Raw genomic sequence first — 64198 nt, forward strand, 5'->3', positions numbered from 1 at the left:
TTAATTGTTTGGAAAACCATTATTGATCACCCCTATACCAGCAGGATACAAAGGATTTGTAGCAGAGCAACAACAACAGCTAAAGCAGTTATCTTGAAAGAATGGATCTCTCCAAAAGTCCTACAATCCAACAATGGCGCAGCAAAATGATTGACTATATGAAGTTTGAGTGGAGAGTGGCTAGGTCTGATTTGAGGTTTTCAGAATCTGCCTTCTTTTGTGTTTGGACACCTTTTTGGCAAACGCTCACTCCAGCCGGAAAAGGACACCTTATGAACATGTGAACCCCTGTGAGAGACTTAGTGTATAAGTTTGCTACCATCTTACCATTAAGGGAGGGAGGGAGGGAGGGAGGGGGGAGTTAGGGAGGGAGAAAAGTGTGAGCATAATTTCTTTACATTTGGTAGAGTTGGTAGACATGTGAGAGTTTAAAGTATTCCCAGTGTAAGTTGCACTAGTTGTTGAAGTAAGTTCAAATTTTGTATATTATTTTGTTTCTATCTTATGTTTACTATGCTGTGATTGACTACATGACTCACAATATACATGACTCACAATAAACAGAAATTGAAATAGAAAAGGTTTAATAAAGGGTGATTTAAGGGAATGGAACTCCAGTCATAGGAGGAAAGGCTTAAGAGGTTAGGGTTCTTCACTTGGAAAAGAGGTGGCTGAGGGGAGGATATAATAGAGGTGTACAAAATCCTAAGTAGTGTAGAATGGGTAAACGTGAACCAATTGTTTATTCTTTCAAAAAGTACAAAGACTAGGGGGCACTCAATGAAGTTACATGGTAACACTTTTAAAATGAAAAGGAAGAAATATTTTGTCATTTAACTAATAGTTAAGCTGAGGACCTATGATCAGATTTGATCTCTAGATTAAATACACACAGGAAATCCAATATATTAGCATTTACCTTTCAAAAAAGAGACTCTGATAAAATGGAAACAAAAAAAAATTGAGGAGCAGCTGCAAAGGTCAAAAGTTAACATTGGGCATGGATGCTATTCAAAAATCCAATCAAATTCTACTATTAAAGGATTCTTTTGATGAAAGAACTGTGTTCCCTTTGTTTTTAAAGGCCCTTTGTGCTGTTTTTCTGCTTGGACCTTTTTTGTACTTAGTTCCCTCTCTCTGTTACATGGTATTCAAAAATACCATACTGGAAGCCCAGACTAGATATAGGAAGAAGGCAGGAAGGCCAAACGACAGCTGGCATGATTAAAAAGCGAGGTGAAGAAAGCTATTAGAGCCAAAAGAAAATCCTTCAGAAAATGGAAGAAGGATCCGACTGAAAATAATAGGAAATGGCATGAGGGATGGCAAGTCAAATGCAAAGCGCTGATAAGGAAGGCAAAGAGACTTTGAAAAAAAGATTGCGTTGGAGGCAAAAACACATAGTAAAAACTTTTTTAGGTATATAAGAAGCAAGAAGCCAGTAAAATAATCAGTTGGACCACTAGATGAAAGAGGGATCACTGCCTACACTGACTCTTCATTCTAGAGCTGTGTTTCCCAAATCTAGTCCTGGAATACTCCTTGCCAGTCAGGTTTTCAGGATTTCCACAATGAATATGCATGAAAGATTTGTATATAATGAAGGCAGTGTATGCAAATCAAGTTCATTCATATTCATTGTGGATATCCTGAAAACCTGACTGGCAGTGGGTACTCAAGGACTGGACTTGAGAAACACTATTGTAGAGGATGCAAGGTCCTACAGAACAAAGGAATAAGACACTCAATACTTGTAACCATGTTAATGACTTAGGAAGGAATATAAGGTCAAAACCAAGATAAGAATATTTTTTTTGAATGGTGCAGTGACAGTATACATCTACTGTACCTAAAAGTAACTCGCCTTGAGCTACAACTGGAAGACATGCACCAAATACAACTCAAGAAAGAAAAAACGTCTTGATACGCCATTTGTAAAAAAAAATTTGGTGGACCTAGTTTTCTGTCTTTGAGAATGTAATACTTGCTCTAGAGACAGCATCACACTTTATTTTCTCTTCTTTGTAGAAAGGTATCTGATTCTGCTTGCATTTATTTTATGGAAATATGCTGCTAGAATTACTATCTTGTATTTTTAATCCGTCATAAATGGAGACTTGGTTTGTTTTCCATTTTTACTCAGTTGGTCTGGACTGAAATTGTGTTTATACTTCAGTTTTGGAACTTTTTTTCTTGATTTGTGGTTTTGTAATTATGTAGACTTGTACATGGAAAAAATTGATAAAAATAATGGTACAAAATCCATTCTTCTCTAAAACTAACCTTAGTTATTACAGTAGAGACTGGTTGAAGATCTTATTCAGTGCTTTTTTGTGCCAGTACGCGCCGGTACGGCGTACCGGCACCTTTTTTCCCTAGGGTTCCTGACTTGCGTTCCTGCCGCCCGTCGAGATCCAGCGCCCCTGCCCCAGCTGCCCGCCCTCTTTGCTTCCCGACAGCCCCGCTTTCCGGTCCAAACCTCCCCCCCCCCCCCCCCCGCGACGCGTTTCAATCTTGTATTTATTTATTTTTTTTACTTGCAGTCACAGCGCCGGCGTTGTTGAGAGGACCAGGCTCGCCTCCTCATGCTTTCCTTCCCTTCGATGTTCCGATTCGCTGCCTCTCAGTGTCCCGCCTTCGCGGAAACAGGAAACACGTCACAGGAAGGCGGGACACTGAGGCAGCGAATCGGAACACCGAAGGGAAGGAAAGCATGAGGAGGCGAGCCTGGTCCTCTCAACAACGCCGGCGCTGTGACTGCAAGTAAAAAAATAAATAAATAAAAGATTGAAACGCGTCGTGGGGGGGGAGGTTTGGACCGGAAAGCAGGGCTGTCGGGAAGCAAAGAGGGCGGGCAGCTGGGGCAGGGCGCTGGATCTCGACGTCGGGTGGGGAGAAGGTCTGATTTGGGGGTTGGATGAATGGCAGAGCCTGGGGATGGGAGAACAGGGCACATGCTGGGCGCTAGGGGTTGAGGAGAGAGAAGGGTATTTTGCTGGGGCTGGGAGAAGGGAGCTGATTTAGGGAGAAGAGTCTGACTCTGTGCTGGGAGAAAAAGGGACCAAGGACAGACGCTGAGGTTTGGGGCTGAGGGTCTAATGCGGGCTGGAGAAGAAGGGGAGGGCAGGGAAGAGAAAATTGCTGGAGAGGGGAGAGAGGATAATCAGTGGACATGGATGGCAGGGGAGGACAGGGGGCAGAGATGAATGGGTCACGGATGGCAGGGAGGATGGAGCAGAGAAGAATGGCTGGTCACAGATGGCAGGGGAGGACAGGGGGCAGAGAAGAATGGGTCGTGGATGGCAGGGGAGGACGGAGCAGAGAAGAATGGCTGGTCACAGATGGCAGGGGAGGACAGGGGGCAGAGAAGAATGGCTGGTCACGGATGGCAGGGGAGGACGGAGCACAGAAGAATGGCTGGTCATGGATGGCAGGGGAGGACAGGGGGCAGAGAAGAATGGCTGGTCACGGATGGCAGGGGAGGACGGAGCACAGAAGAATGGCTGGTCACGGATGGCAGGGGAGGATGGAGCACAGAAGAATGGCTGGTCACGGATGGCAGGGGAGGACAGGGGGCAGAGAAGAATAGCTGGTCACGGATGGCAGGGGAGGACGGAGCACAGAAGAATGGCTGGTCACGGATGGCAGGGGAGGACAGGGGGCAGAGAAGAATGGCTGGTCATGGATGGCAGGGGAGGACAGGGGACGGAGGAGAATGGCTGGTCATGGATGGCAGGGGAGGACAGGGGACAGAGGAGAATCGCTGGACATGGGAGGGGAGAGCAGGGGAGAGAGGAGACATGCTGGACATGGATGGATGGAGGGGTTGGCGGGGAGAGAGGAGAAATGCACTTGGATGGAGGAGAGGGGAGAGAGAATTATTTCTTTATATGGATACAGGGGAGGGAAGAGAGAGGAGAAATGCTGGACATGGATGGAGCGGAGGAAAGAAAAAAGAAGATGCACATGGATGGAGATGAGGGAAAGGAAAGAGAGGAGAAAAACTGCACTTGGATGGAAAATAGGCAAAAGCTGGATCCATGTTGTACCTCCTCCAGTCAATTCCGCAGAGGAGGATCCAGCTTTTACTTATGGATGTAGGGCAAGAAATGAAGAAGAGGAAAGGAAAGAAATAAATGGAGTTAAGAGAACAGATAGAGAGCAGCAGAATCAGAGGCTGGGACCAATATGGATAGAAAAACAAAGTCACCAGACAACAAAGGTAAAAAATCATTTTATTTTCATTTTAGTGTTTACATCTGTTGTCTTATTTTGCACTGGGTATACTGGAGCTGTAGCAGCTTACAGAAATTATTTATAATGAAAAAAATCATGATATTTTTTTCTCCTATACTAGTATATTTTCAATGATGTCTGTTTATATGCACCATGGCTGCTATAAGGGGTGTGGCCAATGTGGGTGTGGCTATCATAAGGGGTGGAGCCATATGTGGTGACTCCGCCCACAATGAGTACTGGCACCTTTTTTTCTACAAAAAAAGCACTGATCTTATTTAAATTTACATGGAATATTAATGCTTTTTCCCCCTCAGGTGCCAAGCGAGTGCTGGAGCTTGACAAGTACAAAGGGAAGAAGGGGAGAGCTTATTTTAATGAGAACATTGGCCACAGCAAGGACTTCTCTCTGGGTCATGCTCTCTGGATCTGTGCCAATCTGTTCAGTGATGTCAAGCTGAGAATGAGCCACAAACGCATCATGCTGTTCACCAATGATGATCATCCTCATGTGGGCGACAGCACCAAAATCAATCTGGCATTCACTAAAGCCAGTGACCTTAGGGAGACAGGTCAGTAGCATAATAGCTAGTAGCATAATACCTTCAGCTGAAAGGTTGCTTAGCAGGCTGCCTCCCTTATTCCATGATGTTATTGAGATACAGTATTGCTTCAGCCTCTACTAGTGTAAGATAGAAATGAGAGTAAAAATGGATAATTACTTCTTAGCTCGTTCAGATAAGAGATTGCCCAGTAAGGCTGGAACAAGGCAGCTGTGCAAGTATATGGACCAGGTGGGCCTGATTTTTAATGTCTGGCACTGTCTACATCCAAGGAAACCAGGCTTTACCTGCTATTTGGCTGCCCATAAAACCTATGCTAAAATTGTTTGTTGGCTTGTTTTGTACACTCTGACTTGGTATGATGTTGAAGGAGTGGAACGCCGGATACTATTCGAATACTATGATACTACTGACCACCAGAACAACCTCATGTTTTGTGCCTACTGATGGACTTTATTATGGACTCTAACTCTGCTTTTGGCCTCTTAGCCATACTTTATTAATGCACTGGACCTTTTGTGCCTTACATATAATGAGCCTAGACTAAGACCAAAACCTGTGCAGTTTAGACTTTTACTAGTAGTATGTATTTGTTAACCAGCAGCTAGATAACAAATTGTAGTAGTCAGCAATTTAGGGCAGCTGGCTCTGCCAGCCCAGTCTCGTGATCCCTGCATAGAGGCTGTATTGTGTAAATGTGCTGGAACACTGAAATGTAAGGCTTGCAAGCTGACAGTTAGCTCAGAGGAAGCAGCCGTAACCAGATAGCAGAAACCAGCTGGAACTTGTGCTGCTTATCAGTATATTGCCTTATATGGTATATGCAATGCCAAATAACTGTGAATAGACTAGAGACCAGTGTTGGAAATAGAGGGTTGTGTGCAAAGCCAAAGATAAGTTTCGTTTCCTGGGTTCTGTGTAAGATCCTCTGTCTGTAACTGCGCATGACTACTGATAAGAGTGTATAAGAACGAGTGTCAGGTGACGCTCAGGGGGCAGTATTCTGAGATTGTACTCGGGGCTGTCTGAATTGCTAGCAATAAAAAGCTGTTTTGTTTTGGAACCAATTTGCCTTTCGTCTCCTGATTTCCCACCTGTTTTTCATTGGCGACCCAGATGGGACAGAAGTAGAAAGGGGAATCGGATTATATTCTTTCCCCTCCCCACTGCAGCCGGGTCGGCTCATCGACCCCCTCCCGAGAAGGTGATAAGTGGCCACCGCTGATTTCAGCGTTCACCTCCGGCGGAGGGCCGATTGATTCCGGCTGACTGGAAGTGGGCTGTGTGGTTCCGGCAAAGCACCTTTCCTTTTTCTTTTTTTCCTCTCTGAGAGGCGCGTACGACGCGGCCTGCAACGACGACGACAGACAGGCGAGTATACTCACGTAGTGACCGGCCCAGTAAGGACCGAAGAAGCGTGATCACCCTCTTTTAGCCAGTGACTAATACGGACTATTGGTATAACTAGGTCCCGAAACTCACTAGGCTCACGACGAAACCGAGCGGCGAACGGGAAGGTTTCTTGTGGCGTATGAAAATGTAGACTCTCAGGCTTCTCTGACTGCAGATTCCATGACCTTGTGTACACGAGCTGCATGAGCTGTAGAATGGAATGTGTTTAGATAACGTGCTTGAGAACCAGATAAAACTGTTCAGCAGCTGAGGAGTGCAGGGGTTTTTTTTTTTGTCTCAGGCTGCTATAGCGTAAAAGCAGTCCAGGGTTTGGGACCCACTCAAAGACCACAGCCGTGGTGGGGTGGGCTCGAGGAAATAATTACTCCGGGTGCATGTTAACAGAGTGATATGACCCTTTGAACTTAACTGTTGCATCATGTTAGAAGTTACTATAAGATACTAGGAAAAATGCCCGTTTTCTGAGTGCAATGAAACGGACGCTAGCAAGGGCCCCCTCCCTCCGTCCCTCGGAGCTACTTGCGTTACTTGTTCGGGGTTCGCGTTTGCCTCGCATTTCGGCCCTCGAGTGTTATAGCTCCGCCCTCGACGTCATGACGTTTTGACGTGTTGCCTTTTACATAGAGAGATAAGATTTTGTTTCTCTGAAACAGAGAACTATGTATTCTACAGCAGACGGTGCAAGCTTTGTATATGCAGCACCAGGATTCGTTGCTGGGGATAATGTTGTTTTCTCTTCTTGAATCTGGTTGTTAAAAAGGGTATGACAATCATGCTTTTCTTTAAGTCTTATGGGTATAGTATTACGGAGGTTAAATATAAAGCCTCCCTTCAGGAATGCAGCCTTGATGTTCCTCCAGCGGTTTTGTGTCACGCTATGTTAACTTTCAGCTTTGTGATTTACTGAAAGGTGCTGACGGCATTTTCTGAGGTTTAAAATAAATAAATAGGAATTATTTAGTGAGTTTTGGATTGTGTAGTTATTACAAATTTTATACCTTGTATACCAGGATTTTGTGCTATCCCAGTGCCCTTCTAGGCAACTGCCTGGTTGCCTCACTTTGTTTCTCTTTTATTACATTAGATTTAATATTTGTATTCTTATAGCTCCATGCTGCACTTGGGTTCAAAGCACGGTGCATCTGTTGTAATTTACTGTGAGATTTATGGTATCGTGTTCATTTACTGACCATAGTCCCTAAAGAATGTAAAGAAAACTACAGAAGGTATCCCACACCCCAAAAGCTAAAACATTGGATTTTAAAACTCAGATTTGTAGCTTATGTCAAAGTTACCGAGAGAGCTTGTGGCAGCTTGTTTACATTCAGTTTAAACAAACCCACGATACAGGGCCTCTATGTAGGCCTCAGGGCATAAATGATAATAATTCACTCAATATCTGGTCAAACCCTTAACAAAATGCCATTAGCTTACTTCTATACTCAAATTTCATGCTTCTTTTGATAGGTAATACAGAATAAAGAATTGCTATTCTGTGGCCTATCCCCAAACAGTATAGTCCTGTTGAAACACTCCACATATCTCCACTTCCACAACCCTTCTATCTGACTTACAAGTGTACCTTCATAGCACATAATCATGTACTCCTGCCATGTGGTTATTCACACTATTCACACAACTTGCACATTGGCAGTATATCTTTTACAAGCTTCAAACATCTCAGTAACCTTTCAATGACTGGGAACTTGCTTCCATCTTCTTCACAATGTGATTCCCTATGATTTAAAACTTACATTTAGATCTTTATCATGGTACACATCACCTCTCTGGACAACCTGGTTTAAGCGTCCAGCTAAAATCATGAGACATATGATTTATGGAGAAAAGTTAGAACAAGGATGATGTCAGCACGTAGGCAGGTTCCTAGAAATGTTCTATAGCAGCACAAAGCATTCTAATTCAAGGTACATTAACAACATAAAAGAAAGAAGAGTGACATCATAAGCAAACAACTGAACACTGAAATCCACATGAAACCTAAAACTTATCTCTCTGAAATCTCAATTACCTGGGTACAGAACATACACGTGGGATATTTCACTAGACAAACATTTATTGTACAAATCCTACTGAGGTAGATACAGAGAGTAGGCAAGAAATAGTCTGCAAGTCTCATGAATAACTTAGGAATTTGCATCCCTCCTCTGCAGTGGAGGAACAAACTTAGTGCAATACAATTAAGCAGCTGTGATTTGCACTGCCTACGAGACTCATAAGGTTTGCATAAAAGGCAACTGCTCATGGCTACAGGCAGCTGATATGTCCCTGAAGAAAAGCACAAACTGTCCTTTCTTTCTTTTTTTTAGGGTTCATGGAGGTGATACTCTCCACCAGATGGATGTTCAAGTATCAAAAGGGGGGAATGAAGGAGTGGAACGCCGGATACTATTCGAATACTATGAACTACTGACCACCAGAACAACCTCATGTTTTGTGCCTACTGATGGACTTATACTTATGGACTCTAACTCTGCTTTTGGCCTCTTAGCCATACTTTATTAATGCACTGGACCTTTTGTGCCTTACATACAGTATAATGAGCCTAGACTAAGACCAAAACCTGTGCAGTTTAGACTTTTACTAGTAGTATGTATTTGTTAACCAGCAGCTAGATAACAAATTGTAGTAGTCAGCAATTTAGGGCAGCTGGCTCTGCCAGCCCAGTCTCGTGATCCCTGCATAGAGGCTGTATTGTGTAAATGTGCTGGAACACTGAAATGTAAGGCTTGCAAGCTGACAGTTAGCTCAGAGGAAGCAGCCGTAACCAGATAGCAGAAACCAGCTGGAACTTGTGCTGCTTATCAGTATATTGCCTTATATGGTATATGCAATGCCAAATAACTGTGAATAGACTAGAGACCAGTGTTGGAAATAGAGGGTTGTGTGCAAAGCCAAAGATAAGTTTCGTTTCCTGGGTTCTGTGTAAGATCCTCTGTCTGTAACTGCGCATGACTACTGATAAGAGTGTATAAGAACGAGTGTCAGGTGACGCTCAGGGGGCAGTATTCTGAGATTGTACTCGGGGCTGTCTGAATTGCTAGCAATAAAAAGCTGTTTTGTTTTGGAACCAATTTGCCTTTCGTCTCCTGATTTCCCACCTGTTTCAATGTGAGCACCATTTTACTTTAAGATCAATGTCTTAGTAACTCTGACATTTTCAGATGGTGATCCAGACAGAAGTCTGCCTACCTGGTCCATAAGTAGATCTTTGCTTAAGATTTCTAAGGAGTCAATGCTGGAAGTTTCATATTAGAGCTATGAGCTGATGACTGAGCACATGGCTACTAATGTGAATGTAACATGAAAGCTTTGCTTGCCAATGCAGTAAGCTAGTCATATGCAAACTTGGAGTGGAGGAATAGCCTAATGGTTATTGCAGCAGGCTTTGATCCTGGCAACCTGGGTTCAATTCCCACTGCAGCTCCTTGTGACCTTGGGCAAGTCACTTAACCCTCCATTGCCCCAGGTACAAAAACTTAGATTGTGAGCCCTCTAGGGACAGAAAAAGTACCTGCATATATTGTGTACAGTGCTGCATACGTCTAGTAGCGCTATAGAAATGATTAGTACTAATAGTAACATGCAGATCTTGTGCACTAATCAGGATCAGCACACCAGATGCATGGACACAGTGTTCTGTGCTGAAGGCAGCTAGTACTAGTTCTGCCTTCTCCAGCTTTTGCAAGATTTGAGACCACTCGTCAGGCTGCATTTTATTGCTTGGGCCCATGCCCTCTGAAATTCCTTTCCCTGTTCCCTAAGGCAGCTAGTACTAGTTCTCCTTTCTCCTGCTTTTGCAAGATTTCAGACCACTCGTCAGGCTGCATTTTGTTTCTTGGCCCATGCCCTCTGAAATTCCCTTCCCTGTTCCTTAAGGCTGGAGGATAATCTCGAGAAGTTTAAAAGGTACCTTGAAGCCTACTTCCTTGAGCTGGCTTTTGATGAACAGCTGTGAGATGCCAGTGGTCTTTTTATACTCTTTGTTCTATATTTTTACCTTCTCTCTTTTTAATTCTCCTTCCTTTGCATGTTCTAGTTATTGTTATGTGAACTGCTTTGGTTGTAACCCAGAAAGGCAGTATATTAAGGACCAAATAAACATAAAACATTTCTGAGCAAAATGAAAGTGTTGGTGCACATCTGCGTATGTGCTGGAATGTTGTTCTTTGCGTAAATGGCGTCATCACAAAAAAATTTGAGTGCATTAAATTTTTAAGATGGCAGTATTTATACACAGAGCAAAGTTCTAGTATACGCACAGATAAAACTTCTTATGCTTAGTAATGTGCATAGAACAGTTACTCCCCTGTTGTGTCTTAAAAAATAGTGGATGAAATGGGCCTTAAAGAAAGAAGTAAAAAGACGGCTACCACTGCTAGAAAGATATGCAACAAATAAACTAGCTAAAAAGAAATGCCCCTTCTTCCATTGGTGAACTCCATGCTACACCAATAGTTCACTGACCGAAGGAGGGGCATTCGTTTTTAACTAATTTATTTGTTAATAAAGTCTCCTGTTTTCTAACAATCATGTCTGCTCCTAAGCCTTTATTCCGTTTGGAAATTGAAGACTTTGCCAGTCTGGTTCTTGAAATTTGTACCTAAAATTGAAAGAGCATTTCTCCGAGGACAAGCAGGCTGCTTGTTCTCACGACTGGGTGATGTCCATGGCAGCCCCTACGAACGGAAATCTTCCTAGCAACAAAGATTGCTAGAGCCTTCGAGTGCGCGCAACGCACATGCGCGGCCATCTTCCCGCCCATCGCGCGAGAGTCCCGACAGTTCTTTTCTTTCCACGGTAAGGGAGTGACTGCCTATGGTCTCTCTCTGTGCCCTTGAAAAGAGCCTTCGGTTTCACTGTCTTTTTCCGCTTTTTTCTTTAGTTTTCGCTCTGTGGAGCTGTTTCTTTTAAAACAAACAAAAAAAATCCTTTATTTCTTAGGTTTTTCCCTCTTAAGTTTCCTTTCGTTTCCGTCGCAACCTCTTAGGCCATACGTACGCGTTTCTCCATTTTGTGCCCTTCTTTTTGGCACCATCGAGAATTTTGACTTCGCCGCCGCTATTTTTCCGTCCATGACATCCAGGATTCCCAGCGGCTTCAAGAAGTGTGGTCGATGCAACTGGGCAATCTCAGGTACCGATCCCCACTCGTGGTGTATCCAGTGCCTTGGGCCCGACCATCGCCCAGACGTGTGTAAGTTGTGTCTTAGCCTTAAAAGGCGGGCACAGGCGTTGAGACTAGCTCAGCGGGACCGTCTGTTTGGAGCTTTGCCCGGGACTTCAGCGTCGACATCGGTACCGTGGTCGGCGGCATTGATGTCGGCACCGGAGATGGCATCGACATCGGGAGCACAGGTAATGGCTGTTTGGAGACCACCACACATTGGGAGCAGTGAGCCATCAAGTGGGTGTCCTGCTGTGCAGGCCCAATGGGACCGACCTCTTTCGGACCCGACCCCGAGGAGGCATTTGGATTCCACGTCCTCCTCTTCGGTACCGAGGACTACCGATGACGTGCATCGAGCGAATGCTAAGAAGCATCGCCATCAGTCTCCTTCTAGACACGGTACCAGGAGCTCCAGGCCGTCGAAGGATTCGGCACCCGTGAAGCGTCGACGCCGGGAGGACCGCTCACCCTCCATATAAGAGGTGTCGGTGCATCGGTCTTCGGACAGCCCGGTACCGCCTCTTCGCCCTTTGCAGATTCTGCCTCCGACTCCTGCACCGGGCCCACAGCCTTTCCTGGCAGAGGCTCTGGACGAGCGCATCCGAGCCATTCTCCCAGGTCTTCTGGAAGGGCTGCTGCATCAGTCTGTTCCGGTACCGGAGGTGCTTGCGCCCTCGGTACCGGTGATGGAAGCAGCGGCTGGCTCTATGCCTGTGGTGTGGTCTCCGACACCAGTACCGCTTGCGGTATCGGCGTCGGCTGCCACCCAGGTTGACTCCCCGTCGACATCACTGGAGGGAGCTTCATCGCCGCCGGCACGGGAGTTGACTTCTCAGCATAGCCATCGAGGATGGGGTTCCTTGGCGTCGAGACAGGCACAGTTTCGGACTGCAGTCAGAGAACCCTTGTCCGATACCGAGGAGGATGCCTCGTGGGTGGGAGGAAGAGGAGGATCCCAGATATTTCTCTTCTGAGGAGTCTTGTGGTGTTCCCTCTGATCCTACTCCTTCACCAGAAGGAAAGCTTTCTCCCCTGGAGAGTCTTTCTTTTTTTTCCTTTTTTTTGAAAGTATGTTTATTAGCATTTTCATATCAAACAAACATCATAAACATCACATCCTAAACAGCATATCCTTACATCCCCATCAGAACTATACAATATCCCTTTGCCCTCCCCCCCTCCCTCCAGGGTATTCAGAAGGAGAAATCTTATCCCAGAACAAAGAGACAACCGCCTCCACTAGAGATCACACTGATAAACCCCTCCACCCCATGTATGCAGTCCATGTTTTTAGAAACCGAATCATACCACCTCTCCATAAAGCAGTAAGTTTATCCATTAGACAGCAGTAGTCCACCTTAGTCAAAACCTGATCCACCGTCGGGACCGCAGTTTGTTTCCACATTCTTGCAATTAAAGTCCTGGCTGCTGTAACAATATGAGCCATCAGAGAGTGTTGCGAGCCACGGCTCATCTGTGGTGGGATATTCAGCAAACATAAGCCTGGACTAAGGATGACCGCAACTCCCAGGCCTCCCTGCAATCGGGCTTGTAGGTTTCTCCAAAACTGTTGCTCGTGTCCAAAATTCAGTCTTACCAGCTCTACACGAGCATCCACATGCGGAACAATGTGAAGCAACTGGCAGACTTGGTGGACAAGCTCCCTGTGGAGCACGCCAGGCCTTTTCAGGAGGTGATCAGGCAGCTGAAGGCGTGTCGCAAATTCCTCTCCAGGGGTGTTTACGATACTTTTGATGTTGCGTCCAGATCCGCTGCTCAAGGTATAGTGATGCGCAGACTCTCATGGCTGCGTGCCTCTGACCTGGACAATCGTACCCAGCAATGGCTTGCAGATGTTCCTTGCCGGGGGGATAATATTTTTGGCGAGAAAGTTGAGCAGGTGGGTGAGCAGCTCCACAAGCGGGAAACCGCCCTCGACAAGCTCTCCCACCTGGCGCCTTCTGCATCTACCTCAACAGGTAGATGGTTTTTCCGGGGAAGGAGGACTGCTCCCTATGCTTACAATAAGCGTAGGTACAATCCACCTTCCCGACAGCCTTCTCAGGCTCGGCACCAGCGCGCTCGTTCGCGTCAACAGGGTGCGCCCAGACAGGCCCCTGCAGCTCCCCAGCAAAAGCAAGGGATGGGCTTTTGACTGGCTCAGGCTGAGCATAGCCTCTCTAAAGGTGCCTGTGCCGGACGATCTACTGGTCGGGGGGAGGCTAAAATTTTTTTTACCAAAGGTGGCCTCTCATATCCTCCGATTGGTGGGTTCTTTAAATAGTCCGGTTCAGGTATTCCCTCAGTTTGATTTCCAGACCTCCAAATTGCCCACTGGGAGCTCAATCCTTCAGCTTCCAGCACAGGCAGGTATTTGCAGAGGAACTCTCCGCCCTTCTCAGCGCCAGTGCGATCGAGCCCGTTCCACCAGGGGAAGAAGGGCTGGGATTCTATTCCAGGTACTTCCTTGTGCAAAAGCAAACGGGGGATGCGTCCCATCCTAGACCTAAGGGCCCTGAACAAATTTCTGGTCCGAGAAAAGTTCAGGATGCTTTCCCTGGGCACCCTTCTTCCCATGATTCATGAAAACGATTGGCTATGCTCTCTGGACTTAAAACCCTAGAACGCATATTGGGGGCCTTTTAGGCCCCCATGCTTACATTTTTGCTATTATCTGCAAAATTACTTTAGTTAGAATTTTGAAACTCAAGGTATTACTCAAGTATGTCATTGTTGATAATATCCAGTTGTTCATATAATTTTTTTTCATAGGCATTATGGTGTAACAATGCTTGTTTGGTGAAAACTACATCTGTACGAATTGGGGGCCTTTTAGGCCCCCGCTGTTTTTATCATGTTCTCAGAAGTGTTTGTGTCTCAAGTTACTTTATTTGTACTCAGTAATGCTGGTGGAGGGGCCAGGGTGTGGATAATAACATGTGAGGATGTCATGTGATTTTTGGAGGGAGTGATAAGGCCATGACATCACCTCAGGTCCTCTGAACACTGAGGACAGTATACACTGTGAGCTAATTGCTGAAGGACCTGTGATAAGATAAGCTGTTGAGAGGAAATCTGTTTCATTTTCTAACATCTAGTCAGCAATGGCACAGTCTTCCTCCAAGTGTCTGACTGACCAAGAGATTGAAGCGATTATGTTTCAAAGCGATGATGAAAGTGAACTATCTTTGTCTGATGAAGAATATCTGCCACCAGCTAATCAAACATCCTCATCCAGTGATTCTTCTGATGATGAAGAAGTGAATCTAGTGGATCCTCAAGAAGTGATAAGTAGAACATCCAAAACGAATGTTTTTTGGGACAGTAATCCTACATTAGTCGGACGTACTCCAATACACAATATTGTGAGGCAGGCTCAAGGAGCTGTGGGAAGTCCCAGTTACTTTACCCCTAAAGATGTATTCTGTACTTATTTTTCTGACAATATTGCAGAAGAGGTCCTATTATGTTCAAACCTAGAAGGAAGACGTATCGCTTCAGCAAAAAATAAGTCCTGGAAAAATATCTCAAAAGAGGAACTTTATGCATATATTGGACTTTTCCTGCTGGCAGGGAGTCAAAAATCGTATGATGTCCCAATACGAGAATTATTTCTGGACCCACTTTCTGATCCACACTATAAGGCGACAATGTCAGTGGGCAGATATGAGGAAATTAGAAGGATCATTCGCTTTGATGATAAGCGAACTCGTGCAGCGAGGTTTGAAACAGACAAATTAGCCCCTATCAGTTATATCTGGAACATATTTATCAAAAATTGCACAAAACTTTACAATCCTAGTACTAATGTTACTGTAGATGAGCAACTTGTACCGTTCAGAGGACGCTGCAAATTCATACAATACATGCCCAGCAAGCCAGCCAAGTACGGTATAAAAATCTTCTGGATGTGTGATTCTGCAAATTATTATGGCATAAATGGCGTAATCTACTGTGGCAAAGAGGTTGGTGCACCAGTACAGAAGGATCTGGGGTCTGAAATAGTCAAAACTCTTGCTGTTCCAATATTCAATTCAGGTAGAAACATCACCATGGACAATTATTTCACCAATGTTGAACTAGGCAATTTTCTGCTTGCAAAAGCTATTACACTTGTTGGTACTATAAAGCAAAACAGACGAGAAATTCCAGCAGCACTCAAACACAATCGTCAGCGAGCACTTTATGAGAGTGTCTTTGGATTCAATAACAAAGCGACTTTGGTATCTTACAAGGCAAAGAAGGAGAAATCTGTAATTTTACTCAGTACCATGCATCACGATTGCAGTGTTGACAGCAATAACCAAAAATTGAAACCAGAAATCATCCTGCATTACAATGCAACAAAAGGAGGTGTAGATAAAATGGATGAGATGGTGGGAGAATATTCGTGTAAGAGGCAAACAAAACGATGGCCTGTAGTACTATTTTCAAATATGCTTGATGTAGCAGCCCTAAATTCATTCATTATTTATACAGAAACTCATCCTGAATTTCATGCACAGAGGAAGGACAGGAGACGCTTATTCTTGAAGGACCTTTGTCATGAACTTGTAATACCTCACATGATAGAGCGAAGCGACTTGAAATGCTTGCCAAAGAAAACTAAAGAAGCAATGAAACGGTGTGGCGTACAGTTTCAGATTACTCCAGAGCCAGGAGAAAGAAAACAAAAGCGTTGTTTCATGTGTCCAAGAAACATAGAGAGGAAAACTGAGCGATATTGTTCCACTTGTAAGGAAACTGTTTGCAAAGAACACTCTTCTGAAAAAATAACATGTCAGAATTGTTTGGAAGACTAATATAATAGAAAAGAAAGTTAGAATAAAAATGTAGCTGCAGCTAGTTTGCTATAGATTTCTATGCATTTTTGTGTGTTTTCATGTCTTTGCGTGAAATTTGGGAAAAAAAAGATTTTTTGGTGTTTTCTGTGAAAAATTATAATTAAAATGTTGTCCACTATTCATATTTTATTGAGCAATTTTGAAATAAACTTGTGAAAGTTATTTAAGTGTGTTTTTCTACATTATGTGCATGGGGGCCTAAAAGGCCCCCATGACGTTAATATGTATATTTTTAACGTCATGCGTTCTAGGGTTAAGAAGAAAAAAAGTTACGTGCTGTTAACTGCAGAAAGGAGAAATATAACTTTCAAAACTAAGAGGCCATATTCAACATGGTTTAGGAGGACAGGAGACTCCTGCTAGCTTAAACCACACATTACAGGCTGTTCATCAATATTCAGTGGTACTTAACAGGGTTGTGCTGCTGAATATCTGTTCCGACTGCTCTGGCCTGAATCCGGATAGTGCCACTACAGTCTGGGGGCAGAATTGGGGCAGAGCTAGAAGATTAGGTGGGCACCAGTGATATCCAGTGCCCCTGCCTTCATACCTAACTGGGCCGACAGACCACTTTTAAACGCAGGCCTATCTTTGCCCAGTTAGGTATGTGGGGTATTGACACACAATACTGGCTGGCACCAGGTACTGAGTACAGATATTCAATGCCAATGCCAGGCCACGGCCCAGCACTGAATATCCAGATCCAATTTAGTCAGCAGAGGACAGCATTTAAAGAGCCATTGACCACTGCTAGCTGAATATTGACCTTCTAATGTTCAGTAATGACACAGATACTTGATGTTACGTTTGAGTTATTCTGGCATGTCAATAAAATTTAAAGAAAAAAAAATTATTTCTGGAAACAAGTAGCCCCTGTTCTTATGCAGAATGCCATAGGCTTTCATGAAATCACTTTTCACACAGCCTTCAGAAGATATGAACTTTGAAATACTGTTAATCTGCAGAACTTGGGGCAATGAGACCAAAGCTTGGCCATCTCCGTAGCAAAGAGTGTAGAGAAATCAGGACACTCTTGAGGACTGACAGGCAAACTACGGTAAAAGCAGTCATACAAAGCTTTTCCAGGCCATGCATATTGTACGATTTAAATAATTCAGCCCAGGTGGAAAGTTAACAGCAGAATGGAGCTGGTCAGTGCAGCTTTTTGAGATGGTAAAGTGTATAGATGGTGGGACTTACAGTATTCTATACTAAACAAATCAACAAAATTCTTAGATTAAAAAAAAAAAGGTAAAAAGTGATATGTAAACTTTTACTCCATTTAATTCAACTAAAAAAGAAACTAGACTCAAGAATTTACTTTTCTGGAAATACAAGTGATGATGCTTTTAATAAATGATGTGTTTTGTTTCCTGGGCTCTAAGCACCCCTGTGATGTGGCTGCATTATACCCCTTTTCTCTGCTGTTCATTAACCCCTTGTGCTGCTGTGTGCTCCATCTGTTGGAAGTTTTGCACAGTTAACAGGCCCAGAATTGTAAATGTCATTTGAGGGAAAGGGTGTCTCAAAAATATCGGACCAAAAATTGGACCATAGCACAATGTGTCCCGGCCTTTCTGTTCCCCTCCTGTCCCTCCACCTGCAGGTCTAGGACTCACGTGGATAGGATCTCAGAGGGCAGGTCAGTGATGTAGGAAGGGATCTTCTTCCCAGTCAGGAACTGGGCCACTTCATTGCTAAAAGTGTTACAGTTGTGATCAAATAGGTTGTAGCTCTCCCCTCTATAGAAAAACAGCAAGAAAAAAGAAAAGCAAAGTTAGCATCTAATGTATTTTTGGGTATTCGAGTGACATGATAGAAACTAAAGGCTCCCATTTGTCCACAGAATAGGGATATTAGGGTTGGCACAAGTGCCATCAGTGCCCAGCTCTGCTGTGGAGAGGGCAACGCAGTGACCAGGTCTGTGTAGACGCTGACCTTGTTGCTCAGACTGCCAACAAAGTCATAATTGGACATCACTAAATGAAAAGACCTTAATCCAGTTTCAATTCACATTCAAGCCTTTGTATCATATACGTCTACATGTATTTTAAATGATCATATACAAAATTATGGAGTCAATTCACATTTTCGTAAGTCCAACCATTTTAATCAGCATATTTTTACATTTATTTAATTTGGATATAACTTTTTTGCTGCTCTTAGAAAAGTGTTAACACAAAAATAACTTGTCTTTTAAGTATATTTTTCTGCAGCAAAGAGGTCAAAGGATGATCATGTTCATGTGTGTCCTGCATTCTGCAGCTCTATGTGAATGGGTCAAGAGTGCAGGAAAACTTTATAGGTTTTTAAATCTGAGTTGTTCCATTTTTCCAATCTCCGCTCTGCCACGGATTCCGTCTGTGACTTTGAGCAGGTAATTTATCAGTCTGTTTCACTTTGCCACACCAGTCACTAAGGATTTTTATGTTATTCCTTCTCCCCTCTGAAAGTTGGCTTGTTGTGTTTAAGTTGGTGTGCACAGGTAGCCACCAGGATGTGGTTGCCTACCTATTTTTAAGGGGCTGAATTGTGCGCCATGCTGGAATTCTGTTTGGATGAAAAGCGGTATACAACCCCTTTCTCCTTCCCCGCACATCTGCTTGATGTGCTCTTTCCACCTCCCGTTTCTCTTCCAGGAGCCGGGATTTGCACCCTGCTATGCGTTCTCCCATTGGAGTCAGGAATGATCTGCAAAGCACAGAAAACAGGGCCTCCCCCAGTACTACAGTTTACTGCTTAAAAAGTAACTGCAGCTGTGCTAAGAGAAGTGCTGTTCTCAAAATGTTTGATCATTCCTGGCTCCTATGGCATAACACAACAACCAGAGGGTGCAAATCCCAGCTCCTGAAAGAGAAAACATTACAAATAAAAGCCTTAAAAGTTCTCTGGCACTTTTGTCCCACTCACACAAACAAGACATGAAGAGGAAAAGAATAAGACACAGACACATGCAAGTGCAGAGATGCAGGGAAGGAGAATGAACCTCTTGAATACAGAAGACAGGCCATGAATTATAACTAGAGATATGCAGGTAAAAAAAGAACTGAATATCCCAAGAAGCCATACTTTGAATGCAGTGCAATAGTAGAGAAATAGAAAACAGAAATGTATTTCCTCCTGTACTGTGCTTAGAAATATAAAATTTTTTGTGGCGCTCAATACACCGTTGAGGACCCGTAAATCAAAAAGCAGGTCACACAACAAATCTTCAGAACACTTTATGAAAAGACAATTTTTTACAAGAAGAATTCTTTTGGGAGGAAAAAAGCCTCAGAAGTCAAGGACTATCAGCTGTGAAATTCAAACATTGTCGAATGCACTCCAACTGGAGGACCACAGCAGCTTACTGACTCAGACCAATCACTGGCAAAAACTTCCCAAAAATGTTTAAATTATTTTTACTAGTGAATGTCTTTAAACAATGTATGTAATATCTTCAAACTCTTCCTTCTGGCAACTAACAATTTTTCCTCCCAAAAGAATTCTTCTTGTAAAAAATTGTCTTTTCATAAAGTGTTCTGAAGATTTGTTGTGTGACCTGCTTTTTGATTTACGGGTCCTCAACGGTGTATTGAGCTCCACAAAATGTTTTATGGTTCAACATTTTTAGTGATGACAATTGAAAAGAAATATACTCCACATTTTAATCATACAAATGTCCAAAACTAGAAGCACGCTCAGTAAAATCAAATTACTACTGTCTGTCATCAAACTTTTAACATTTTATCCCACTCCCTCCCACTACGTCATGTTTTTACTTCTTAATGAATAGCAACGTCTAAACTACTTATACATATATGGTTGCAATAACAGTCATAGAGATCAAACTCTTCGTTTGGTCATTTACATGACGAAAACTCATTGGTTTATCTTGAATATCCCCCTTCCCCCCCAATGACGTACAAATAACAATGTACCACCTTCCTCCTGTCCTTTAGTATGAGATCCCCCCTCCCCTCCTTTCGATCCCCTATCCTCTCTTCCCCTCCTCCCATGTAATCCTACTTCCTCCCTGCCTCCCTGGACTTGGTCTCTGATAGTCCAGGCAGGCCTTCCCCCCTCCCTGAGTACCAACCTTTGCCGGTGAGAAAAACATTATAGATCTTGAAGCCTCCCACTCAAGTCTATAGCAAGTTAAGAAGCAAGCTTCGCCCTCACGGGCTTAACCCCTGTATGTATTGGTTCCATACCGAAAGGAAATACTTTTTCCGTTTCAGGTTCTCTTTCGCCTCCTTAGCTTCCCATGTAGCCAGTTCATGTACCTGGTTTCTCCACTGCCAGTATGTCGGTGGTTCTGGGGATATCCACCGTTGTAAAATACTTTTGCGCGCCACTAGACACACCTTGCGGCACCATGTTCGAGTTCCTTCAGCCTGCGTCCTAAATGCTGATTGCGTATCTAACACAGTGATCCCAGGTCCCACCCACTGGTGCCTGTGTTGTTTTGGACATAAACCTCTGGATGTGGCCCCAAAAGGCCCGCACACCTGGGCATCCCCAGAAGGTGTGATATAATGTGTGGGGTGTATAATCGCATTTGACGCACTTCGCCTCCCGTGTGATGCTTATGTGTCCCCATTGCTGTCCTGACATTGTTGCCTGCATAATCACCCGATATCAACACTCTCGAAGTCTCTCGTTTATGGAGAGGGTCGGGATACTTTTCAGTGTTGCCCCTATGTCCCACCTCTCTAAGGCCCTCCCCGATTCCTTTTCCCATTTTTGTTTAATGTATCCAGAGTTTTGGGGGGAGACTCGCTTCACCAGGGCTTTATATAGGTTGACACTGTCATTCCCCCTATCTCTAGGTTTTGGAAAAAGGTGTTTATTTTGTGTCCCAGTTTCTTCTGCAGACTTGACTGATCTAAGTGTAAAATGTAATGTTTGACCTGGGCATATGCGAAACAGTCTCCCCACGCATTCCCTATCTTACCTTGTAACTCCCTCAAATTTTATAAGGTCCCCTTCCCTTCCTAGCAAATGCTCCACCCTTGTGATCCCTAGCTGCTCCCATCTTAGAAATGTGGTGTTACTCTGCCCGGGTTCAAACTTTGGGTTACGCCTAAGAGCCAGTAGTTCTGACACTGTTGGCTGTCCCCCCATGCCTTTAACCAACATCCTCCATGCCATACGCATCGGCTGCAGCAGCATGCAGTGTTTGAATTGAGCCGGGACCTGACCCCCCTCTAGGTGCAGCAAAGTAAGAACATCATAAGGGGCAAAATATGCACGCTCTGTCTCCAGGGGTGTGAATGTGCTGGATTGGCCCACCTAATCTCCCACATGCCTCAATAAGCAAGCCTGGTTGTATAAAGCTAGGTTCGGTAATCCCAATTCCACAAAATGTTTTTATATTTCTAAGCTTAGCTTGGTATGTGGAATTGTTTTTATACTCCTGTACTGTGCAAAATAAGGTATCAGAGAAACACATTTTCCCAGAGCCGATAGAAAATTTTGTGGGAAGTCTTGATTTTTTTCTATCATGCAGAGGTTATGTCAGCTTGTGTTCACTTACAGAATATCAGTGAAACATACAGTTTGACCATGGCTGCATAAGCTTTTGCACAAATTTGGCACATTCTAACACTTAATTTGGAGCCCTCAAAGTGTTTCTCCCAAGTGATCATTACGTTCCTCCCCTGTACTCACCGGAACATGGACTCTCCTAGGGCTGTCAGGTACTCCAAAAAGATTTCCTCTGTCACTTCTGTGCTCCCAAGATCTACCACAGCATCTGGGGGTCCCAGCAGTGTACCCCCCTATAAACACAGACAATATGCACCAGTGAGAGATCATTAGCATAAGAACATTCCCTTCACCTGTTCACTACCAGCCAGAGACCAGAACATCTCAGCTGGGTTACAAGTGAATCTTAATAAGGAAGAAGATGGTCTGCAGTCCAAAAGTTAAAGTAGTCTAATCTTGAGATTTATTATCTCACCTTACCCCTAACAGGTCCAAGGCAGGGTACACAAAGAATTCCATAAAAACACTGAGAATTATAATAAAGCAAATAATGAAATTACAATCAAACCTGTTTCCTACTTTCTCTCCACAGTCACTGAACAGGTAAGACTGCAGAGTTCCATAGCACTAGGCAGTCCTTGTAAAAGTCACATGGACCATGGTGTGCTCTGGGAGCTAGTCTGTGCATTTACAAGGCACAGGGCATGGTCTGCATGAGTCTGACAGGTACAATGGGTGTCCAAAAAGCCTATAACTATTTAGAATGTAAAGGGGGACACAGGATGGGGGAGGAAGAAGCAGAGTGATCACGGACAGCATTATCTGCATGCACAGTCGGCATGTGAATCAAGGAAGCCTGGAATGGTGTGCAGGGAAGGGAGAACAAGGCCATCCATCCTGTGCAAAACATCAGTGTAGGAGAAAATGAGCACAGGGAATGGGAAGGGGCATTACAAGAAATCACAGCAGGGGAGATGGCAGCAGAACACAAAGTCTGGAAAAGATGATGATGAAATTAAATATAGGAGGGAATTGATACTTTTCTGTTTCCATTTCTAGTAGATTTTGTAGTGCTTTCCTCCCTAGAAAAAGGACCCAAAGCAACACGAGGACAGCAGTGTGGGAGATGAGACAGTGGAGAGAATAAGGTCAGACATCAGTCTCTTATAACTCTCCTCGGGAGAGGAGCTGGGAAGAGAGAATTGAGCTAAGGAGTTGCCTTGTTTTATATTTGACATTCCAGCCTGAGGATCCACCATGCTGTCTGCTCCCTCACCCTTGTACAACACAATGGATCAAAATGGACCCCATCCCCCACCACTTTCTCAATCAGGTATTAGCACGAACGCCTCTGCAAATCCAGGCTTAACTGTTTTGTTTAAATATATTTCAATTTAAGAACCCTTAATTGCACACTTCTCTCTTCTTTCACAGTTTACATTAGCTGTGTAGATGCTCTGGTTTCTCCTTACAACCTCCCACACCACTGCTTCCACTAACTGCTCCTGTGCTCAGCCTTTTAACCTCATGCTCATCAAATATATCATCCCACCATCAAAACACAGCTTCTTCTTGGCACACTAATATTCTCTGCCTGCATCTTACACTGAAAGCTGTTGATTCTTTCCCTGGCGGAGGACAGATTACCACCTCTGTAGCATCTTGCATGCCCATATGTTTATCTCACCTGCACCGTGCAGGATTCCTGGCCAAGCCTTGGTGATTTCTCAGCTTACTTATATCAAGTTCTTTTCTAGCTGAATTTTCATGATCATGAAACTATGCCAATTAGAGCACACCAGTGTAAACTGTGGTTCTCAATCTTCTCACACTGGCTTCCAAATTCTACTTGGATATAAATGCAGGAGTGTAGGGCTTATTTTTAAATAAATGCACTCTACAGGCCCCACTCTCCTCAGATCCATCTCTGTTCCAACTTGTATAGCCTCAATGGAGCCCAGAAGTTTATGCCACCATGCCAAAAGTCTCCCTGCGTCAATCAAAACATCACTTGCTTTCTCTTTATGAAAAAAGCTTATGGGCAGAGCAAACTTACTGCACACCATGGTTCTCAACATAACAAAAGAGTAGCTATACTAGGTCAGACTAAAGGATCATCTAGCACAGTACCCTGCTTCCAGCAGGAGGCCAATACAAGTCAAGTATCTGGCAGAATCCCAAAGTGTATCAAAATTCCATGCTACCGACCAGGGCCGGTCCTAGGGTCTCTGGCGCCCCCCTGCAGACTACAAGTTGGCGCCCGCACGCCCCCCCCCCCCAGCATCTCCTTTCTCTCTTCTCCCACCCTGCCCCTGTCCAGCGATTCTCCTTCGCCCCCATCCCCCGCCGCCCTTGGTGCTTTAAATCTTTAATTTACCTCAGTTCCAGCAGCCGCATCATTTGAAAGCCCTGCCCCGTCTCTAGGCTTCCCTCCCTTCGCAAGTTCATTCTGCAGTCCCACCCTCGAGGAAATGCCGTCAGAAGGCGGGACTGCGGAACAAACTCACGAAGGGAGGGAAGGCTAGAGACGGGGAAGGCTTTCAAATGATGCGGCTGCTGGAACTGAGGTAAATTAAAGATTTAAAGCACCAAGGGCGGCGCGATATGGCGGCGCAGCGGCGCCCTTGAAGGCAGGTGCCCCCCTGCGGCGCTTACCCCGCTTACTGGGTTTGACCGGCCCTGCAACCGACCCTAAAGATAAGTGGTGGCTTTTCCCATGTCTGTCTTAATAGCAGATTATGGACTTTTCGTCCAGAAGTTGTCCAAACCTTTTTTAAACACACTAACTGCTGTTATCACATCCTCCAGTAATGAGCTCCAGAGCTTAACTATTCATTGAATGAAAAAAATATATTTTCTCTTATTTGTTTTAAAAGTATTACTATGTAACTTCATGGAGTGTCCCCTAGTCTTTGTACTTTTTGAAAGAGTAAACAATCAATTTACGTTTATCTATTCTATTCCACTCAGGATTTTATCATATCCCCCTCAGCCACCTTTCCCAAGTTGAATAACTGTAACTTTAACCTTTCCTCATAAGAGAGGCGTTTCATCCCCTTAATCATTTTGGTTCTAATTCTGCTATATCTTTCAGATATGGCGACCAGAATTGCACACAATATTCAAGGTGAGTGATACAGAGCTGGGAGGGACAGACAGTGTTCCTCAACAATTGCGTGTGTGGCAGGTTGGAGAGAGCTGAGAACCAGGAAATCAAGTCCTTGAAATCTCCTTTATTAGTCCCTACTTCTATCACCAGGCTCAACTTGAAATGCTGCAGTCTCTGGCCCACCCTTCTCCTCAACCCCAACAGTTACCACCATTGTGTTTGTATTTCCCTTGCATCATTGTTAGCAACAATTAAAATGATATATAGAATTTTCTTCTTTGTTCAGCTGCTAACTATAATGGTTCAGTGTGTCATGCACATAAACAGAAGAAAGACTGAGAACCGTAGCAGCACACACTAACTCGGGAGGGTTGCAAGAGTGCCACATTTTCAGGATATCCTTAATGAATATGCTTAACACAGTAACTACAAGATTTATATATCAAAATCTTTTTTTTATTAATATCAAAACTTCCTTCTTAGTAAATATTCTTTTTTCACATAAATGCTATACTGCATTTTACTCAGTTATCCTATTATCCCTTCACTCATACACTCACATTCATACTACACAGCATAACTGTCACAACTTAACTCTATAAAGAGATACAGAGATATTTTCTACATTAGACTGCAATGAAATTACCTCCCTTCTGTTCTCAAATGGGTTATATAAGTCTTTCCTTCCTTTTATGGATCCCGTTATAGATAAACAAAACGTCTCTTATCACAGTTATCATGTGATCAACTCATTTACTTCACTTCGTCAAGATCCATGTATACTTGACTGTCAGTTCAATGCCGATCCTTGAATCACTTATCTTTAAGCAACTTCGTGATGTACGCTTGTTAACTGCATTTCCTGTTCTTCTGCAGCTTTTCTCTGTACTTCTCATAAATATATTATACGTTTTAAATCCTCAGGCAAGCTGTAGACATTTCCTTCCTCTCCATCGCTAATGAACAGTCTCTGTTGTCCTCCCATGCTCAGAGTCAAACCCTACACATTCATTAGCGATGGAGAGAAAGGAAATGTCTACAGCTTGCCTGAGGATTTAAAACGTATAATATATTTACGAGAAGTACAGAGAAAAGCTGCAGAAGAACAGGAACTACAATTAACAAATCAGACTTTTTATTCACGGGCAAAACTGAAAAGGCAGATGGTAAATCTTAAGAATGTGCATGATCTCTTCCCCCCCCCCCCCCCCCCTTAAGACTGGTTGTCATTTAAGAAATTCCATATGTGAAGGGAAAGACTATACGTGTAGGGCTATACTACCATCCCACCAGGCCAGAACAATCAAGATATGTTAACAGAAATTAGAAGAGCTAGCAAATCCGGCAACAGCACAATAATGGGTGATTTCAAATAAATGCCACATCAGGGAATGCTAGGAAGGTAAGATTTCCAGATGTAATAAATGACTGCTTTTTGGAGCAACTGGTCCAGGAGACAACAAGAAGGGGAGCTATTTTAGATCTAGTCCTTTTTTAAAAATTATTATTATTTATTTGCATTTCACAAAAACATCAAAGATCAAAAACTTTGAATAGAAATTCAGAACAAATTAAGAAATAACAATAGTGATCAATACATCAAACAAGAAATACAACTTTAATCATAGTCCAAAATAAAGGAGAGGAACCAAAAAGAAGCAAATCTATAGAAAGATATTTAAAGAAGTGAAATTTAAGAAGAAAGGAGTAAGTGTTAAGTGAGAATTACACTTCTCCCCTCCAAACAGGTTCATTAAAAAAAAACAAACATACAAGGGGGTCACGTGACGCTATGCACAGGAGCGGACGTTAGCTACTTCGCTCCTGCCAACTCCTCGAGAACCTTGCGGATAAACAGCAGAAATTCGAGCGACCTCCGACCCATTCTACCAGGATAACCTGGAGGGAAGCTTTAAGATCAGCCAGACCCGGCGGCGAGACTCAATGGCGGCGAAAACGCTCAGAAAAGACAAGGAGAAAAACCGGCCGACAGATGACAAGATGGCGGCCCCGGCTAGTCCGTCTTCCTCCCAGGTCAGCTCGATGTGGACGGCTGAAATAGTTGGGGAGGTCACTAATGCGCTGGAAACAATATTAGAAAACAAGCTGGGTTCGCTGGAATCGAAACTGGAATCACTGCATAATAATGTCGCGCAAATTAAGGAAGACATGGCGTCCTACCAACAGTGGACAAGCGATATAGAGGACCGTGTCGCTAAAATGGAGGCCAGCCATAGTGAGATGGAAAAACAATTATCCCAATACGCCGACAAAATTGAAGATCTCGAGAACAGGTCGAGATGCAACAATCTTCGCTTGGTAGGCGTAGCGGAAGATCGAGGAGACCGTGATTTGAGAAGCTATTTGGAAAGTTGGCTCACTAAAGAATTGGACCTTCCGCAGGAGCTGGGCCCTTTAAAAATCGAGAGGGCACATCGGCTGGGACCAAAACAAACTAATGCAACAAGACCCAGGGTGATTATTTGTCGTGTACTAAATTTTGCACATAAAACGGCTATTCTGCAGGCGCTGAGAGGCGGGAGAGAACTGCGTGTTGGAAACCAGAAAATACTTTGCTTTCAAGATTATTCAGCCAGAGTTGTGGCTAGGAGAAAGCAGTTCTTACCTGTTTGTTCTGAACTAGTGCAGCGCAAAATTCCGTTTGCTTTATTATATCCAGTGAAACTGCGCATAGTGCACAAGTCGGAGACAAAGTTTTACACTACAGCAGAAGAAGCCCGTGCCTTTATAAAAGATTTGGAGACACCTAGAGCAAGCTGAAAAGAGTTGTTAAGCTTAAATGGATGCCTATAATCAGTAGTCAAACTTTTGGCGAAGCGGCAGTGAAACAATGCAGATTTGTATATGTTGCAGCAGAGTGGATTGGTGAATTGATCTACAGCAACATTTTGAGAGGGTTTGCTGCTGCAGAAAAAGGTCAGTGGCTGGGGAAGCAACCAGAGCTTCAAGAGAGAGAAAGCCATCTTCCATGCAGTTTTCTGGCTCCCAGTTGAAACGGCTCATCAACTCAGGAACATTTGATATCAAGTGACTGGTTGCTTATAAGATCTAATGCAGTAGTAAGAGAAACCAAGTACATTTGAAATATGTTGTGTTTCTATTTGTTATGTTCACTGTTTAGAGTAAATGATGTTGTTAGCAATGTTTTTGGTTCCCAGAATGGGGTGAAATGGAAAAATAAGGGAGTGAAAATAGTGGTTGGCAGAGGCTGTCCCGGTTTTCTGGGTAATAATGGCAAGGGGGTCATTGGCTGATGATTGGTGGATGGGGGGTGGTTGCACGAAAAAATTTGATTAGTTGACTATCAGGGTGTAGAGGAGGGGCGTTCGAAGTGACCTGTATCCCATAGGGATAGGAGGGGGAAAAGGGGGGATGGGATTGGGAGGGTGGGAATGTAAAGGAAGGTATAATAAGGAAGTTAGCTTCGGGGCATGAATGGAAAGAAGTAGGAGTAGACTGGGGTTTAGACTGTAAAGATGACAAGGAACATTTTGATCTATTACTGGAAGTTAAGGAGTGACAAGAGACACATCAGTGGTTTGTGGAAGAGGGGCCAGAGGCTGGGCTGGCTCCTCATGTTAGATAAAAGATTCATCTGGCTTAATACTCTTAAACACTGTGAGAGGGATGCTTAAGATTGTTACCTGGAACGTGGGGGGTATACACTCCCCAATAAAAAGATCAAAGATTTTACAGTATTTACAGCGCATTAGAGCGGATATAGTATTCCTCCAGGAAACACATCTGTCTGGACAAGACCATGCTAAGCTTGCGAGGTGGTGGGTGGGAGAATGTGTGGCTTCAGCAGCCATGGGTCGAAAGGGTGGTGTGGCAATACTCATTCGAAAGGGGGTGGCTACACAGCTTACTAACATAGTGCAAGACCCCGAGGGGCGCTTTGTCTTTGGAACAGCTACAGTGGCAAGGCAACAGGTGAGGCTCGGTAGCATTTATGCCCCAAATCAGCTCGACCTCCAATTTTATAAGAAATTAAGGACGATTCTAACGAATGTGGCACCCACCCCCTTGGTGCTAGGAGGTGATTTTAACACGGCTTGGGACCCCACTTTAGATAAATCTAATCCTCCGACTGGACCAGGGACTAGAAAACACGCGAAGGGATTGCCTGATTTTTGTTCATTATTAGACCTTATTGATGTATGGAGGACCTTGCACCCTCTTGATAGGGAATATACACATCAGTCCAGAGCACACAATACTTTTTCCAGGATTGATTATTTGTTGACCTCTAGAGAGGCCTTTTCAGATATAGGGGAAGTCGAGATTGGTCCCTGTGTGATCTCTGACCACGCCGCAGTCTGGCTGACATGGAATGGTGGGGGCCAGAAGGCGGCAAAAGGGGGGTGGTCTTTCCCTAGCTACCTTTACAAGGATGTGCATTTTCGGGAATATTTGTTAACCAAATGGGGTGAATACTCAAATTTTAATGCAGCACCAAATGTAGATGCCACACTCTTCTGGGAAGCGGCAAAGGCCATTCTAAGAGGGGACATAATAAACTATGTTAGTCACCACAAGAGAGCTAGAGATAGGGAAATCCTTCGATTGGAAAAACAATTGCTGGGTTTGAGGAAACAATTTAGTGTGAACCCGATACCAAGGGTTCGACAAGATAGTAGCGGCCCAATGCGCTTTGAACTCATTGATACACGAACGTGCAGTTAAATCCCATACGTATTATAGATTTCATCTTTATAAATTTGGTAACAAGGGGGGCAAGATGTTGGCTCGTTTAATTGCTCCTAGGCACACTTCTAAACAAATTCTAACTATCAGGAATGATAAGGGGCAATTGCTTCATACTGACAGAGAGATACGTGATGTCTTCCAAAAATTTTTCAAGCAACTCTACAAGTCAGAGGCGGAGAGTGGTCTTAGTGGGGAGCTATACTTAGAAAACATTGCCCTCCCTGGCATTACGCAAGCAGATCGTAAGATGTTAAATGCCCCTATAACTGATGACGAGGTGAGCTGGGCAATTGGACATAGTAAGTTGGGTAAGGCCCCGGGCCCAGATGGTCTCAAATTAGAATTCTATAGGATGCTGGGGGATCCGATAGCTCCGTCAATAGCGAAAGCATTTAACAGGTGGGTGGAGGTTGGCCGGCTACCAGAACATCTCAATCTAGCTCAGATTATAGTGCTACCTAAACAACAGAGAGATCCCACTCTGGTGTCTTCATATAGGCCGATCTCTCTCCTAAATCAAGAGGTAAAACTATTTGCCAAAATTTTAGCTAACAGGTTGAGTAGAGTGTTACCGAGAGTCATTCACGAAGCACAGGTAGGGTTTGTTCAGGGACGCTCAGTGGCGCGTAATCTGAGAAGCATATTGGCTTCACTAGAGAGATTGGAAACCACTCAAGAATCGGCTATAATGATTAGTTTCGACGCCGAAAAGGCATTTGATCGTGTGGAGTGGCCTTATTTATTTACAACCTTAGCCAAATATGGGTTTCAGGGCTGGTTTCGGAGGGCGATCTCTGCATTGTACACGTCGCCTCGAGCCAGGATGTGGGTGAACGGGCTGTACTCAGAAGAGTTTGAAATTTGTCGAGGGACCCGACAGGGATGCCCATTGTCACCTTTACTTTTTGCTCTATATCTGGATCCTCTGATCCGAGACATATGCACATGCCCGGCAATTAAAGGAGTTAAATTTGAGCACCAGGAATTTAAGGTGGCGGCATTTGCCGACGACCTGTTAATCATACTCACGAAGCCCTGGGAGACGCTAGCGTATCTTTTAGAGATATTTAAAGAATTTGGGTCCTATTCTGGCCTTAAATTAAACTATGACAAGTCTGAAGCGTTGGCTCTTACTGCTGAGACTCGAAGAGCATGGCCGGGACAATTCCAACTAAGATGGGTGGAGGAATCGTTTCGTTATTTAGGTATCCTTCTACCAGCCCGGACAAGGGGGATCTACAGTATAAATATTCAGTGGCTGATAGCTAAGACCAAACAGCAACTGGAGGCCTGGAGAACTCTGACACTATCACTATCGGGGCGACTGTGTTTAATTCGCATGGTTATTTTGCCAAGGTGGCTTTATGTGATGCAAACGCTGCCATTGCACTTATTGATGAAGGATATTAGAGTGTTCTATCGCATGGTAACGAAGTTTTGCTGGGCGTATAAGAAAGCAAAAATTTGCCAGCAGTTGCTAATGGGAGGGTGGAATCAGGGTGGGTTGGGCCTACCTAATATTAAATATTATAATCTCGCTTGTTTGTTGCGACACGTGAGGGACTGGGTATTCTCATCAAACTATCACACACCTATAGAGTTGGAGGAATCACTCTTTAGTCCCTATTAATTGATTTCACTATTGCAGGGGGATAGATCTTCTTTGCCACAAAGAATGAGAGGTTCGATGCTGTTAGGATCCTTACAGGGGGCCTGGAGATTTCTGGGGAAATTATTGGGTGGAGACCCACATGTGACAGAATTGCTAACTATACAGGGGAATCCGCACTTTTTACCTGGAATTGAGAATCCAGTATTCCAACATTGGGTGAGACGGGGACTTCATAACTTGGGGGTAGTGGTAGATCAGACTGGAGTGATTAGACCACTGGAACAGCTGATCCCTAATGAGTCATTAGACTGGGGAGACACTTTTGCCTACTGTCAATTGAAGCACTATGTACAATCCTTAGACAGGGCGTCCCTGAATTACAAATTGGGGGAGAAGATTCAGACACTGTTTGAGAAGGCCGCTGAGGAGGCTCCTTCCATCTCTGGCCTCCAGAAGAAAATATGGTCCTTGGCACCAGCCAGGGATTTGACACAGCTCAGACGGAGATGGGAACTAGATGTGGGATGTGATCTCGCCTCCTGGGATATTATAGCACACCTTAAAGGTATTCCGCAAATAATTAGTGGGGCGGGATACAGAGAATGTGCATTTCGAGTCATCCACAGGGCATATTTCTCACAAGTACAATTGTTTAGAGCGGGAGGAATTGGTTCGCCTACCTGTATGAAATGTAATCTAGCTGATAATACACTATACCATGGTTTATGGGAATGTGGGATTATAAGATGTTTTTGGAAACGGGTGGTGGCCTTTCTTTCCTTGATGCTGTCAAGAAGGGTACAGGGCACACCTCAACAGTTGTTGTTGGACTGTCCTGGCTCTCTCAGGGGGCTAAGGGCGGAGGAAGTCCTGCTGTGTAGAAAGCTCTGTTTACTAGCACGTAATGTATTTTGCAAAAATGGACTGTTCCGGATAGACCTGAATTTTGGCACTGGCGCAATCAGGTACATCAACTGATGACTTGGGAGGCGCAAGAGGCCAGGGGTTCCTTTAAGCGGAAATCACGTTTTTTAAAGACATGGAGTCCCTTTATAGCCAAACTCACGCAAAGAGGAAGAAGTCTCATCCTTAACAAACTATGATTGAGAACCTGGAGACTCCATTGATGCTTTTAGACAGATCATAGGGAGGGTAAAAGGGAGGGGGGATGGGAGGGTTGGGGGGCTGGGGGAAAAGGGAGGGATGAAAAGACTATGTAAAAGTTTGATGTTACTTTAACAAAAGGTTTTGTTATTGACTTTAGAGATATCATTTTGGTGATTGTAATTGATGCTTAAATGTTGTGGATGTGACATCAATAAAAAAGTTAAACCATAAAAAAAAAACATACGATTATTCCGATACATTACAAAACATTCACAAGGAATCCTAAGTTGGATGAAAGCTCCTAGTGAAGTCACTGCAGAACGTAATTTCAAGTTCTTCTTCCTTCTAGTCTGCATCCATTTAGAAACATCTGTACTTTATTCCCCAGAAATGTTGTACCTGCAGTCCTATAATATAATCTGCATATTGAATCCCCATCCTGATGAAAAACAAAGGACACTAAGAGTAGATCTTAGTGTTATTTCAATCTCTGAGGATTCCAAAATATCAGATATATTTAAATGAACTGAAGCTTCTTTTCAGTAGACGTTATATAGAAGATCTTCTGCGAAGGTGGAAAGACTGATTTCAGGTATTTCAATACTGATTGCAAACACCTATGGAAAAGAATGCTAGCCGAGGTTAGTCTAGACTACGGGAAGTAAAGCAGTTTTAGGTTCAGACTTCTTTGCATAGTTTCTAAATTTCCAATTTTCCTTAACATAAAGGACTTAACCTGAATTAAAGTCTGAGAAGATTTTAACCTCAGTCACTGTTTTATCCATTACATCAATCTTAGTACAGAAATTCACTTTAGACTCTAAATCTTGCAGTTTGGAGGCAGAAGTCAAGGAGATGGAAAAACAGGGGAGTAAACCTGATCAAACCACTCCATAACCAACCATGGTGTCTCAAAGGTCACCACATTCAGCTTCACTAACGGTTAAGGGTGCTAGGACAACTGAAGAAGAAAGCAGAACTTCTACCTGAGTTGAGAAACCTCCACAGTCTCTCTCTTCCGCTCTTGTTGGTTCAGAGTCCCTCAAAGGTCTGGAAGTCCAGACCAGATGTATTTCACATATTAATAAAGGTAGAAAGAAGAGCAAAGGACAGCCAGTATGGTTAAATGGAGAACTGAAAGAGGCTATTAGACTCAAAAGAATATTTTTCAGAATACAGGAAAAAGATCAGAATAAAGAAAACAAGCAGCAACATAAGCACTGGCAAGCTTGATGCAAAGCATTGAGAAAGAAGGCCAAAAAAGAATACAAAACAAATCTTGCCTTGGAAGCAAAACGCATAGTAGTAACTTTTTCAGGTATATCAGAAACAGAAAACCTGTGAGGGAATCCATAGGACCATTAGATCATCAAGGAATAAAAGGGGCACTCAGGGAGGACAGGGCCATAGCACAGGGGCTGAATTAATTCTTTGCCTCTGTCTTTCCTGAAGATGATGTAAGACCTACCTGTACCAAAGTTGGTTTTCAAGGATGATGATGTAGAGGAACTGAAAGAAATTTCAGTGAACCTGGAAAATGTACTGAGACAAATTGACAAATTAAAGATTAGTAACTAATCACCTGGACCGCATGGTAAACACCCTGAGGTACTTAAAGAACTCAAATATGAAACTGCAGACCTGTAAGTGATCTGTAAACTGTCGTTAAAATCATCTTTAGTACCTGAATATTGGAGGGTAGCAAATGTCATGCTTATTTTAAAAAAGGGATTCAGAGGTGACCCAGGAAATTACAGACTGGTAAGCTTGACGTCAGTGCCGGACAAAATAGTGGAAACTTATACAGAATAAAATCACTGAACACATAGACAAACATGGTTTAATAGGACAGAGTCAAAATGGATTCAGCCAAGGGAAGTCTTGCCTCAATCTGTTTCATTTCTTTGAATGCATGAACAATCATGTGGACAAAGGTGAGCCGGCTGATATAGTGTATCTACATTTTCAGAAAGCATTTGACAAAGTCCCTCATGAGAGGCTCCTGAGAAAATTAAAAACCCATGGGATAGGAAGCAATAGTCTGATGTGGATTAGGAACTGGTTACTGAACAGAAAACAGAGGATAGGGTTAAATGGCCATTTTTCTCAATGGAGGAGGGTGAATAGTGGAGTGCTACAGGGATCTATACTGGGACCGCTGCTATTTAACATATTTAGTAATGATCTGGAAAATAAATGAGATGATTAAATTTGACAATAACAAAACTATTTCAAGTTGTCAAATGCAGAAGACTGTGAACAATTGTAGGAAGACCTTAGAAGTTGGAAGACTGGGCATCCAAATGGCAGATGAGATTTAATGTGGACAAAGTGCAAAGTGATGCACATTGGGAAGAATAATCCAAATCAGTTATTTGATGCTAGGGTCCACCCTAGGAGTAGCTCTGAAGAAAAAAAATCTAAGTGTCATGTGGATAATCCACTGAAGTCTTCTGCCCAGTGTGTGGTGGAGGCCAAAAATGAAAACAGAATGATAAGAATTATTAGGAAAGGGATAGAAAATAAGACTAAGATGTTATTAATGGCTCTATATCGCTCCATGGTGTGATCACACCTTCAGTATTGCGCGCAATTTTGGCTGTCGCATTGTAAAAATGATATAATGGAATTACAAAAGGTTCAAAGAAGGGCAACCAAAACGATAAAGTGGGATGGAACTCCTCTCATATAAGGAAGGGCTTAAGAAGTTAGGACTCTTCAGCTTGGAACAAGAGAGACAACTAAGGGGGGATACAACAGAGGTCTAAAAATACTAAGCAGTGTAGAACAAGTAAACATAAATTGATTTTTTTTTACTTTTTTCAAAAAGTATAAAGACTAGGGGACATTCAAGGAAGTTACACGGTACTACTTTCAAATAACACTGATCCTTTGGCTATTGCTTCACTCAATGAAAACTCTATACAGCAGCCAACTGGTTTTTCTCATCCAAACAAACTCAACCCAGAAAAAAAAAAACCCACAGGCTCTACTTATGACTTGCTCAGGGACTCCTAATCCAGATCTTCCCATTATTGAGCCAGTTCTCCTGTCATTTTTCAGCCTACTCTCAAACTTCTAGGCGTTACATTTGATTCAGCCCTCACATACCATACTCATATCTCAGCCATAGTACAACGTTACTTTTATAAACGTAAAATGATCTCTTCAATTCACCACTTTTTTACTAAACCAGCTCTTCGGGTCTTTATTCACTCTTTGGTGAATTCCTTTCTGGACTACTGTAACACTCCAATTTGACACGACTCCTCTCTTACACACCTGATCCCTTATGCTCCCTCCAGATCCCTGTGCTCATCCTCCTCCAACCTATTACATGTTCCTTCCCTATGTTAGCTCCGCTTTGATTCCATCCGCTCCAAAGCTTTCAGTGTAGCATAGCAGCCTCTACCCTCTGGAACTCCCTGCCCCTTCATCTGCACTCCCCGACTAATCACACTGAATTCTGTACTGCCCTTTAAAAACAAAAAAAAAATCCTGATGCCTTTAACCCCTTTAGAATGCTTTAGATGCTACTCCAAGAGTCTTTTGGACATCAGTGACTGGTGATCCTGTACAGAGAGCACATGTTCTCTTCCCCTCCCCTTTCCCGATCCTTCTTTCCTATATGTTTATGGAATTCTTCCCCGCCCTCTTTCTCTCGCCTCTTACTCTATACTGACTGCCCTGAAGGCCTCACCATAGGACAGTATATCAGACTACTAAGAAACTTGAAACTCAATGAATAGTTAAGCTCTTGAACTTGTTGCTAGAGGATGTGGTATCAGTGGTTATTATATCTGGGTTTAAAAAAAGGTTTGGACAAGTTCCTGCAGGAAAAGTCCAGAGTCTGCAATTGAGATAAGACATAGGGGACGCTAGTGCTTGTGCCTGGGATCAGCAGCAGCATGAATCTTGCTACTATTTGGGATTCTGTCAGGTACTTGTGACCTGAATTGGCCACTGTTGGAAGTAGGATACTGGGCTAGATGGACCATTGGTCTGACACAGTATGGCTATTCTTAAGTTTTTAAGATGGCATTTTCCTTATTTTCAGGTATCTTTTGTGTCATTTAAGCTACTCTTTTTTTTAGGTGCACACTGTATGCACACAAGATTTTAAAAGTGCACACAATGTGCCTGTATTAAATCTGAAATATTTATTAGGCTTTATTTACAGCCTTTTTGAAGGAATTCACTCAAGGCGGCGTACAGTAAGAATAGATCAAACGAGCAATAGGCAATTACAGCAGTAAAAATATTCAAAAAAAATACAAAGTATAGCATAGTATACTACTTACAATAACACAATACATAATAGAGAATTATAATTGATACTGAAGGGTAAAGCAAAGAAGTAACATACAAGTAGGTAAGAAAGTAGGAAGAGTTAGAAAATAAGGTGATTGATTTAAAGAAAGTTGCACATGTGGTCAGAGAGATGGCTGAATATTCTCTCAGCTAGGGCAGAAGTGGATAAACATGAAATATACGCGCATACAAGCAATTTGTGCACTTTACAATTTTAGACACCCAAACAAACCTGAATGCATGCTCACAAATTCTCATCCATATTAAATCTAAACATTTTTTCACACCATTTACAAAACAGTGTGAAAAATACGTTAATTTTTATGTTTAAATCTCTTTATTACCAAAGAGGAACAAACAACAGATCTACAGAAATCTTAAGAAATACAAATTGTTCCATCCACACAGTTAACAATGTTACATCAAATACGAACTTTTAGTTTTTAATTTTACCCTTTCCCCCACCTATCCCCCCACCCCCATCAATCTTCAACCTCAAAATCAACACTAAGTATTCTGCTTCGTGCTGTATGACAACATAGTCCAAAATGGCTCCTATATCACAGTAAATCTTTTCCCCTAAACAGAATCTAATTGACCCACACTCAGTCTTTCCATAGGACACAACATAACCATATCAGCCCGCCAAGAGGCCAAGGATGGTGGAGGTGCAACCAACACCTCAAAATACTCTTTTTCTCCATCAAAGTGGCCCTGTGTAAAAAACCAGTCAGGCTAGGTTTAATAGAATGTGCCAATCCAAAGACATTAAACAAGATTTTTGGGGTGCTTTCAGGCGAGCCCAAAACTGATGAATTACTGAGCAGCGCCAGTACATGTGTCCCAGTGATGCCGAAGATGCCTGACATTTTGGACATTTATCCTCTACACTCATAGTGGCTTTAAAGGCACGGTGAGGTGATATATGTAGATAAAATACCATTTTATATTGTAGTTTCCATAAGGTAATGTTGTCAGTAAGGGCTATGGTGTGTTTTAGACAATTTGGCATCCAAGTGGAATCAATTAGTACATTCAGATCTCTAGTCCATGCCCCCGCCAGAGGCTCATAGTCCAAAACCAACAATAAGTCTTTCAAAGATTGATGGTGATATTGCAGAGTCACCATTTGTTGTGCACCTAGTGTAAATGTAGTAGACAGCTGCTCCCGCAAGTCCTCTGTCAAAGCAGAGGCAGGCAAAGAGTTTACATAATGTTTTAACTGTAGATAAGAAAATGTATCAATCTTTTAATGTAAACTCCGTTCGTAAACAATCATAAGATTTACAGTAACCCTCCTTTGGAAGTACATGAAAAAGAAATAAAATATTCCCTTCCGTCCTAAACACTGAAAGGAAGCATTACTCATACCGGGGGAGGAAGGACCCATTACCTTGTAGAGGCAAGAGGGGTGAAACTTTTTGGACAAGATGAGACTGACTGCCTACCCAGCCCCACACCTAACATAGGGGAGACACAAAGTGAATCCCTCACCTTTGGCTGGCATAGTGCCGTTGAGGCATGCAACACAACTGATACAGTGCACACAGTCTCTTTTCCAGAATTAAGTAGGAAAAATAGCCAGTATTGCAATACCAATCATTGAGATGTCGCATCCTGCATGCCATCGAGAACAGCTTTAAATTAAGCAATCCCAACCCCACTTTATCTCTAGGTAAGACCACCTTTGCTAGAGGAAGGCGAGCTCTCTCCCCATTCCATAGGTAACCTATGAGATGTTTATTAAGGCGTTTCTCCATAATACCAGTTAACACACACAGATGCATTTAAAAATAATAGAGACACTGTGGGACAACGATCATATTATATAAAACTATTTTCCCCATCAGTGAAAGTGGATACACCCTCCAAATGTGTAATTTGCACCAAGTTGCCTCCAATAGTGGGAGAAATTTAACCTCATAAAACTGTGTCAGATCCTGTGGAATCTGGATACCTAGATGTTTGATAGAAGCATCAGCCTACAGTAAGGGAAATGACCTCACCCAATCATGATGGACTGTCTGTTGCACTGGAAGGGCTACTGATTTATGGAGATTTAATGTACATCCCAAATAATACTGACACTCATAAGACATGGCAGAGACACCTGTGGAGAAGACAAAGAACTAACAAATCATCAGCAAACGCGAATACATTGATAGTTTCAGTCTCTATCTGTATACCAAAGATTTCACCATCCCTGAAAACCATACAAATAATGGGTTCCAAACACAGTAGAAATAAGAGCAGGGACAGAGGATAACCTTGCCGCATGCCACAACCAATTGAAAAGGATGGAGTAGGTTGCCCATTAACAAATACTGCAGCAGATGGATTGGCATACAAGAGTTACAAAGCTCTTAAAAACTAGACTGGCCCATGTACTTCAAAACCGAGAATAGATAGTTCGTCAACCAAGTCAAACGCCTTTTTGGCATCTAGAATAGCTGGGACTCCATGACGGTGACTATGAGAGATGCCAACTAAGGTCTTCCAAATATTCAATTACGAATGTTGTCCCTTCACAAAACCTGTCTGTTCAGGGCCGATCACATCAGGAAGATGAAGAGCCAACCTGTCCGCCAAAAGATGCGAAAAATCTTTAAATCCACATTAAGAAGGGAAATTAAACGGTATGCTTCTGGTAAATGTTGGGGTTTACCCGGTTTTGGAATAAGTGTGATCAAAGCCATACCATCATATGGTGGTAAAACCCCCGCTTCTAATGAAGCCGAGTAATATGCCTCCAAGGGGCCACACAGATGAGGATGTAACATTTTGTAAGACTCCGGTGAGTACCCATCGGGACCTGGGGCTGTAAAACATTTAAGTGCCTTAATAGCTTTTTGGATCTCAATGGCACCCAATGGAGCACTCAACTGGGTGAGAACTGCCGCAGAAAAGCGAGGTAGTTCAGCATCCTCTAAATAATCTGTCAAAGAAGGCCCAACCAGCTGGTCCTCACCCTTATACAAATTACTAAAGCGATCATAAAAAAATGTTTGCGATTTCCTCCACCTTATTGGTACGTTGATCCCCAGAAGTCTGCATAGAGAAGATAAAATGCAAGCCATGCCACGCTTTTGTTACTTTAGTCAATAATTTCCCTGGTTTATTTCCAAATTTATGAAATTTATATTTCCAAAAGATCAACTCCTTTTCTGTATGATCATGGATTAAGGAATTTAAGGAGACCTGGGTTGCCACTAATATTTCTTTATCAACTAAACTAGGATTTACAATTTTTTTTCTGCTTTATATTTAGCTTCCAGTCCAATTATACCTTGTGTAATCTGCTTACTTCGGGTTACAACATACGCAATGACATCTCCATGAAGAATTCCAGTATAGGTGGTTGGTCATCGCGATGTTGCCCATTAAACTCCTCAAATTCTTTGGATTCCTGGCAAAGATACTTCCGAAAATGCTCATCCTTATAGAGATAAGCCAGAAATTGTCATCGATGACCACTACACTGCTGTTTACTACCTTCCAAATCAACCCAAATCATATTATGATCATAAACAGCCAATGGTCCGATCGCAGCCCCCGCAACCTAAGAAAATAAGGTTTCAGTAAGCAAGATATAATCAGTATGTGAAAAGGTATTATGTACCCTAGATAAATGGGTATATAATCTCTTTCCGTGGGGTGCAGGAGGTGCCAGGGACCGACCAAATTCAGAAAAGAACAAAGAAAGGGCAACATCTTCATGGGCCGAAGTCCACACCACTCTTTGAAGCTGATCTATCTACTAATGGGTCTATCACTTGGTTAAAATCCCCCACTACTATCATAGACAAGGTGGTATCTTGTAAGCCCATATGTACCAATTAAAAAAAAAAAAAATGTGCTCATATCTATTCGGGCCATACACCAGTAAAAGAAAAAAAATGTCTGATCACTTAAGGTTATCTGTAATATATAGCGACCATAGGAGTCTTTACAAACTAATTTCACAGTCCCCAACAGGTTCTTTCACATCAACACTGCTACTCCGCCCTTCCTAGACATAGATGAATAATTAAAAAAAAAAAATCTCACCCATCCAGCCCTTTCAGAGTTTCCCATGTTCAACATCAGTTAATGTTATCTCCTGAAGATAAACGATGCCAGCTTTATGTTCTTTCAAGAGACTTAAAACCGTTCCCAACTGACACTAAGACATCAGTTACCCCTTCCACCCAGCACTCACATGGAGAACATGCACCACCCACCCCAACTAATAGCAAGTACAATGCACCATTCCCATATCAGAACAACAAAAAAGATGAAGGGCGAGGCCGCGTCTCTATCTTGGCATCACCCCAGTCGATGCACCCTATCCAAACGAATAAGGACAGCTGTCGCCAATTTCAGGAAGGTATTGGCTAACCAAAGTTCCGTGATCAATGGTGGCCAGCGTTTCAAGTTCGCGTGTTCTGCTTCAGTGATCCTGAAGCAGAACACGCAAACTTGAAACGCTGGCCGCCATTGATCACAAAGTCAACAAGAAAATACAGAGATCATCTCTCTATTGAGCTAAGTCTATTTTAGCACTGATTAGCTAAGCTTAAAAGTTTAAGAACTACAAAGTGAGATCCCATACGGAGGTTTTCTGGCCAATGATGAGGAAGTCCAACCCCCTATTGACTTTTTCATATGTCAAGGGGTTTCTCAAGGCCTTTTCCTCCTAAGCAGTGCAATTTTTCTAGCAAAAAAAGGTGCCGGTACTCAAAAGCCAGGCCACCCTTCAGGGGTGGGGTGATGACTGAGGGACCCACCCCACAATAGCCAGGCCCCCTGCAACCAGTCACAGAATCTATGACAAGGCAGAATTGGTGTGTAGAGCCTGAGCTGTTTCATTAAAACTTGTGGTTCATGGGTCAATTTTAGCAGACACTGGAAAAAGTGCCGGTACTCAGTACCCCCGAGTAACCCCTCAAAAAAAGCCCTGCTCCTAAGACAAATAAGTGTACTTGCTAAAAAAAATTTTGAGTACCTTTAACCTATTTACTTTCACCCGACTGATTTAGGTATCTCACCCCTACATTTGCAGTTGATGTTTTTAAAAATGCCAGCTATGCTATATAAATATTTTACATAGTGGCACTGAATCTATCTGCAGAAGCAATGATGCTGAATACACATCTATAGCAGCAAGAGCAGTCACTATATGGATAGCAGACTATATTCAGCTGCTATCCATAGAGCTATATTGATAAATGTAGGATGGCCTTTTTGCTGAATTTATCTGCATAACTACACAGATGGCACCTGCTTACCACCAGGCCCTCTCGGTTAGGAATGTTCCACCCCTGCATTATGTACATAAACATTTTGAATATTGGGTCATATAAATTTCACTGCAGCACACAAGGCAATTTTAATTTACTCTGAATCAGTGGCGTAGCTACAGGTGGGCCTGGGTGGGCACAAGCCCACCCCGCGGTGGAACACCACATCAACATCTCTCCTCCTCCGCACTGTCCCGGCATCTGCCTGCCCATCTCTGATGTATCTTACAGGAGTCCTCGGCGCCTGCAGCAATTTGATTATTGCTGCCTGTGCTAGCCCTGCAGGCTTCCATCGGCTGGGTCCCGACCTCGTTTTCATCATTTCCTGTTTGGCAGGACCCGGCTGATGGAAGCCTGCAGAACCGGCACAGGAACAATAATTGAATCACTGCAGGCGCCGGGGATGCCTGTAAGGTACACCAGGGAAGGATGGGTTTCAACAATGGTGGTAGGTAATTAAAAAATATATTTGGGGGGGGGGGGGGGGGCTGTGGAGTGTCGTGCCATAGAAGGGCCCATCTAAGTTAGCTCTGGGCCCATCCAAAATATTGGGTCTGGCTATGCCACTGCTCTGAATCAGGTCAGAAGTCACTGTCAGAAGATAAAAAGCTTTGATCAATAATGGCTTCTAAATGAAACTTTCAAGGATCATTTGCCGTCAAGAAAGATGCAGTATGTTCTAAACACAGAAAGTGTACCTGAATGTAACTTGCCTTCAAAAGGTGTGAGCTAAATACTAGAATAAAATAACCCCCTCCCCAAACCCTGAGGCTTTCATTTTTGTTAGTTTTTCAATCTCCTCCCCTGTAATTCCCAAGTATGTCACATTCATCACATACTGATCCTCAATTGGTTCACATTAACAACGATATCACAGGTGATATCACACACCTCATGATTTAATTAACATCGCGTGGGGGACCACGTGATGCACGGCTAGAGAGTGGCAGTCGCTGTGCAGAGCTCCCTCCTTACCCGCAGTTAATTGAGCTTTCTAACTTTCATCGCGCTACTCCCACTAAATCGGAGAATATCGCTGAGCAGGGGAAGTGTAGCGGCAGCTGTTGGTAGACGCGGATAGGGTGCAGGAGTGGAGAATGGCAGCTAAATCTGGAAAGAAAGAAGGGGCGCGAAGTCGGCTGCTCGAAAACAAGATGGCGGAGACGGAGAGCGGGAATCCGCCGACAGTGAGCTCCGCGTGGGCCGCGGAGGTAGCGGCAGAAGTGTCGGCCATGCTGGAGGTCTCCGTAGACCTTAAACTGCAAAGGATCGCGGATCAGCTGAAAGGGATCGATGACAAGCTGGGCGGTATCCAGACGGAGTTTACCCAATATAAACAAAGGCTGTCGGATGTAGAAGATTCGGTGCAGCAGCAGGAGACGTCGAGTAAAGCCCTGAAACAGAAGGTGGAGCGACTTGAGGCAAAATTGGAGGACCTTGAAAATCGTGCGCGGAGGAGTAACATCAGAATGGTGGGGCTGCCGGAAGCTATTAGAGAGGCTGATTTGCGATCTTTCCTCGAATCCTGGCTCCCCACGGCACTTCAGCTCAAGTTGACAACAGGCCCGTTAAGAGTGGAGCGGGCCCACAGATTAGGGCCTGTGCGAAAGGATGATTCGCGTCCCAGAGTTGTGATTTTTAAGGTGCTGAACTTTGCACACAAACAGGATATATTACAAGCACTCAGGAAATTGGGACAGCTCAAGTACGAAAATTCGGTGGTGCGCTGCTTTCAGGATTTCTCCACGGCAGTGTCATTGCAGCGAAAAGCGTTTCGCGAAGTGTGCCAGCTTTTGTTTTCCAGAAAAATACAATTTGCTTTACTCTACCCCGCACGACTGAAGATTTGGTACCGGGGGTCTCAGCAGTTCTTTACTGTGGCGGAGGAAGCGATGAAGTTTATTCAACAAGACCTACCTGCTGAAGGGCCAGCATGAAGAGTCTGGATTTGACAGCCAGTGAGAATGGAATGGACATATGAAGGGACTGGACTGGTACATACTTGGTGAGATGGTGAGGAGTACTAGTGAGCACGTTGTAGTGATTTTTTTTTTTTGAACTGTGGGGATAGGCATCACAACTATATAATGCAGTTGGTGTGATTTGTTTGAGAAGGTGGTGAGTGAATGCGGTTCTATTTTCTGTTATAGTTGAGTGAGGAACTGTAAGGGACACTGTACTATAATTATATGATGGGAAGGGCCCCTGGGTACTAGAGGAATGGGCTATATATATGAGGCTTGGATGGATATCTTATAATGTCTGGGGGGAGTGAGTGGGTATGGGAGATAATAACTTTGATGTATAAAGGGGGCATGCATGCGTGATTATGGAACTGGAGATGAGATGGGTGAGGGGGGAGCTCGCGTGGTCCGGCTCTTTTAGGAGCTATGGAGGATGATGTAGGGGTTGGGATGGGAGGGAAGGGTGGGGAGGGAGGGTTGCGGAGATATCTGGAGATAGTATGGAGAAGAAGTTTTTGGAATGGATGGCTGGGGGGGAGGTGTCCATGGGCTGGGGGGCATCCTCCTTTGTTTTTGAGTGGAGTTAGTTTTGTTATGAGAATACATGACTACTGGGCTATTGGGATCACTTAGAATAATCTCGTGGAATGTAGGGGGGGTTTCCTCCCCTATTAAGCGCACTAAGGTGTTACAAGCGCTGCAGCGGCAGAGGGCGGATGTAGCTTTTCTGCAGGAAACGCACTTGTCCTCCGGAGAACATGCTAAGTTTAAAAGAGGTTGGGTTGGTTCTTTGGTGGAGGCTCCTGCAGTGGGGAGGAAGGCAGGGGTGATGATCCTATTCAGGAAGGGTATCCCACTTCGGCTCAACTTGACCCAGGCTGATCCAGAGGGCAGGTGGGTCTTGGCCGATGTGGAGATAGCTGGTCGCCATTTGGTGTTCTGTAATGCATATGCCCCCAATGTGTTCAATGGCAAGTTTTTTCAAGCCTTGATTAAGAGACTGGCTCCGCGTGCAGGGGGGGAGCTGATATTAGGGGGTGACTATAACTTAGTGATTGATCCCTTAATGGATCGTTCCAATTCAGGTGGCCAGAGTTCGGGGGGAGGCTGTAGGGCACTATCTTCCTTATGTAAGGCTTTGGAGCTGGTAGATGTTTGGAGGGTGCTGCACCCGTCTGAGAGAGACTTTACTCATCTTTCTCGAGCACATGGCTCTCAATCCCGTATCGATTATTTGTTTGTCTCTCGCTCTCTATTATCCCAGGTGCAGAAAGCGGAGATTGGACCATACGCGGTCTCGGACCATGCTTTGGTTTGGTTGACCCTGATGGACAAACCGCGGGCTGGGTGTAATCGGACATGGAAATACCCTTTGGAGCTGGTGCAGGATTCGAGATTTCATGCTTATCTGATGGATAGATGGGAAGACTATGTATATCACAATGGGGAGCATGTAAATCAGCCGGCCCTTTTTTGGGAAACAGCAAAGGCGGTGTTACGAGGGGACATTATCTCTTATTCGGCGAGGGCTCGGAAGTTGAGGGATGGGGAGATTGTTCGTTTGGGGGCCTTGGTTCAGAGGCTGCGGAGAGCCTATGGGCGCTCACCTACTTCTGAATGCAGGGGGGCATTGTTGGGAGCGCAGAAAGAGTTAAACGAATTGCTGCATCAAAGGGCGGTTAAGACCCAATTTTATTATAAATATCGTCTGTTTCAATATGGGAACAAGGCCGGGCGATTGTTGGCTAGGATGCTTCATAAAAAGGGGGGTGTTAACCGCGTGTTGCAGTTGAAGGCAAAGGACGGGAGGATGACGAGTGTAGACGGAGAAATTGCTGATGTTTTTGGACAGTTTTATAAAGCACTATATGCAGTGGATCAGGATGCTGTGATGGATAGTGATATGTATTTGGAGAACCTGAACTTACCTCGGCTTTCTGATAGTCAACGTGGCCGCCTGAATGGGTCATTCACGGAGGGGGAGTTAATATTGGCTCTGCAGCAGTGTGCTACTTACAAGGCCCCTGGACCAGATGGTAGAGTTTTACAAACAGTTTTTTGATAAGGTCAAAATGCCGTTGTTGTCCTTGTTCAACTCGATGGTGGCTAAGCGCACGCTCCCGGGTACTTTTCAGGAGGCTCAAATAGTTGTGCTCCCTAAGGAGGGGAAAAATGAGGTGGAACCGGAATCTTACAGGCCCATTTCTCTTATTAACGTTGATGCGAAGTTATATGCTAAAGTTTTGGCCAACAGATTGGCGGTGGTCCTCCCGTCATTGGTTGATGAGTCCCAGGTGGGTTTTGTGAAGGGAAGGACAGCAGTGAAGAATGTTCGATCCATCTTGACATCTTTAGAAGTTGTGGCCCGGGGACGCCTTCCATCGCTCTTAGTTAGCTTTGATGCGGAGAAGGCGTTCGACCGGGTGAACTGGTCCTACATGTTTGCGGTGTTGAGACATTACGGCTTTGGAGGGTTTTTTCTGGATGCTGTTGAGGTCTTGTATTCGGAACCGCGGGCGTATGTGTGGGTAAATGGGGAACGCTCAGAGTCTTTTAGGATCTATAGAGGGACTAGACAGGGTTGTCCCTTGTCTCCTCTTTTGTTTGTTCTTTCTTTGGATCCTCTCATTCGGGAAATCCTACAGCATCCAGAGATACAGGGAGTACCAGTTGGGCGAACGGAATTTCTTCTTTCTGCCTTTGCGGATGACCTGCTGGTGCATCTTACGGAGCCGAGCACTTCTCTACCTGCCCTCTTAGAACTTTTTCGAGAATTTGGAGACTTCGCTGGGTTTCGTCTTAATTATTCCAAATCATTGGCGTTGTCTTCAGCGGAGGAGATACGGCGGGAGTGGGGTGGGGAGTTTCCTCTTCGTTGGGTGCAGGGATCCTTTAAATATTTGGGTATACGTTTGTCGATGAGGGTTTCCGAGTTGTACCATCTGAATGTCTCCGGTTTGTTGAAGGCCACATCGGAGAGGTTGCAAGCTTGGATGTCTTTGCCTTTGTCGCTTTCTGGGCGGATCCAGTTGTTCAGAATGGTGGAGTTCCCCAGATGGCTATATCTGCTGCATATGTTGCCCATTTATCTACGAGCCAGAGACCTCAACCAGCTGGGTAAGGTGATCAGACGTTTTTGCTGGGGGGGAAAGAAGGCAAAGCTGCCGTTGAGTTTACTGCAGGGGTCCTGGGGTGAGGGAGGTTTGGGCCTGCCGGATTTGCGGCGTTATAATTGGGCTTGTCTCATGCGTTACATTGGGGACTGGTTTTTGGCGCGAGATGATTACATATGGAGACGATTGGAAAGCCAGTATTATACACCATGTAATTTTCATTTTTTACTACAAGCTCCCAGCAGGATGATTCCGGTGGAGTTACGGAATAGTATATTATTGACCCCTCTGCGAAGTCTTTGGAAAGATATGATGAAGCTGTTTGGCTTGAGTAGATGGATTTCGGATATTCTTCCTATTCGGGGCAACTTGTTGTTCCGACCAGGTTTGGAGAATGTGATTTTTCAGAAATGGGCGCGACAAGGTATCACTAGGTTAGAACATGTGTTAGATAGGCAGGGGGTAATGTTGAATCTGGGGGCATTGGGGCTCGGGTATGATATGGGAGGTATCTTTGCTCACGCCCAACTGAAGCATTATGTTGATTCCTTGGACAGGGGGGCTTTAGGTTCTCGGCATTGTCATTTTCTGCGGCAGTTCTTTCATTCAATGCAGGGGGAACGTCTTTCAATTTCTGGGCTGCATAGGGCGTTGGGAAGATATATGGTGCCCAAGATCCGAGGGCAAATTCAACAGCGTTGGGCGGACGATTTGGCTAGGCCGCATTTGGCTTTGGATTTCAATGCTTTGACAGCTAGGATTCCAGGTTTGACAGGTAATGCAGGACTTAGAGAATGCCAGTATCGTATTCTACACAGGGCCTACCTAACAAAGTCTCAAGTGTTCAGGATGGGAGGGGTGTCCACTCCTCTCTGTGGGAAGTGTGGGAGGGCTCCGGGGTCGTTTTTTCATTATTTGTGGGAGTGCTATAAGGTGAGGCATTTTTGGGACTCCATCATTCGGTATTTGGGCACTCTTTTGGGATCGAGAGTCATGTGTTCCCCGATGGGGATCTTGCTAGATAAGCATGAGCTTTTCTTGTTACAGGGTGGTGCGGCCCGACAACTGATTCGCAAGGCCTGTCTGATTGGTAAGCGGATTATAATGAGTCAATGGATGGAGGAGTCCTCCCCGGATTTCTGGCACTGGCGGAACAGATTGCATGAATTCATGCTATTTGAAAGGAGGGGGGTGGGCTGTTCCCCTAAGCGGAGGAGGCAGTTTCTGGACATTTGGGGGCCATATATCCAAAGCTTATCTCCTAAAGGGAGAAGTTTGGTGATCAATTCGCTTTAAGTTATAAGTTGATAGGGAGTCATCCATTTCAGATATAGATCAAAAGTTTGGGTATCTCCTTAGAGGGGGGGAGGGGGGGATTTTCCTTATTGGTCTGATTTATTGATATGAGTTTTTCCTATAATTAGGGGGAAGGGGGATGGAGGGCGAGGGGGGGAGTAGACAAGTAATAGTCTGATGGGTATAGCAGTGTTGTTGGGGGGGAGGGGGGGACTTATTACGAACTATGGAGGATAACGGCGAACAGTACTATTGTGTGGTTATGACATGTGACCTAAAGAGGTTCAAATGGAATTGGCAGACTGCAATATAAATGTTGAATTATTAAGATAAAATTGTTGAACCATAAAAGGGTGGGGAGCTATAAGAGTCCAGGCTCTCTACGCTTCTTTTGAATGAGGATGGTTACAGCAATAGAGGGGGAGGATGAGTTTTAGTTATTTGCAATACGCTTAAAAGTACATTAATGGTGTGGCATATAATCTGGGGGGGGGGGGGGGTGGGGGGCGGAGTTGGAGAGGAAGGGGGGGGGGAAATGTTAAATATTTTGATGATGTGATTTTCACCCTGTTGGTATTCTGTTGGTTTTGTTTCTCAATTGATATATATTGAAATGGTTGACGGTCATTTTTATTATATCATCCATAAAATATTGTTGAAACAAGGAAAAAAAAAAAAAGAAAAAATGCTGAACATAATATAGAGGGGCGGGGTGGGGTTAAATTGTTAAAAGTTTGATGACGAAATGTATCATTTGGTCCTTATTGTATATCTTTTTCTATTTGAACCTCTGTGTATGAATATCGTGGATGTTTTTTTTTTTCTTCTTTTGTCATCAATAAAAATGTTGAAATATAATTAACATCGCGTGTAATGTCATCTGTAAGCACTGGAGAAAAACAGCAAAAGGGAGTTATTTAATGAATTAAGAAAATAAACTTATAAATGAAGTCTACAATGTCCAGTCCTGGTTTTATGCCACAGATTGCATGGACTCATTTCCCTCAGAAAAGCAGGTCACATCTCTGCTAAATGGTGGAACGCCTTACCGTTAAATGTGAGATTAGATTGTCATAAATTGGTTTAGGAAAGCCTTAAAAAAACCTACCTCTTCCAGCTTTTCAATAGAATTTGAATTAACTCTTAATAATGTTTATACTTCTCTGGGGTTTACTCAGTTTTCTTTACTGTAAACCGCATGGAGCTCCTGTGGGTTTTTGCAGGGTATAAGTACCTATTGTATGTATCTATGTAGTGAATGTAATAGGAGGATATAAATCAGGTTTGGATCACCTGTGAAAAATGGAGCCGGTTGGTATCCAACAGTAAGAAGCACCAGTACACCTCCCATATGAGATTTCAGAGTATGGACTAGTGAATGCAACCTGGGGGGAATCACTCACCGGTGGGCAGCTGGAGATCCCTGTGCTGCCGTAGAAGAACTCATCCTCATATATGATGATGGCAGTGTGCCTGGCAGGGAGAGAGAAAAACAGATGCAATTAAGCATTAAAAAGTACAAGAAAGGCACGCTAGCTTCTTCACAGGGATGCAAGGCAACAAGATATTGCTAGTAGACATTACTCACACCTGCTTCACAGTATAATTCTAGCTAAGGTACATGGCGACCTGACAGAGGAGGATTGAATAAGGCACATTCAAAACTCATGCAAGAAACTTCATCCAAATGCTTACCAGATGCCTTCCAGCTGTTTCCCTATAAGAAGAAAAGACAAGGAGAGAGAGAACAAGCATTACCAATTTGTCTGATGCATAGCTAAGTCTATACCATTGTTATAATGATACAACTACACAAAGCAGGGTCTCCTAAAAGTTACAGCCCGGAGCTTGGAAAATCAGGAGCACTGCCAGATTCTAATCCCAAGTCTGTGCCAAACTGTGGTACCTCCAAATCAGAGTCCGGCCTACCCAGTCCATGGCAGTGACTCAGACCAATAGCAGGAGAACTGGGGTGGTGCCCACCCACATTAACCTTAAGCCTCACCAGAAGATTAGCTCTGGCTAGGTCACTGATCTCTAATGGAATAAGAATAGTGTACTAAGTGTTCTAGGCTTGAAACCCAGGACTTTTCAGAAATCCCAGTCTTACACTTTTATTACTGCATCAATTTCTGCTATGATAGGAGACAGGGTAAGGCACTGAATGGCACATAAAACCCGCAGATGCACAGGTAAAGGAAGCTGGCAAAAATGGAATGAAGTAACTTAATGATTAGAGTAGCAGGCTCTAGCACAGTGCTTTTCAACCAAGTCCTCAGGACACACCTAGCCAGTTGGGTTTTCAGAATACCCACAATGAACATGCATGAGATAAATTTGCATTCACTCTTCCATTATGTGCAAACCTCTCTCATGCATATCCATTGTAGATATCCTGAAAACTTGACTGGTTGGGTGTGTCCCAAAGACTAGTTAAGACTGCAAGACCTTCAGGGAAGTCAGGCTTCAGATCCTGTTTCTCACCTTTCCTACTGATGTTCTGTGTCAGCTTGGACAACTTATTTCACTCTTCTTTGCCTCAGATATCTGCAGATTATAACCTCTCTTGATCAGGGACCTACTTATGTCATGCCTCACTTTTAAGCTTGGATTAAAAAGGCAAGTAATTAAATTTAAAACAAAGACCTTTTCACAAAAAAAAAAAAATCCTCCTGGGGATGCAGAATTCAGAAGTTTAGATAGTGGTCAAGCTATATTATACAAGCTTAAAATACACCCATTTTAATGGACTATTCTTCACATTGGTTAGATTTACACTGTAATTGCTTTATCAGCCACTGGTTTTTGTGAAAGGGTCTCTGGAGTGAAAAGGGATGGAAATCTGGTGTTAACCATTTCATTTTCACCAGTTTCAGCTATTTTTCATACCCACATGATCAATAAAACAGATTATATTGCTTTGATAGCTTTTGGGCTTGTATGTGATCCTATATAATAATTCTCACCACCAACGTTCTAATGTGGGACTGCCTGTGTCCGTGGCTCCTGGAGTTGCTGAGCTAGGCTCCATAGCCAGGATGACGTCACTCACAGCTGATTCCCAGGCAAGGGGAGGAATAGGGAAACACGCGTGTTTCCCGACTACTTCCCCTGCCTGGGAATCAGCTGTCAATGCGCCGCTCCCTGCCACTTCGGAGCAAGTGGCAGGGAGCTGCACATCTCCCCCTGCAGCCACCCATGTCCAGCGACCCTCCTCTCCCCCTGCCCCCTTGCAGCCACCTATGTCCAGCGGCGACCCTCCTCTCCCCCTGCAGCCACCCATGTCCAGCAACCCTGCTCTCCCTCTGCCCCCCCCTCCAGCCACCCATGTCCAGTGACCCTGCTCTCTCACCTGCCCCTCTTTCATCCACCCAGGTTGTGTTTAATGAAATTTTTGGGGCAGGCAGGAAAGATCCATGTTCCTGCCTGCCCACTGCTGGCGCTCCCCTGATGCCGGATCGCTGTTCAAAATGGCCACCGATACTTACAAGGGCGGCCTCCAAGACTTCAACAGAAGTCTCGGCGGCCATTTTCAACAGCGATCCGGCAGCGGGGGAGCGTCAGCGCCAGCAGCGGGCAGGCAGGAATGTGGATCTTTCCTGCCTGCCCCGAAGATTTCGTTAAACACAACCTGGGAGGATTAAGGAGGGGCAGGTGAGAGAGCAGGGTCGCTGGACATGGGTGGCTGGAGGGGGGGCAGGGGGAAAGCCGGGTCGCTGGGCATGGGTGGCTGCGGGGGGGCAAGGGGGGGGTCGGTGGACATGGGTGGCCGCAGGGGGGGGCAGGGGAAAGCAGGGTCACTGGGCATGGGTGGCTGCAGGGGGGGCAGGGGGAGAGGAGGGTCGCCACTGGACATGGGTGGTTGCAAGGGGGCAGGGGGAGAGGAGGGTCACAGGACATGGGTGGCTGCAGGGGGGGCAAGAGGGATGGGTCGGTGGACATGGGTGGCTGCAGGGGGGCAGGGGGAGGGTCGGTGGACATGGGGGGGCCTCTGACCATAAAGGGAGGGGGTGCACACTCTTTATCACATACACTGTCTCTGACACACTCTCTGTCTATCACACTCTATTCTCTCACACACAGTCTCTCTCTCTCAAACATACACTCCGAGGAAAACCTTGCTAGCGCCCATTTCATTTCTGACAGAAACAGGCCTTTTTTACTAGTACATAATTATTAAAGATGAGTTAGGTTATCTTCTGCGGTTGTCACAAATCTGTTTTCATTTACGTTTTAAAAGTGCAATTGTTATATTGCAAACTGCTTTGGTGCCTTAGGATGTGTAATACCGTATGCTATAGCAAATGAATAAACCAAATCAAAATAATATGGTATTCCTATCAATAATAAAGCAAGACCCTATTGTCTTAAAAACAAAACATCGAAAGCAGTACTCAAAAATTACAGTGCTGGGGTTTCGGTTACTACAGTCTTATCCCTTAGGCGTGGGTTTTCCCTTCGGGCACGAAGTTGAGTAGCAGAAAACTGCGATCTCATTCCTCTTCCCGAGACTGAGTCATTCGCAAGCTTTCACTTTACAATTGTGCTAACTCACTGCTAAAACTCAAACGCATGTAAACCCAGCCAGAGACAGCAAACCAAAGTCCACAGTAATAAAACCCAAAATCCTTTCCCCGCCTACCCAATCCCTAAACCTGACTAGTTTTAACTTGTACCACCTTCCACAGAGATAGTCCAAAGCTAGACGGCTGTGTATTCATTCACTGCATTGTCTGTATGCCCTTCTTTTCGACAGCTGTGGAGCACCATCTCATTTTAAACAGGGCAATACATCACCCTGGAGTCCAAGATGGCCGCCGATTAGGACGGACGCGTTTTTTCGTCTCTCCTTTTCCTGAAAAAAAAATATCGTTGTTATGCCTAAGAGGAGGGGAAGGGCTGCGGCGACTGCCTCCCAGCAGCCGAGAAATGTACCTTCTCTTGGTTCTATCGAACCATTTTTGCAGAGAGCCGCAGGCATGGTTGTTCCGTCAATGGGTGGCCCGCTTGTTCGCACTCTAGCTGGAGAAAGTGAAGCGAACACAGGGCTGGAAGTTTCGTTGAGCCCAGACGGCAGAGAACCGCCTCCTCAGCCAATTGGAAGCAGTTTCCCGATGAGTGCGCACTCAGACGCGAAGACCGGAGGGTCAGGTAGCGGAGAGGAACGGGAGGCTATTCTATCCTCGACGGAAGGTTTGGGAAGTTTGTTAACTCCCACCCTAACTGCTCCCATACAGAGAAGAACCACTGAGGAGACCGTAGGAACAAATGGGAATGTAAGTCCGATACACACTGAGACAGAAGATATATTTCCTTTCAAAAAACCTACTGAAGTAACTTTAGACAATCTTTGGCATCTAATTGTGGAACTTGGTAGGGCTTTATGCCCTCAGATAAAAAAAATGTCAGAAGAAATTGTTTTATTGGATGGGAAATTGAAGGAAGTAGAAATTAAACTTAATACTGTGGCCTCACAAACTGAAAATTTTGAGAAAGAATTACAATATATACAATCTGTGCAAACAACAATTGTTAAAGATTTGGTAAACCAAAGGAGGAAATCGGAGTTTCTTGAAAACAATCTTAAAAATAATAATTTACGTTTTATAAATTTTCCTGCTCAGCCTCTGATTTCCCCACGGGAAATGTTAAGAAATTACTTCAGAGAGGTCTTGGAAATTGGTGAAGATCAACTCCCTCCTATTTCCCAGGTTTTTTATATCCCGGGTAAAAAAGATGAACAACTTCCAAGTAATCAGGCAATAGATGTATCTGCATTGTTAGAAAGATCAGATAATGAAATAATTACAGCTTCAACTTTACTTGCTACTGTGGCGTTGACCTCTGACAAATCATGGATATTAAAGAAATTTTTCCTAAAGAAAGAAAAAACCTTTAGAGGGTTACAAACACGGATTTTTCCGGATTTGTCGAGAGATACGCAGAAGCGTAGGCAAAAGTTTTTGCAGTTGAAACAAGAGACTCTCCAATTAGGAGCAACGTTTTATTTAAAATATCCTTGCAAATGTTTGGTTAATTATCAGAATGTCAAATATGTGTATTTTGACCCTTCCCATTTAAGTTCCTTTTTAACATCTAAGAAAGCTCTGTAAATGAATATATACCTTGTCTGGAATGCTGATGTCTTAGTTTTGGTAACAATTTACTTGAAATGTTTAATTTCTTTTCCTTATATCTCCAGTATTTTGAATACTTGGACTCCCTATTTGTGGACTTTAAAGCATCTAAAAAGGAGATGTTTTCTCTTTTTTTTTCTTTTTTTTCTGAAGAAAATTGTGTTATTTTCCTTTGTAAATTAGTACTCTTTGGATGCTTTTTTCCTTCTCAAGTGGTATTGGCTTGTGATTATTGAAATACTAATAAATATAAATTAAAAAAAAAAAAAAAAAAAAACAGGGCAATACATTTACGTACAATCATCCACCTGCCTAGGACTAGACATATTATTATTATTACCATAAAATCCTCACGTTATCACCCACCTGCCTATGACTTCACATTATTATTACCATGAAATTGTTTTTTGTTTTTTTATTTAAAACGGTTACACCAGCTTAACTAGGAACAAAAACAAACACCAAGAGCCTTAAACGGTTAGGCCAGGCAGCAAATCAAATAAACTACACAATACAAAGTGATTCCGGGCTGATGTGATTCCTGCCTGCATGCAGCACTAAGTGAACGCTGCCCACTGGCTGGTTGGTACTGTTAGGCACTTGGCCGCATGAATTAATCCCCCCTTCCCGCGATCAGCATTACTAACAACAGCAGCATCACGCAGGGGCGGACAGAAAGCACCGAACTGACAGGATGTTGTTGCTGCTACAGTTACCGGCGCTGCCGAACTCCTCTTACCTAGCATGACGGGGCTTAGCCTGCGGGCCATACCCCGGGACAAGTCGTACACATACAGCTTCACTAAATGCGCACCAGGCTGAGAGGCGGGGAACTGGGGCTGCGGCTCCGGCCGCTGTGGGCTCGGTGGTGCCGGCGGCTGGTCCATTACCAGAGAAAGAGAGAAGCCAGAGCAACAAACAGGTCGGGCGCGCAGCACACACACTGACAGTAGCAGAAAACCGGCTATAGCCACGCCCACTCCGCCGGGGCAACCCCACCCCTATTTCTGTTGGCCACGCCCATTTCGCGGGGACGGTAATCTGGAACATCTTGCTCCGCCCTTTCACCCTCTAGCCTCGCCTCTTGCCCACTGCATTTTGTTGCTACCCGCCTCTCTGGATCCTGGGTAGCACCAAGGAGATTTCATGACAGGAAACGGCATCAGCAATGCATATCTGGCCCATTCTGCGAAGCCATTGGGCGGATCTTGCCGCCATATTGTGTGACCCCAAACATTAGAAGACGCTCTAGTTGAAAACAATAGCAAACTTATGAGGTTTATGATTGCCTCTGTGTGTTTTTTTATTTATTTTGAAAGGTGAAGGGGGTCACTAAACCTCACAAGTTTGCTATTGTTTTCAATAGCGTCTCCGAATGTTTGGGGTCACACTATATGGCGGCTGCGCGGGAGAAGGGGGGGGGAGGAGGCAGCTTCAACTTCTTGACGTCATGCTATCTCCTGTCATGGAGCACCGAAGAGTGAAGATAGTATTATTGGTTTGGGGCAATGACCTTAGAACGAGGTGAAACAGCAACTGGCTCGGTTCCAGCTGCCACTTTCTGTGACCCTGGATACGTCACGACTCACGTAAATCGCCATTACCGCATGTACAAAATATGTACCGCAGAGCTGCCAAGTTACCCATTCCAGGAGACTGGTAGCGCTATAGAAATGATTTGTAGTAGTAGGGAGACTTTTTGGCCGGTCCTGGAATTCTGTCAGCCTCATCCTGGTGCATTATGGGACCTGCAGCAGTGATTTCAATGGATAGAATCATGGACTACAAACAGTGCTTTGGAATGCACATTAAAAAACCAGGTCTGGCCAAAAAGTCTCCCTCCTGGAATGAGTAACTTGGCAGCTCTGGTACCGGTATATATATATATAGTATGTAAACAGACTGCTTCGATTATTAACCACAGAAAGGCGAGATAGCAAAGCCCTTTCTACCTTTGCCTTTTTTTTGAATGTAGTACATAGTTGAGAGTGAAATCGGTTATTATGGCAACCTTCAACATCTTGGGAAATGTGGTGTCCTCCAAGCAGTTCGAGGAGGGTCATTAAAAGCCAGTCCTGGATTTTTGACAACTCAGGTATTATGGGATCCATCTGCAGCTGTGATTTTCAATGGATGAATCATGGATCACAAATACCTCTACTGGTGATGTAAGCTCCAAAACCAGAACTAGCTTAAATGGCCCCTGCAGGAAGTTGGTAGCAGCGCAGTTGTTAGTTCATTGCTTTCTGTTTTTGCTTTTTTTTTTTTTTTGCCTTCCCACTAGACTAGGTTTTAATTTATTAATAATAATAATCTGGAATTAGTGAAACCTTTTTCAGTAGTAACTCAGGGTGTTATATTTAGGGTTACCATATGTCCTCTTTTTGGACATCTTCAAATATGTCCTACAGGATTTTTAATTTTTAGGGAAATGCCCTGTTTTTCTTTTATGTGCCTATGACCAACACACCTACCCACATAATGAGAGAAACCATCTCTGGCTTATTAGTCAGTCTGGACATATGGGGGGGGGGGAGTGCTAAACAAAGAAAAATGCATTACTCTCTGCTCCCCTGCTGGTTGAATCTGTCAAAGGAATTTTGTTTGTACTGCATGATTTTAAGCATTTGTCATGCAAAGACTTTCACACATATCACAGAAGCCAGACAAAGGGATATGCGATCTTATGATAAGTACGCTTAGGCTAACACTCAAACTCAAATCCAGAATATCCTGACGTGTAGAATGTCTACTGCTGTACTGTAAGTCACTTTCATGTGTGTTCATTTGTTGGATTATTTGTAGTAAATAATTAGCAGATTTTTATACACACAGCTTCAGCTTTAGAAATGTTAATTTCTTTTCTTCATCTCTCTCACATACACCCCAGAATAATTCACTGCTGAGTCACTTTAAAGTTGAATTAACAAAACATCTGTTTACTCACAGTTTTAGTTAGATTGATATTCAGACAGGCTTATTTAACATAATACAATACATTTGGATTATCAGCTCTTTCCTTGTGCTTAGATGGTAATGGATGCTCACACCACACTTTAGAGCTCCATGTGCTATACCTAACCCCCACAGGAAGTTGCATGGGTGTGACCTCTCTAGGCAATTCACATCAGAGGTCACAGAGTAATCACAGAGAAAGAAAAAAAAACATTGCTGACAGACAATGCATGTAAAACATAATACATTATTCCAACAAACCCCTTCTCATGCATAACTGTCATGCAATTATTAATTCATACAAAGTCCAAGCTTTATTCGCAGATTCTCAAAACGTTCTCTGGGTAACGGTTTGGTCATGATGTCAGCTGTCATCTCACTGGTGTGACAATAGTTTAGACTGATGACCCCTTCTTTCGCCAGCTCTCGCACGTTGTGATATTTCGTTGCGATGTGCTTGGTGCGTGACTGAACCTTGTCATTCTGTGACAGTCTGATGCAGCTCTGATTATCTTCCATTATCTGGATTGGTCTCTGTTCATCTATTCCAAAATCCAGCAAAAGTTTTTCAATCCACATCAGTTCTCTGCATGCTTCTGATACAGCCACATATTCAGCTTCTGTAGAAGACAGACTCACAATACTTTGTTTATGACTGGCCCAAGATATTTGTACATTTCCATACATAAACACATATCCACTTGTGGATTTATAATCAGAATGATCCCCTGCCCAATCTGAATCACAGTAACATATTAGTTTTGGATTACTATTGGCTGAAATCTTTAATTTACAATCAATGGTACATTTTAAATACCTTACCATCCTTTTAACTGCAGTCCAATCTGATTTGGTAGGTGAGCTGACCCTTCTGCTCAAAATTCCTACTGCATTTGCTATATCAGCCCTGTATGTGGTAGTTAGATATAAAAGCTTACCTATGGCTGATCTATATTGGATGTTATCTGGTAAAGGTTCTCTTACTGTTTCATCCTTCAGAAAATCAGTGATCATGGGAGTGCTTACAACTTGGGCATCTTGCATACCTAAACTTTCAATAAGCTCATTTATTTTCTGCTTCTGGCTTAGAAGATAAGAACCATCATTTTGTTTCTCAATTTCTATACCAAGATAGTATGACACATTACCAAGTTCTTTTATCTCAACATTCAGGTTTAAATATTTTACAATGTCCTTGTACTCTTGCTCACTTTCGCTTGCAATGAGCAGATCATCAACAAAAGCTAAAATGTATGCATATTGTCCATTTCTGCACCTAGTGTACAAGCATTTATCTGCTTCACCTTGCTTAAATCCTAAATTTGTCAATATTTCATGCAATTTGTCATTCCAACATTTTGCACTTTGCTTTAATCCATAAAGACCTTTGTTTAATTTACACACTAGCTGTCTTTGTTTTGTATTTATGAAACCTGTTGGCTGTTCCATGTACAAGTCTTCAGTTATATCTCCATGAAGAAATGCTGTTTTCACATCAATGTGGTTGACTTGCATGCCTTTTGAGACTGCAATGCTCAGAAGTGTTCTAATTGTCGTGTGTTTCACTACAGGTGCAAACACTTCATCAAAATCTTCTCCATATTTTTGAAGATATCCCTTTGCGACTAATCTGGCTTTATACCTTTCCACTTTTCCTTGTGCATTCCTTTTTAACTTGAATACCCATTTGCATCCTATAGCTTTCTTGCCAGGAGGTAATTTTGTAAGAATCCAAGTTTTATTTTTATGCAATGCATCAATTTCTTCTTGTGCAGCTTTACGCCATTCAGCAGCTTCTTCTGCTGGCATTTTTTCAATCTCATCCCATGTTAAGGGCTCTTGAGCTTCTGCTGACTTTGTTAGGTAAGACAGTCTTGGGGGTGGAACACCTTTGTTTTCCCTGGATGAGCGTCTGACAACAGGTTGGTCCGACCTTTCCGCATCCTCTAAATCTGAGAGTCCTTCTCCAATTGATTCCCCTTCTCCAACTGTACTGTCTTCTGCAATGATCCTTTCTGTGTCTGCTTCCTCTGCCTGTTCCTCATTAGATACAGATGAGTTGCTTTCAGACATCTGCCTTGGTATGGCATTTATATACATTGGCATGTCTATTATGGTTCTAGTTTCATATTCTGGATGATAAGGCTCATCTGGGATAATCCAGCCTTTATCAACCCTTTTGTTTTCATCAAAATATGTAACATGTCTTATGCCAACAATGCCAGTTTTCAGATTCAAAATTCTATATCCTTTGTGTCCTGGAGCATAGCCAACTAAAATGCCCCTTTCTGTTGTGGAATCCAGCTTATGCCTTCTTTGCTTTGGTACATGAGCATATGCTGTACTTCCAAATGTTCTTATGTGTGACAGGTTTGGCTTCCTACCATGCCATGTCTCATGTGGTGTGCGCTCAGCGCCTTTAGTTGGCATTCTGTTTTGTAGGTACACTGCTGTGAGAATGGCTTCCCCCCATAGTCTTTTAGGGAGATTGCTATCTGACAGCATACATCTGGTCATTTCCACAAGTGACCTAAATTTTCTCTCTGCAACAGAATTTTGCTCTGGTGTATAAGCTACTGTTGTGATATGCTGAATGCCTTCTTGTTCTAGAAATGTGCGCATGCTTTGTGAAGTGAACTCACCACCATTGTCGGTCTGAAGAACCTTTGGTTTTCTTTCAAATTTATTGCTCACCATGGCTACGTATTTCTTCAGCATGTCTGTGACTTGACTTTTTTTCTTTCAGCAAATAGGCCACACAGTATCTAGAGAAATCATCCAAGAATATTAGCACAAATCTGTTATTTCCCAATGATGGGATATTAAACGGTCCACATAAGTCACTGTGTATTAAGTCCAGTACTTTATTACTCCTATTTCCTGTGTATGCAGGAAATGAGGGTCTCACACCTTTTTGAGTAACACAGTCTATGCATTTCTCCATTTTACCAGTATCTGCACTTATTTGAATGCCAGTGGCAAGTTGCTTACTGTGAAGATCCTGGATCACCTTAAAATCACGATGTCCCAGGCGGCGGTGCCAGATTTCCAGACTACATTTACCATCATTCTTCCTTACTTGCGCCATATGTGAGGCTTCACCTGAAATGCTCAGTTTATAAATATCATTATGCATAAAAGCTTCAGCATACACTTCATCATTTTTAGAGATTGTGCACTTACTGTTTTCAAAATGAATCACAAATCCCTTCTTATCTAATGTAGATACACTAAGCATATTGCAAACTGCTTGGGGAATATACAAGACATCACTTACAGGAATTTCTTTAACTTCATTAGACACTTTGCATTTTAAGAATCCAATGCCTTTTGCTTGGATCTCAGTAATCCCTGCGTTTGCAGTATGAAGAACGCCTTCTTTTGGATACATTTCCTGAAAGAAATCCTTACAATTGGTTAAATGGCATGTGCTCCCCGAATCCAAAATCCAAGTACTTTCATTTGAATTATTATTTACCATAGTCAAAGATTTTTCTGCAATTAGAAAGCTCTTATGTTTATCATTGTCCTTTGTACATTTCCTGCTTGGAAAATTCTTTTGTTCCATTGGCTTAGGTGAGCTAGAGGGGGTGTTTTGTGTTTCCTTACACCATTTAGATACATGTCCCTCCTTTCCACATGAATAGCAAATCAGCTTGCCCTAGGGTGGAGTTTTCCCATAGCTCCGCCTTCCTCTATTCTTTGCCAAGAAATTTGTTTCATTTCTCTCTGACTGTCTTTGAGAACACATCTCCTCAAAATCATTAATTATGCATTCCTGCCTCAGTTTTGATGCTGCCTGTTCAAAAGATTGCCCTTCAATGGCTTCATTCACAGACCTAAAAACATCAAACTTCTTTGATAGTGAGGTAAAAAGAAATGCTCTTTTCAATGCATCACACATGGGAATTCCAGAAAGTTCTAGCTTTTGAAATGAAGACATAAGATGCATAATGTGATCATTACACTTACTTTTATCCCTTAATTTGGTTTCATTCAACTCTGCCAACCAAATTGGTTGCTGTTTTGCATATGTAGTTGCATACATAGTTCTCAGTTTATCTAAAATTTCCTCTGCTGTATCTTGTGCCTCCACCAATATGGCTTGTTTCTCTGAGAGAGCTTCAAAAAACATGCACTTCACATAATAGTTTGCATTGTCCCATTCAGCCATATTTTCAGCTGTTCTGTTTTGGTCTAAACATATACTTAATTTCTTTGTTTGAAGGAGACATCTGAATCTTAGCTCCCATTGCTGATAATTATATTCAGTTAATTTAGGCACCTTGAGAGAGTGGAAAAATGGTGAATTTCCTCCCTCAGCCATTTCTTAGCCTTGCCTTCTGTTTGGTGTGTGGGGGGGAGAGAGAGAGACAGACTGAATCTTTCTTTTAAAACTTAAGAGAAAAATTTGGCTTTTTCACTGCCTGGTAATATTTCTCTTCTTCCTTTTTCAATTCCTGGGCTGGGCCCATAACCCTTTTGTTGGATTATTTGTAGTAAATAATTAGCAGATTTTTATACACACAGCTTCAGCTTTAGAAATGTTAATTTCTTTTCTTCATCTCTCTCACATACACCCCAGAATAATTCACTGCTGAGTCACTTTAAAGTTGAATTAACAAAACATCTGTTTACTCACAGTTTTAGTTAGATTGATATTCAGACAGGCTTATTTAACATAATACAATACATTTGGATTATCAGCTCTTTCCTTGTGCTTAGATGGTAATGGATGCTCACACCACACTTTAGAGCTCCATGTGCTATACCTAACCCCCACAGGAAGTTGCATGGGTGTGACCTCTCTAGGCAATTCACATCAGAGGTCACAGAGTAATCACAGAGAAAGAAAAAAAAACATTGCTGACAGACAATGCATGTAAAACACAATACATTATTCCAACATCATTAACTACAATTAAATATTTCTTTAGCAAAGATAGCAACCATTTTTATTTTTTCTGTTCTTTTTTTTGTGTCTGCACAAATATAACATAGTAGATGACGGCAGAAAAAGACCTGCACGGTCCACCCAGTCTGCCCAACAAGATAAACTCACGTGTCATTTTTTTTGTGTATACCTTACCTTGATTTGTACCTGTCTTTTTCAGGGCACAGACCGTATAAGTCTGCCCAGCACTATCCCCACCTCCCAACCACCCGCCCCGCCTCCCACCACCGGCTCTGGCACAGACCGTATAAGTCTGCCCAGCACTATCCCCACCTTCCAACCACCAGCCCTGCCTCCCACCGCCGGCTAAGCTTCTGGGGATCCCTTCCTTCTGAGGATTCCTTTATGTTTATCCCACGCATGTTTGAATTCCGTTACCGTTTTCCTCTCCACCACCTCCCGCGGGAGGGTATTCCCTAGCAACCCTAGTTATATTCAGGTACACTACATATTTCCCTACCCTATCCTAGGCTTTGTATTAGAAATATGCAAATAATGGTAATCAAAAAATGTATTGTTAGTCCAATAAAAAAGGTATCATCTTATCTTCCTTTCTTTGTGGGGTGATGGTGTCCAAGGATCTCAAGGTGACAAAACAGTGCGACAAATCGGTGGCTGCAGCCAGAAGAATGCTAAGCTGCATAGAGAGGGGTAACATAGTAACATAGTAGATGACGGCAGAAAAAGACCTGCACGGTCCATCCAGTCTGCCCAAGAAGATAAATTCATATGTGCTACTTTTTTATTTGTATTGTCCTCTTCAGTGCACAGACCGTATAAGTCTGGCCAGCCCTATCCCCGCCTCCCAACCACCAACCCCGCCTCCCTCCACCAGCTCTGGCACAGACCCTATAAGTCTGCCCAGCACTATCCCTGCCTCCCACCACTGGCTCTGGCACAGACCGTATGCCCAGCACTATCCCTGCCGCCCAACCACCAGCCCCGGCACAGACCGTATAAGTCTGCCCAGCACTAGTCCCGCCTCCCAACCACCAGCCCCAGCACAGACCGTATATGTCTGCCCAGCACTAGCCCCGCCTCCCAACCACCAGCTCTGCCACCCATTCTAGACTAAGCTCCTGAGGATACCTTCCTTCTGCACAGGATTCCTTTATGTTTATCCCACACATGTTTGAATTCCGTTACCGTTTTCATCTCCACCACCTCCCGCGGGAGGGCATTCCAAGCATCCACCACCCTCTCCGTGAAAAAATACTTCCTGACATTCTTCTTGAGTCTGCCCCCCTTCAATCTCATTTCATGCCCTCTCGTTCTACCGCCTTCCCATCTCTGGAAAAGGTTTGTTTGCGGATTAATACCTTTCAAATATTTGAACGTCTGTATCATATCACCCCTGTTCCTCCTTTCCTCCAGGGTATTCATGTTCAGGTCCGCAAGTCTCTCCTCATACGTCTTGTAATGCAAATCCCATACCATCCTCGTAGCTTTTCTTTGCACCGCTTCAATTCTTTTTACATCCTTAGCAAGATACGGCCTCCAAAACTGAACACAATACTCCAGGTGGGGCCTCACCAACGACTTGTACAGGGGCATCAACACCTCTTTTCTTCTACTGGTCACACCTCTCTATACAGCCTAGTAACCTTCTAGCTACGGCCACCGCCTTGTCACACTGTTTCATCGCCTTCAGATCCTCAGATACTATCATCCCAAGATCCCTCTCCCCATCCGTACCTAGCAGACTCTCACCGCCTAACACATATGCCTCTCTTGGATTTCTACTCCCTAAGTGCATCACTTTGCATTTCTTCGCATTGAATTTTAATTGCAAACCTTAGACCATTCTTCTAGCTTTTTCAGATCCTTTTTCATGTTTTCCACTCCCTCCGGGGTGTCCACTGTGTTACTAATCTTAGTATCATCCGCAAATAGGCAAACTTTACCTTCTAACCCTTCG

The 64198-nt window shown here is 43.5% G+C and overlaps 1 protein-coding gene across 1 annotated transcript; it reads right to left on the reverse strand.

The window, feature by feature from the left end:
* Positions 1-17761: 17761 nt before the first annotated feature.
* Positions 17762-55263, reverse strand: LOC115458694 (desumoylating isopeptidase 1-like). Its single transcript, XM_030188522.1, has 5 exons — positions 55111-55263; positions 49930-49951; positions 49638-49707; positions 21896-22005; positions 17762-17985 (listed from the first exon to the last, which is right to left on the reverse strand). The coding sequence occupies exons 1-5, from the start codon at positions 55256-55258 to the stop codon at positions 17859-17861; spliced, it is 477 nt and encodes a 158-aa protein (XP_030044382.1). The 5' UTR covers positions 55259-55263; the 3' UTR covers positions 17762-17858.
* Positions 55264-64198: the final 8935 nt, after the last annotated feature.

The sequence above is a fragment of the Microcaecilia unicolor genome, unplaced genomic scaffold (genome assembly GCF_901765095.1).
Source record: "Microcaecilia unicolor unplaced genomic scaffold, aMicUni1.1, whole genome shotgun sequence".
Lineage (NCBI taxonomy): Eukaryota > Metazoa > Chordata > Amphibia > Gymnophiona > Siphonopidae > Microcaecilia > Microcaecilia unicolor.

Bases quoted from the DNA above. Each gene is read 5' to 3' on its own strand.
- LOC115458694 (XM_030188522.1), bottom strand. From the start codon at position 55,258: ATGGACCAGCCGCCGGCACCACCGAGCCCACAGCGGCCGGAGCCGCAG. The intron at 49,952-55,110 runs GTAAGAGGAGTT...TTCTTCTTATAG, and splicing joins GCTAAGCCCCGTCATGCTAG to GGAAACAGCTGGAAGGCATC. The intron at 22,006-49,637 runs GTGAGTGATTCC...CTGTGTTTATAG, and splicing joins GGATCTCCAGCTGCCCACCG to GGGGGTACACTGCTGGGACC.